Source organism: Fulmarus glacialis, unplaced genomic scaffold (genome assembly GCF_000690835.1).
Source record: "Fulmarus glacialis isolate BGI_N327 unplaced genomic scaffold, ASM69083v1 scaffold6720, whole genome shotgun sequence".
Classification (NCBI taxonomy): domain Eukaryota; kingdom Metazoa; phylum Chordata; class Aves; order Procellariiformes; family Procellariidae; genus Fulmarus; species Fulmarus glacialis.
Genome location: NW_009189481.1, coordinates 171 through 72,259, shown reverse-complemented (window position 1 = coordinate 72,259; position 72,089 = coordinate 171). Strand labels below are relative to the sequence as shown.

The 72,089-nt window shown below is 39.6% G+C and overlaps 2 protein-coding genes across 3 annotated transcripts; both read right to left on the bottom strand.

Moving 5' to 3' along the window:
- Positions 1-6,841: 6,841 nt before the first annotated feature.
- MMEL1 (membrane metallo-endopeptidase-like 1) lies at positions 6,842-35,995 on the bottom strand. Of its 2 annotated transcripts, XM_009582171.1 has the most exons (23): positions 35,946-35,995; positions 35,646-35,809; positions 27,399-27,458; positions 26,387-26,548; positions 25,890-25,970; positions 25,298-25,393; positions 24,572-24,690; positions 23,809-23,874; positions 21,415-21,549; positions 20,697-20,786; positions 20,298-20,434; positions 19,692-19,785; positions 19,326-19,454; positions 18,944-19,042; positions 18,209-18,292; positions 17,833-17,936; positions 14,863-14,921; positions 12,629-12,748; positions 11,380-11,513; positions 10,747-10,812; positions 8,391-8,486; positions 7,370-7,446; positions 6,842-6,941 (listed from the first exon to the last, which is right to left on the bottom strand). In XM_009582171.1, exons 1-23 carry the CDS (start codon positions 35,993-35,995, stop codon positions 6,842-6,844), a joined length of 2,322 nt encoding a protein of 773 aa, XP_009580466.1. The 2 variants fall into 2 exon arrangements, with proteins under 2 accessions (XP_009580466.1, XP_009580474.1); XM_009582179.1 differs by lacking the exon at positions 35,946-35,995 and having other exon boundaries at positions 27,399-27,434; positions 35,646-35,799.
- Positions 35,996-54,365: 18,370 nt separating this feature from the next.
- Positions 54,366-71,602, bottom strand: TTC34 (tetratricopeptide repeat domain 34). Its single transcript, XM_009582189.1, is given in 7 exon segments — positions 54,366-54,884; positions 60,142-60,352; positions 60,619-60,890; positions 61,767-61,933; positions 66,665-66,857; positions 68,699-68,922; positions 69,997-71,602. Coding segments are annotated over 7 exon segments (3,192 nt in total).
- Positions 71,603-72,089: the final 487 nt, after the last annotated feature.

The window sequence follows — 72,089 nt, the reverse complement described above, 5'->3', positions numbered from 1 at the left end:
CCAACACCACAAAGAACGTTTCCTGTTGACTTGAGAAACCAAGTTTGTCCTGCTAACCATTTCAGAGACCCTTTAAAAAATACTGACAGGCAGTTGGGCCTGGGTGGGAACTCTTGGTTTCTATGACTTCAGTTGCAGTTGGAAGAAGATGCTGTAGATAAGCTGGGAGCTTTGCAGTGTCAGGTAAAGAGACAGGATGCAGCATCAGACTAAGATCAGCAATCTACCAACTAAAAGAAAAAAAACCACTTTTTTGGGTGCCTGGCATAGCAGCAGTGTGTTTCATGTCTACAGCAAGTGTGTGTTTGATGGAGTCTGAAAAAACTTGCTAATGTTTAGATGTATCTTTTGGTCTGTTTTAGAAGTTGGAGCCCGATTTGTCACCAGGTGGCAGCATGGGAGAAGGAAAGACTTCATTTCCTCTCATTCTGGAAAACATCTGAATCTTTCTTCTTTTCCTAAGTATGTAATAAAGCTGCTCTGATGCTTATTGCCTACGAGTCTAAAATGGAATCAGATCTGCAGCAAAACACCTTTGGGTACAGAATTTTCCATTAGGCTAAAGTATTTTCTGTGGGATCTGCTAATTTCTGTCCAGTTACATGTATTTATCCACTACCTTAGTTATTGATTAAGGTGCTCTGTTGTGGTTGGGGGTGAGGGGTGTTAGCAGGGCTAGAATGGAGGCTGTTCCCCAGAGTCTCTGACTGAGACATATGTTACACATAACTTAGCCTGGAAGCAACTGTAAATGACAAAAGTAGTACTGTGTGTGTATCAGTCTTGCTGTCTGACAGATTGCATTGGTTTGGGTAGGGCAGTATGTGTGTGGAGAATACTTCATGTCTGAAAGCTCTGCAGATTATGAATATGCATCTTGTTCCTTCCTGGAGTGCATAAGCCCTGTTTCAGTAGTGAAAACTCTGGATTCTTGGGAATTCCTTTAAAAAATATTACAGACCTTGTTTTGGGGACAAACAGTTTCATTCTTACTTAACACTAAATACAGTATGTACTTGTGCGGGTGGAGAAAAAGATGGTCTTGTACAGGGCTCCCCAGGTGACTGTTCCTTTGAAAATAAGTGAAAAGTCATCGCAACTGCTGAAGAAAGTATGAAACCTCAGGTGGGGGCAGGTGTTGCTTGTAGCTGAAATTGCTGTCCTGATTTGAAATGGGGAAACCAGTTGTAGCTTAAACTTCACCTGATCATGGGATAAATGATAATCAGTATCTTAGGAGCACAGCAAATGGTCCCTCTACTACCAACACTGGCTCTCAAACACAGAATGCTTGTAAAGCCGTGTTCTGCCACTACCATTGATGTTCGCAAGCTGAGTATGTAGCTGCTGCCACCAGCAACATGCAACATAACGGTCAGATGCCAGACAGTCCGGCAGAATGGCTGGACAGTAGGATGATTGATTGTACCACGCGATACTAACAAGCTGTGCTGGAAAATTTTACTTGACAGACTGAAGGTTTTTCAAGCTTCATCTGATCAGGACCTGGATCTTCCTGGAAAGGTATTATCATCTCTGCGCTGAACTTTGAACTGGCAGATGTGTTAAACTTGGATGGAAAAAAAGCTTACAGATGTCAGATGGAAACCTAATGCCATGTGGTGAACTAAGTGCACAGTAACAGACCCTGCTTAACAAGCCACGTTCTTAATTTGAAAGTCCTCTGCATTTATCTCTTTGTAGATGTTCACTCACTGATAGGTTAAGGTCAGTGAACCTTTGCTGCTGCCCCCGTCCTCAACTTGAATTGTTTCTCACTTGTGGTAGCACATCTCCTCTTCTGTGACCCTTCTGCATATGATTATGGAAAAGTAACATAGTGGACAGTAGGGAGTGTCATTTCCTAGTTGTTTTGAGCCTCTTATCTCTATTCTTGTTTCATCAAGGTCATTGGTGGCCAGTGTGATGCAGGGGGCTGTAACTGGAGAGGGGAGGTGTGAATGCAGTAGGGGTAAAACAGAAGGACGTGTAGGACTGTAAAGGGAGGTTGTAGCTTATGCACTTGGGTTGTGCTGGCACAGACACAAAGCGACAGATGGAAAGAGTCTTCTGCAGGTGGGAGGCGTAATAAACTTACATGAAAAAATAAAGTAACTTCCATGTGCTGTAATAATAACTTGGAATAAAACCTCCCAGGCACATTTTAATTATCCCTTTAGCACTTGCATGTGCCAGAACTTTTAATGGCACATGTCCAGAGCTTAATGATTTTGCAGAGTAATTAAATTGTCAGCCATGTGAACCTCCTCCACCTGACCTCTGCACGGTTGTGTGCCGTGTCCCTTGCTTGGCATATATATACTGTTGTCACTTTTCTGAGTTCCCTCACGGTAGGCAGTGACTGCCTAGCAATCTAGTATCAGACAGTTTCATAGTCCTTCTGCTAAGACTTAAGTGAACAAATACAAAAGAATGCAATTCTCAAGGCCAAAACTGTCCTATGAATATGGTAACAGAAAACAATAACTTGCACTTTTAGAGAAGGATTGGGTTATATACCCTGCTCCCCAACCATAATTACTTCTGTATTTCTTACAGTGCAATGAAGAGGTCTACATCTGATAAGAAAAAACAGGAGCATGAAATACCTAAGCAAAAATGAAGCTGGCAAGGACTGTCTTTGTTCTGTTACTCCCTATTTGTGGTAAACTTGCCTTTTTGCATTAATAGTCTCGTCTGATAGCTGGACCGCTGCAAATATGAGTAAGTGTTATATGTAAAAGATACTGTGCCTGATTCTATCCTTGAATTTGTGATATTGTTCATATTGGCAATCAATAGTTTGTTACTTCTTTTTTTTCCCTTCATACATTGTCTCTTGGATTTTACATTAAAAAGTTCCTTCTCAAATTTGCTGCTTTTTTCTGATATTCTGCTGCCAAAAGATGTAGGCGACCTAATTTTTCTGTCCTTAAAGAATTCCAATTGTGGTTTATCCTGAGGTACTGTTACTGGTGACTTAATAGACAAGTTAAACTATTGAACAGTGTAGTATTTAAAATGTCACTCTCTTCTTAATAACCCTAGAATAAAAACATTTTCACGATGGCAGGCAAACTACCTGAACTTGTTATGAAATCTGTGATTGTCAGGCTAATCTAGACCTAACTGTTAGGATAAATCTCTGAGCGGAAGCTGGCAAAAGGAATTGTACGTTCACAGCATTGCAGGACTCCCCTGAGGAGTCCTAGGATAACTCCTTTTTCTCAGAACAAGCTGAGAAAATAGGTGTCTATTACTATGATATGTAGGGGGCAAATATGAAAGGCATCTCAGGCCAGGACACTTTTCTTGGGGAGTCTGTTGCGCTGTAAACACCTAGCTTTTAAAGGCACGTGAGGACAGAGGAAAGAAAGGCACTTCGGCCAGCTCAGCTTACTGGAAGTGCCACATGAAAATACCAGCTACACAAGGGAAAAAGTTTTTATTACCTGACTATGAAATTTAGCTTTACTGTATGCATGTAATCTGGCATGGAAAATCTGAGTAAGTGAAGATGGACAAAATGCAGTTAAATACAGTTTATTTTGCCTGCCACCATACACAAATAATTAAATAACAAAAGCTGATTTATCAGAGCACTTGACTGTCTTGTAACCAGTCATTTAATGTTAAAACAAATTAAAATCCTTCCAATAGGAAACAGTAGTCAAATGATCTTCTTATGAACATCAGTTTTAGATGTGATGAGAGAGGTGAACCTCACTTAATGGCCAGAACAAAGCTTGGACAGCATTTCATAGTAAGGAGAGTTGCAGATCATATCAGTTTTTATACAGATAAAAAGCAATTTAGAAAAATAAAGTCCCTAGCCTATTACATGTATAATCCAATCCAGGAGCAAATACAAACCTAGTCTGTATAACAGTCAGTTTTAACAAGGCATGGGACATGAGCATTTGGTTAATTCAAGAGCAAAAACTCTGGAGAGTGAATAAAAACCAGAATGGAACATAATTAAGCTTGTGTTCAACATCCAGTTGCAAACATCTTAAAGCACTGTTGTTATGCAGAAATTAGGCTTCATAATTCTCACCAGATCACTGGTACATTGGCCTCTTACCTCTCTAATGATGGTAGGCAGAAAATAATACAATTGGCATGAAGCCTTTTAGGACATCAGAATCTCACCAATCTGCTGCTACATTTGTAACTACATGGTTCTAGTCCTCGATGGAGCCAAAAGCTCATGGTTAGTCATAGTTTGAGTTGAACCTTGATTAATGTCTAAATTAGTTACTGTCCATCTGTGTTTTACAGAGTCTGTGTTATCTCCTAACTGGCTTTAACTTGTAACCTCTTTGTTAATCTTTAAGTTCCATGGATGATATACTATGATATTATATAAAATTGCTTCTGTTGTGTTTTAGTAGCATTATTAAGTCTGACTTCAAAAGGTTTTGGTGTTCAGTATCTGAAGGAACTGGAACTTACAAAACGGACAGGCGTTAACTGTAGTGACACTACTGTGAATTTGGGGGGTTTTGTATTCTAAACTAATCCAGCTCTGAGGTAAAGTACCAGGAACAGAGAGTACCTTATCCAACTACCTAACAGGAAATAAACACCTCATTATGTGTCTCAGTAGAACCAAAACTTTTCACATCTGAAGCACTTCAAACTGTATGGAGGTGTGAGCAGGACACACACGTGCCAGGTTCTGTACTTCCAGGTTTCCTTTAAGAGCTTTTAAGTCACTTAAAGGGAAGTTTAATCCTAGTGTAGAATATTGTAACTTTTTTTTTTTTTAAAGGGCTCTCAGAGCTTGTTAGTGGACTCTCCTATTCACCATTTTTTGTTGTTGGGTTTTTTTTTTTTTTAGTGTGGGTCAATCCTAAGGTTTTCAGGCACTTATATATGTGAATCCAACAATTCCCATCTGAAAAAAATACCCTTTCCTCCCACTTAATCTGCCTTGAATCAGGATCTTTGTTAGAATTAATGTGGTCAAGTGCAGTTCTCCTCAGGTAACAGACTTAGCTGAAATAAACACAAAACCAAAATGTAATTCAGGTTGCGTTCCCTTGAGGAGGTCTGTATATATAGTCATCTGAGGTGCAACACAGAAAATAATTAGATGTGAAACACTTTTGCTATTACTATTAATTGCATTGAAAGCCAAATTCTGTGCTTTGTGTAATATTTGTTTGCAGTAGGCAACTATACTAGTGGGTGCTGAACAGTCTGTTCTTAGTCTTTTGAAGAGAGATTAAATAAATAAACTTGCAACTAAACCCTCTTACTACTTATTCTCCCTTCTGTACTTAACTCTCAGACTTTGAAGGGCATAGAAGAGCGGGTAATCCCTGAGGTAGCACTGATTCTCTGAGAAAGTTATCTTCCAAGATTACTTTTAAGATAGAAATAAATGTAATTGAACTGTATATTCCCAGCTACAGTAAAAGCAGCAATTTATCCGTAGACTGATTTCACTTTAGCAGGTCAAATTAATGCAAAAATCAGGAAGGTTTCATTCAGTGATTTAGCCAGTTCTTACTGTCACGTGGCCAGAATAATTCAGTGGGTCATCTCTTATGGCAAAGCCGCTTCTGTTAAGCGATTTTCATTTCCTTCCCTGTTGTTTAGATAATCAAACCTTTTGCTAGTGCTGCGCTAACGAAATCTGTGAAGCAAACAAGTAGTGGGATTTGGCACTTCGTAAGCTAAGCACTAGTAGTTACTATCTTGCTTTCCAGTGATTTCTGTGCTAGAAAGAAAAGCATTTGCTGAAAGAGTATTTAAAATTCACTATTAAGTGTTGGCAGTTTAAAATATTATCATTATATTAGAATGCTTACTGAGGAAAGTCACCCAAAACTCTCTATAGTAAAATGCTTGCTGAATTGGCTACTGTGATTTTTTTTTTTTTTTAATTAAAAATTACACTTGAAAATGTAACAAGTATTAAATACTGAAAAATAGCCTATGGCAAAATGAAAAGGCACAGGATTAAAAACAGCTTAATTGTTTCCATGGATACATGTTCGCTATTTGGCAAAAAGTATTTGATACACTTTCTTCAAGAATAAGCATCATTTTAAATATATCTCTGAAGGGAGGGACCCTGTAATTTTAACCATAACAACAGAATTTGTACTCCTAAAAATGTGGTCTTTCTATCTAGTAATACCTCACTTTAAGGTCATGTTACAATTATTCTTTGGAGCAGAGGAACTCAAGTGCAGTAGGAAAGTGCAGCTTTGCATTAAGTTAGCAGCCGACTGGCATCTTAACATACAGCTCACTTCATAACATATCAAGACAAATAGCAATCTCTTACAACAAAGCAGCAATCGAAGTGCAAGTATACAGACAGCACGAGAGTTTAAACTAGCTCTAACCTGAATTTGGGAAGAATGCACCAGAAACTGAATCAGAATACTGGAAAACAGTTCAGTGAAACATCTCAAACAGGTTTGCTGAGTCTCAAGAAGGTGCAGTTGTAAGACATAGTAAAATTATTGTTCCTTTCTGAAAAATAGATGTATAGTTGTTTGTTTGTTTGTTTTTTTTATTTAAGAATTAGTCTTTGTAACCCTGATGCGGTATCTTAATAACAGTCAGGATGTCATTTGAAACAGTCATTTCTGTTCTGGAGTGCGCTGTGGCTTTCAGCACAGCCCACCAGTCACTGAGATACATGTGTACTTCCCAGTGGAACTGTAAGAGCTTGAGTGCTGTAGTTTCCTTGATTCTCACTACAGTAGGTGCACCATTAGCCTTGGCTGTGACTGCATGGGAGAACATCAGGCACGTCATTGGCAAGAACCGTTTGTTGTGTCACCGGAGTATGCGTCATTCTCGCCAGTGTTCTTTTTGGTTACCACACTCTGCATTTCTCTGCAGGATGCATGGCTGTGCCTTTTTTACAGTGGAACACCTCTGAGAATGCTTCAAAGTTCTGCAAAGATCCCATCACCCTAAACAAAGAGAAGGAACTTATTTACATGGGTATAGTGCATGGAGATTGTTGCTCTGGAACACAGAAAGTCATGTCCATAAAGTGATTTAGAGTCTCATAACTCAAGTAGTCTCAGAATATGGGATACTTTATGCAAGAAAAATACAGCTAATGTGACTGATGAAATGCTAGAACAAACAGAGCACATAGTAAGTGGGTTCTGGTCCGTTCTCTATAGATTGGCAAATTTACCAGGCCAAGTAAAGGAATGTACTCTTCAGCAGTGTCCTACAAGCTATGGGAGAAATTCTGAAAGTTAGTCTAGATTTATCTTGTCTGTTAGAATATAGCTGCTAGCAATGAGCCACTCTCTCCTTTTGCGCTGTATTGGTGCAATGGGTTGAACCCAGTGAGTTATCAATTAGTAAATCAGTTCGTAAAACCCACCTGTATTTCAGAGGGCTGTGAACATCTGTCTTTATTGACTGGCTAGCATATTCTGGTCTGTAGGAACCACACCAAACCTAGACAAGGAGGATTAATCATTAGTGGGTCAGTATTAAAGGGAATTCAGTTTGGGGACCTTCTCACTGTTTTTTGTAGTTTTTCCTAAGAGCCATCCCAATTTGTTACAATATAGTTGGAGTATGTTTTATAGAGGAGGCAGAATAGATCAATTATTTACTGATTAGTTTTTGTTTTGTCAAGTTCTTGGATCAAGATCTGATGCTTTGGGATAGATATCACCAGATATCTTGATTTCACCCATGTGTTTCCTCAAACAGATGAGCTGAAGTCCGAGAGTCTGAGGCACAACACTGTGTTGGCCTACTGTCAAATATTTGACCTACTGTTAAAAATTTGTTACTCTAAGAGTGTAAATCTATGGGAGCTCCTCATCCAGGCTGAAGGGTGAAATTCAACTCGGCAAACTTATTGTTTCTACATTGTAATGAAATGGTATAGGGGAAAATAAGTGGAATTTGTAGCAACATCTGTGATCTGAATATGTATTCCTATTTTAGGGCTGCTGGCTTGGTATGTCTCAGGCATTCAGTTTTCTCCAACACATGTTAAAAAATGGATGAAACCCTGTCTGTATCAAAAGCAAAAGGAGTTTTCTCATAGATGGTAGTGGAACCAATATTTACATGAAACAGCAAGCTCTTGAAAGTTGTTGTCCCCTGTAAGTTGTTGTCCGACATGCCTTTTTCTTGGTAGATGCCCTGTTTCTCTGTATCCTCACTCTAGCAGGTTTCAGTAGTGCCCTCAGAAGTTATTGAAAACTCTTTTCCTCTAATCACTAAACCATCTTTTTCACATCTGTCTTGAGAACCTTTTGATGAGCGCAGTCCGTGGTGAATCGCTGTCCCAAGTAGAGCTTGGGACTGATTTTCTCTCTAACCTTTAGGATCACTTAATTTATACTTTCATGCAGCATGTAGTGGCTGCATCCAAGTGTTCTTACCTGGGCAAAGTTGAGGAAGAAAAGCTGTTTGTGGGACAGATTCAGTCCAGGCAACTTTGGCTCCTTCCCTTCCCGTTCCAGCCATTTTAAGTAGGCCTAGAAACGATCAATTCAGAGAAGCAGCAGGATGGCCTATTCAGGCATGATGGGTATTTTGAATGTTATTTTGGGGTGAGAGATTTTAGTCACAATGTATATGAACCCAACATGTCTTCCCTTCTGTATTTTTGTAGTTTTTATCTAATACAAATAGAAATTTTATGAAAAAGCTGTCATTGTAAGTACTCTGTTGACTTTTCTCGTGAAAAAATGAAACACAAAGTTAATTTGCATTCAGCTTCTTAACTACAGTAATCTCTGAACTGAAAACTGTTACAAAACAGGTAAAAATACCAAACTCTTACAAGGAAGTGGAGTTTTAGAGTAGTAATTATTGTTGGCCAGTTGACCTTCACTGCAAGAACCTATGCGTGTTCTTCACGGAGTCACTTGGAGATCTATTCTGTATTTCTTCAGCAGGGTGGCACACACCGTTATAGTGAAAGATATGCCACTATCCCGATGGACCATTAGTCTGCTGTTGTGTCTCAGCAAGCAAGCGTGACAAAATGTGACTGTTAATATCACGTTTAAGTATAGCTGGTGATATATATTAAATCAATAACGCTATGGAGACTGAATGCCCACGACTGCAGTTTGAAGTAAAATCATCGGCTTTCACATGACTTTTTCTATAGGAGTTTGTATCTGGCAATAAAGTGTTAAGTCTTCTCCACAGTTCTATGGTGATGATTTTTATCTCTTCAGGTAACTGCTCATAAAATAGCAGATAATAACCTTGCTCAATGTTAAATCCATTACCTGTTACTGTTACACATTAATTGGCCAATTTTCTTTTTTTAGGTATATTGACATAATGGAGACAAGTTAATGTGTCCTCATGCTGGTTAATTTCAAACGTTCTATTACCTTATCCTCTTAGTTGCTGAGATAGTCCCAAAGCACACAAAACATAAAAGGTAGAGCTGAGGGTAAAAATACATTCAGCACCACAGAACATCAGAGGATTCTATATGCAGGCAGTTTATGTCATACCACACTACTCTTCCACATTTGTAATACCTTTTAGAACAAAGTACGTACTCGCTTTAATGAAGTAATTAATTTTAATGGTATCCCTCAGAGTCAAAATTGTCAGTTTAGATTTCTGAAAATTCAGGATGTTCTGCTATAAACACTCTTAACTGTTGCCATATTCAGAACACCAGAGGTAAAAAGTTTTACCATGACATCTGTTAGGATTATTCGTAGAAAAGAACATTCCATGCTCACACCTGAGCTCCATACGGAAAGCGCCTTTGTGCTGATAAATACTGTGTTCCTATTTATAGCGATGGTTAGTAAACACGGAGTGTTAAAGATACTGGACTTCCTGAGTCTGGAAGCTGACTTCCCCTGGTAGAGCAGGAGAACTAAGGCGATATGCAATAGTGTTTGTAACAGATGAAACCATGCTGAACAACACAGTTTTTCAACCACAGCATGGAGGTAGTGCTCTGAAATATCAGTTGCATTTTTCTTGTTTTGAAAATAACTAACTGGTTGAAGCAACCTTTTACCTTGGAAAGAGGCAGGCAGTTCTGAGATTATCAATCCTTGCGTTTTTATTTTGCTTTCTAGCCGCATGAAAACTAAATAGCAGCAAGGTAGAAGGGACTTCTTTGTGTTATTTTCCTAAAGCTTATAAAACGTGTAAGAAAGCAACAAAAGGAGCTAGGCTTTTAGAGGCAGGTATTTTGGTAAATATGATCTGTATCCCTCTTGGGGTATTTCCATCTATTCTTTTCATGTCCTACCTGATGTGTCACTTTTGAGATCAAAGATGAAAAGCATGAGAGAACTAAACTTGGAAAAAACAGTTGCTCTGCTTCATAATATCACCAAACTGTGTTGCCAAGAAATTAGTGCTCTGTTGCCATGTGACAAGCTGTTTGAAATTGTAGCTGCCATTTTCAGAATGAAGAGCTTGAGAAAATGGAGGGTATTTTATCTTTTTCCTAGCTAATACTGTACCTATTTATGAACATTGCCCTTGTTTACCTGAGACAGAAGTATGCAGCATCAAGCATTGTAGCACATCGAAGTATAGCTAGGAGAAGTAGGTGGTCTTCTCCTGGGTGCAAGAATGCCAGCAATCCTACACTGATTGGATCTAAGCTTCTAGAGATATAATTGAGGCTTTAAGTTTCTGAATATGGTAATAAGATGTTAATTGTCATTTTTTTTATGACAGAATAGGTAACCCCATTGCTGAATCCCAGGGGTAAAGTTAACTCACAGTATATTTGAAATTTACCTTATAAGCCTGTCGGACTCCTCCATTATCTGCAATATTTTCTCCTAATGTGCTTATTCCACTGACCTGTTAAAGAATAATCATTCATTTACTCTATAGTCAGTAATATTAGCAACCCTAAGAACCACAAGCTGAAGCACAGTCATGCATCACAGATAGACAGTCATGTCTGGAACAGAAGCAGTGACTTTGTGCTGGGGCAAAGAAAGGAGAGAATGAAAATAAAAAATTAATAGGGTAAATAAAAAGCTGTAGATTAGAATAGAGACAATATATACGAATGTAACATGAAAAGAATATGGGCTGCTGGGCTATGCTAGCAGGACTGGCAAAATACAGTAGCAAACACCAGATTTCCTTCCCCCTTGCAAAAAACACCTCATAGGGCCTGGCAGCAAAAGAACACGTGGGCACAGCTTACCATTAACGCAACTGCACACAGATATTCCTGGTTTTCTAGGCTACACTAGTATGCCTAATCTACAAGAAACAACCCTTGTATCTTATTTCCAGAACAATTATCCTGTAGTATGTGGGGTTTTATGCTTATCATCTGTAGAGTTTCTCCATTTACATTCATTACTTTTTTCTGTACAAAAAGCCAGTGGTGTGGAAATGGTTGTGTTTACTTACATTTTGTCCTCCAGCCAGCTCCCATGTGTAGTTCCCGTACTGATAAACCATGCAACGAGACTGCTCCTTGAAATGCATAGCTGAGAAATTGCTCCACCAGTCAAACATATTTCCATCTTTATCAAAATTTCTACCTGTATGTAAATCCAAGAAAAAGGAAAAGTTTTGAGTGAGAGTATGTTAGAGCAACCATTCTTCCAGTGTAGCACCTGTTTCTTTTTAATGTTAGAGCTGCCCTTCCTCCCCTCTTTCCTCCTTTGATTTAGATGGTCTGTGCTACAGAGATTTATCAGAAATGTTTTTCGCACAGTTGATTCTGCTTTGGCACAAGGGAATGAACAAGATCAATTGCGGTCCTTTCATCTCTATTCTCTATTATTCCGTGATTTCCTGTTCGGTCAGCAGCCCTGACTTCAGTTATAGCACTAAGGCCTAGTTTTATTTCAAATTGGATTATGCAGAGATCATGTAACAAAACTTGCCACCACCTTTGAGACGTCTAAGGTGCTTATTCTGTGTGTCCATGTGCCAGAACTGAGGTTCATAGAGAATTCATTACTTTGCCACAGCAGGAGAAAGCTGGAATTGCAGTTCTGGTGTTTGTGTTCTCAGCTCTCTGGCTATAGCCTGCTTTTTATTTGCTAAGGATCTAGATTTCTGAGGCTATATTGTGTGCTTATGTGTAATCTGCACAAGCTTAATTAACATAAAAAAACCACATTGAAGAAAACCCATGTATAAGAAATTACTGGCTTACGGTATCAGAAGTGAGTTTTTGCACAAAACTATTTTACATAGCATTGTAGAAAGATAATAAAGTCAATTTATTTCAAACGTTCATGTTGGAAAAAAAAGTCTCCTGTGATTTCAAGACACTACTGACAGCTCTTCTACCCCAAGAATATAGTTCACAGATTTCATTTTACTTTAGGAGGCAGCATATCTGCTTGCATTTTATTTCCAATCTGACGATGCTGTAAAAGTAACAGCTTTTCCTGAGAATTGTCATTGACTCAATTTATTTTTAACATCTGCTTACTTCTTGTGTGACCTGCTTAGTTCATGAAACACTCACTGCAAAATGTTCAACAGAATGTTAATAGTGTGCCTGTATTGCTCCCAGATAGTGACTTAGTGGGTATGTGATCGTGTCTGCATGGATACTTCAGTCACAGCAGTGTGTAACTTTAATTTCCTACAGTGTAATGTGTGCAACTGAAAGAATATATTTTCTCAGTTATCTTCTCACCATTGTCATCAAACCCATGAGTAATTTCATGCCCAATAACCATCCCGATCCCTCCGAAGTTCAGGGCTTGTGGTTGGTGTTTGCTGAAGAAGGGGGGCTGTAGAATCCCGGCAGGAAAAACTGCAAAGAGGGGAAAAGAGAGGGAGATACTGTAAGGTAGCTTTATTTTTGCATACTTTGCAGATAGATTGTTTGCTTGGTTTAAGGATCAGGAAGGAACATAAAATACAAAATGATTAGAAACAACATCATGCCTCCTCATGTGAAATTGTTTCTCTTGATAAATGGGAAATGACAAGTTAATAAAGGTTTAATTTAGCACATCTGCAACTACAGTATCTCCTTGTTTGAGAACCAAGCATCATTTACATTTCAACTTCAGTCTAATTTGGTCTGTAATGTATGCGGCAGTAAGTCAAGAGCAAAATGTTAGTAACTGTCTCTTGGAGATAAGTACAGTTTGTGTTTTAGAGCCATTTTATAGGGGTGCTAACGGATGTTTTACTGCTTTATTTTTGTTAATGAAAGGTTATGCTGATTACCAATAATACTCGGTGTGTAAAACATGCACAGTAGTAATTCCTACAGACCACCAAGTGCACTTGGATGCCAGTCTGGGGCGGGGGGCAGTAGGAGGTCTATCCTTCTTCAGTCTACTGGCAAAAGCCTTATATAGAATCAATGGGATTCAGTCTTCATCCCATGTACATAAGATGAAGAGTATACACACTTCTAGAGGAATTAAGACTGCAAGCAATTCATTCTAATAAGATACTTTCTAAGAAGTGAGATGTTGAAATTACATAGCAAATATTTCATTTAGAGACAAAAACCTTTTTGACTATATAGAAGGTTTTATCCGTACAATTTTGGGGAGAAATATGTAAGACAGACTGCAGTAAGACAGAAGTGGGAAACTGAAAGTAGCGTGGAAAATGATTTTCCTCAAACTAGAGACAGGAAGAAACAGGATTTAACTGACTGTTAAATCTACTACTGTGGGTAGCTATGCTTGGATTTTTGGCTTGCATGTTCATCTTCAAGTTGCTTAAACCAGTTACTTCCATATTACTTACAAGGGCAAAGTTGTAGAGGAACCAGTCATCTTTAAGACCTGAGTTCCCTGCCTGGAAAGCTGGCTCACAGCTGATTATGATCAGTGTAAAACCACCGTGGATAAATAGGGAGCCTGAGCTTGACTACAAGTATAGTTCCAAGATGGTATGCACTAGCAAGCTAAAGGAGTATCCTGCTGTGGCTGAAGGACTGGTCACAGCTTTTACTGTACCTACAATACAGAGGTAAGTGGAAGCTAGACCAATGGAAAACAGTTTTTTCTGATGAGACTAGAGGGCTACATTATGAGCACTTTGGATGTTTCTGCTTTTAGCAATTATCTACATTTTCCCTTGTGACTGTTGGTTGGTTGGGTTGTTTTCTGTTTCTGGCCTTTGCCCTGTGAGCAGGATACAATTGCTGTTTGGCCTAAAAAAGGCATGGATTTTTCCTCTTATGGTATTTGGCAGTACTTGGATAGTAGATCTTCTTGGCAGTCTGGGAATTTGAATAAGCACTACTTAGTAGAAATTATTTGGTTCTTCTCCTGTTTGGGGTGCTCAGAATTCAGCAAAGACTCTACAGCATCTGCAGGCTTAACCTGGACTGCTGGCCACCTGCACCAGCTCAGAGATCGGGAAGCATAGGTTCACTATGTCTTAAGCCTGAAGATCTTCTCTGCTAAGGACAAGAAAGGTCAGCCTAGCAACTCTGCAAAAACTTGCAGATCTGACATTCTGTAAGCAGAGGCAGGTTTCTTTAGTCTGGTATGCCTCTTATCAATGTAATTTCAGTACCATATGTACAGATAGCGAACTGGAGAGCTGCCCATATGTTTATCAGGAATGTGGAAACATGAGTACAAACAGCCTGAACACACTGTAAGCATTCTCTGGTCTCTGAAGCTGGCACTCATATAGTAGCAGTTACTGTCTCAGGCTTTCAAGCATAAGGCTGTTCCAATTACAATATATAAACTATGCCTGCCAAGTTGAGGGGTGGGGGGAGCTGAATATTCATCAACAAAGCGACTGCTTGAAAAGAACAGCCTGTCTACCTTGCCCAGAATTTCCACAAGAGCACGGGCAGGTTTGCCTCTGATAGCAGACTTGCACCCTTGTGGTGCAAAAAATGATTAATTAGTTCCATGCAGCTGTTTAAAACTGTTGTAAACCTACCTATCTGGTTCCGATTGGGGGAATAGAATGCATTGACCACTGCAGCTCCAATTATCCATCTAAAAATAAATGTTGCACACAAAGTTAGTCATGATTTTCTTTTTAGACATTCTTTTTATTGAATTATTATTGTTAAAAAACGTAGCCTGCACATAAGGAAAGGATTGAGGTAGGGAAGAAGGGTGCCATTGAACACAGCACCTTCCATCCAAAACAATGCCAAGTTAAAGTGAGAAATGCTTTTGCTCTTGAATGTTGAACAGCCACATTGGGGTGGAATGTGGTAACTGTTTACCAGCTCATCTTAACACTATCTGAGCTTGAGAAGAAATGAAGAGTTTACATTCAAAAGAAAATTAGCATTTTGAGCAGCAGAAGGCAGTTACTCAAATTAGAAGTTAAGACCAAACTTTGCTGAAAAATTAAAACTGAATAATCACAGTCAGATATGTAAATGTCTGCATTTGGAGTCTGATATTTCATAGATAATGAGTGTTAACTTTGAGAAGTAATTTTTAAGTAGGCTACTTCTGGAAATTCTCTCCAATAGCTTGATAACTTCTTATTCTTCTCTTTCTCCTCCCCTTCTCTTCTACCTCTGACTTCCAGTCACCCTGCTCTAATGAACCATGCAATAACAGTCTGAAGCCATGAACTCATGATAAGTATTCAGCAGCATCAGCCTAAGATATTCTCCTTCCCACACCTCTTGTCCTTATAGTATCTTGTGATACCCTAGTTGCTCTATCTGCTGTTATTTTGACATAATTACTTGTGGGCTGCTCTGGAATGGAATCAAATTTCCTGCTTCAGAAGTAGAGCCCATGTCTATATCTTTCAGTTTTTGAAAAGTTGGTTGTTCTGGACTAACAGAACAGAGAGGACTGTTCATCACAGCCTGGGAACAGGAATAAGTTGTAGAAATGGGTTGTGCTGGTACTGCCAGGAACCTGTGCGTAACGCATAGAGAGGGAGTAGGAATCTGTTACTGAATTTGAGGGGGTACTTGAGAATTTTTCAAAACGGTTTTGCTCTGAAGGCCAGTCTGTTGTGAAAACGTATTCTTGGTCCATAAGCTTCTCCTTGGCATGCCTGACATGAAATGTTTGTAGCTGGCCAGGTAGCTTGTAATAACTAACCCCGCCTTCCCCAGAAGGCGGTGATTATGAACAATGGCTAATTTTCTTAATTGCAATGATTAGCTAGTAATATCAGCAATATTAGTTATATACTCTCCTTCAGTTTAATTAAAGTTATCTGGAGTGCTAAGTGGTTTTATGTCTCCTTGAGGAAATTCTTCAAGCTGCTGGAGAGACATCACTAGAAAGATGTAGTTCATTACATGGAAGAAGTGCAAATTATTGGTATTTCATAATCCTCAAACTACCAGGCAAAGAAAGTCTAATTCATGAATCTATGAAAAGGTTCCCACAAATGTGCTTTAAACCACACTTAGAATGAGCAGAGGTATTGGGAATTTCAGCTAAGGGCTGTCTCTGTAGACAGACTATAAAAGGCAGCAGTGATCTATAACACAATTTGTGGATTAAGAACACCAATGCTGTGCAAAAATTTTTGCTATGAAGAGCACCATGACCGATTCCTCAAGAAATGAGGAAACAGAAAAAATGCTCTGTTATTTGGCTGACTGATGAGAAAACTCCCTTGGTGAATTATTCATCAGTAATTCACTGATTCTAAGTGTCTGCATTGTGTGCTCGCATTTTGAGTTAAAACCACTTCACGGGAAAAGGGAAAGAAAAAATGAATAGGCTTTGCAACAATTCATTTGACTAATGCTTCCCTTTGGAGAGTTTTTGTTTGCTTGCTTATTAATAACTCTGTGTTACTTTACATTTTGTGAAGAGGTGTTTGAAATTCTTATTGGAATCTACTTTCCTTTGTCTCAAGACGTTCTCTTCCAGCATCACACAGGCTGGAAGCCTATTAGCAAACAACGCATCAAGTTGGTATTAGCTTCCTTAATTCTGCCTTCCATTACAGTGTGTCTGTCACTAATTCAGCAGTATTCAGCAGTAGCTTTGCCAGACTGCTTCCTGAGCTGGACACCTCCAACACAGCTAACTGGACTATTAAAAGTTCAGATTGGCTAGCTCATAGCTCTGGAAATCAGGTCATATTCCAAGGCATTTGTTGCTGAACATGCAAGCGAGGGCTTCTGGGATGTATCCATGTCATGGACTTGGCAGGAGCTCAACTGCACTTTGAAGCACTGGAGGGTCGTCCTGGTGACGTTGTAATGCTTCTTACTGGTTAGGGATGCCAATTGCTCACCTTGGAGCTGTTAGTGACAATTTATGAACATGCTACTTTTGATTGTTTTAAGACTAGCACTGGCTGAGGGTTTGCCTAAGAGTAGAGAACTGTGAGGTAACAGCTAGGGCAATACAGGCTAAGACCTGAGACTAACTCAGGATGCATTCATGGAGTCAAAGAAGGGATCGTGAAGAAGCCAAACCTGCACCTATGAAAGGCACTTCCTGAAAAATACATTTATGCTTTACTAGGTGCAATGTGACGTAATCAGCTGGAAATGGACATAAATTAGATCTGGTGCTCAACTTCCAAGATTGGGCATATTTCCAACAGAATTCTGGCCAGAATATTTTAAGCTTTTTTCCCCTGATTATAAATTTTTAGAAGTTCCATAATACTGCTTATCTCATCTCCTCCTTGCTGGGTTGTCAGAAAGATCTGTCACTTCTTTTGTGTTAAGTAGCTTCAATGTAATACCTGAATGTGAAGCAGCTTGATGAACGATGAGGGATTCCAAGAGAACTGGATTAATTCCTACCACAAGAGGCAATGAACTACTTGTTTAATTCCAGGAAATAACTTAGAATATCTCAGACATAAGCATTCTCGGCTATCCACAGCATATGACTTAAACATGATAACCGTTATTTCAGAATTTAGATTGTGTCTGTAGCATGCAGTCTGGAAACTTACATATCTTGGTCAACTCTCTCTCGAAGTTTTTTCAAGCTCTTTTGGGCTCCAGCTTTCAGGTTTTCCAGAATGTTTTCAAAGTAATGGTGTTCACTGAAGTTTAACTAAAGAAACAGATATCCAAGTATATTAGTAAGCTGTGCAGAAAGAGGAATTCCTCATGCCACTGCATGTATCTTCTAAAAAATGTTTTGATTGCAAGGTATCACTTAATGGTTAGCTCTTTGCATGCATTTATTTATAAAATGTTCAACACCATCAAGTTTGTATGCTGTCCAGTCACTTGGAAATGACAGGTAGAAGATTCCAAGTGGCAAGAAAATAAGTGTAGGCTTTTATATTGAGGTACTTATTGAGGTATGCACAGCATACTTACATTGGCATATTCCTGATCTAGTTTTTCATTCTGATCTTCCAAAATGTAATCTGGATAGCCAATTTGTTCTCTAATTGCCATTGCCTAGGAAAAAAGAGTTTAATGTTTCCTCATAATTGTGGTGTGGTTTTTTTTTTTAAGTTTCAATACATAAATAGTTCAAATTCTTTATTGCTATTGTCCACCTGTTTGTGAGAAACTGGGTGCAAATATTTAAAGACCTTGTTCAAATGCACCCTATTGACTAGTAAGACTTTTTTTTTTTTAATATGGAACGTACAGTCTTCCCCTCATCTCCTGGTGTCCAGCCACTATGGTAGACTTGCAGACCCTACAGCACCATCTGACAGGGACTGGGCTTAACCCTCATTTAGTACCTTTTCTTTTCCTTGCTATTGGAACAGTGCTGATGGTGCTAAAGTCAATGAAAAGTTTGTGAAGTTTTCTTTGGGGGACTGCATTGTATTCAGTTTTCATTCTAGTTGATGCATTGGGTGCCATCTTCTCTCCTCATTTATACCATGGTTCACAAGACTCATTAAAGAAAATAAAAATGTGTGTGAGCTAACAAAGGATTAAAAAGAAGAGGACAGTGTAATAGGATAATGGATAACAGGATAGTGAACATCAAAGTTTCTTCCTCTCATTTGTAAAGGAACTGGGAATAGTGATGCTACAAAATTCCGAAGATCTCATATTCATGACAGAATACTGAAGTTCCTTATTATCTCTGACCTTCTCACGAGCTTTCTCTTTAGATGCCTCATCCATCCACTGTAACTCATCTAAAGTCTCAATGAACACTTCACGAATCTTATCTATTAAATCTCGGACCTAAAAGAGAGGCAGTAAGAAATTAATCATTGACATGCTATTTTACCCAGGCACACCTAAGGAGGGGTGAAAAGCTTCCTACTGAAAGATGATGTCCCCAAATTCTATGCTCTAAAACATGGTACTCAGTGTTTAAAAGAGCATCATAAATGAGTTCTTATGCCTTCTGACTCTTGGCTGATTGATATCTTTAACTGACAAAATAGACTGGGAGATCAGATGGAGGGGAATGGGCACTGTAGACATTGTGAATGTACAATAGTATGAAGGGTAAACTACATACCATCCTCTTGCTCTCACCAGCAAATGTCTCCCTGACATACATTGCTCCCACTGCGTTCTCCATGTTGTTGTTGACGTAACTCACGCACTCCCTCCAGCGGGCTTCTTCCAGTGTTGTCCCATAAAGTGCCTGCGACACAAAACACCACAGGATTAATTCTGCCTACGCATCTCTTTTCTAAATCATTGCCTAAAAAGGAGGTTAACCTAAGACAAAGGTTTCCATTGTTGGGATTGCTATTCTTGGATTTGTTTGGGGATTACATGACATAATAATGTCATCATATTGACAAGGACTTGTTTTGGTGACTGTGGGACTCCCTTCCAGTACTATGCTCTACGGTCTCTTTAGGAAGAGAGGAAATACCTTCCTGTAGTTGGCCCGAGCATCCTTGAAACGCCGACTCAAGCTGCTGACTCGATCGATTACCAATCGCCAAAGGAGGTAGTTCTGGATGGTGCTGCGTGGGAAAGCAAAGCTGAGTTTAATCCCCTGTAAAAAGCAACACTAGTGCAGACAGTCAGAGGGGGATCTTAATTTGGAATGGAGATAAGAAAGCAACTGATTGCTGCCAGTCATCAGTTTCACAGCATCTACAGGTGACTGTTCTTATTTAACAGGCTGGCTAACTGTCGAGGCATCCAGACTGAGGACTGTACTACCATTCTGTTCAGGGATTAATTTTTTCTTCCCTCCCTCTCCCTTCCCGCCCCCCAAGTGTAACAAGAGCTAAGCCTGTGACATTTTTTTTTTCTTCCTATTTAACCTTCTCTAAGCATGTGAGCAGGTGAGACACCTGGTACCACAGTACTTTAGGACCATAGGATTTTAGAAGACACTACCCATATTTTACAGTGAAGTGGTGTCACTTTTCTCAGAGAAGCTCTGGCACAACTAGCAAGCGGGCCCAATAATCTACATTTCCACAATACCTCCATAACTTTTGTCTTGGATATTCTCCAGTTTGTTTACCTTGCTGAGTATTTTGAGATAATTGCTTTCAGCTCTTGCAGATAGGGCATGCCATATACAACAACCTCTTCTTCTGGGTCAACCTGAACACTTACTGAAGACATGACACCTTGGATGAAGAAGGTCCAGTTAAATTCCTAGGCAGACAGAAAGACACATACCAATGTCAGGTGTTTAAGTGCCTTAGTAACTGTCTGGACTTTGTACAGTCTCTGGATTGAATGTAGTTGTAGTGTTGTTCAGTAGAAAAATGCCTTTTAAGAGACTCTGAACACAAGATTAAGAATGGGAATGATTTTATACCTCTCTTTGCATCACTGATAAATTCACAAAGCTATTTCCAATTGGCATGGTAATAAGGGGAGGCTGAAAGTATTAGACTGCTCATTAAACACTTACGTTCAATGCAAACTTTTCCTGTAGCTCTTTTAAGGTCATTTTGTTGTACAACAAGGTTACATCATGCCTTTCTTCTGCTGGGGTAGTTGCCTGCAGACATTCACAAGGTTATTACTAAAATCAACTGACACAAGTGTCAATGGCTGAAACCGCATGCATGCACATGCACGTATACACACTGAAATAATATGCAAATAAAACAGTTGATTTTGGAAAAGAAAGCTCATTTGATGGTGTCCAGTGCTGCTTTCTAAATTTCAGTACAGGAACTCAGGTCCCTCTCCCCCCCCGATTCAGTAATGTTTCGGTAATATGTTGAGCCAAGTGGTTCCCTCTATCCTCTTTAGAATGGACGACTAAGGTCTTAGAGATTTTTAGGGTGCTATAGACTTCTAAGGATGCAAGGGACCTAGCCCTGGTGTTATCATAACGTATGTTTAGCAGAAGATAGATTATCCTGCTTTAGGAGACTCCCAAAAATAAATATGGCTAGGACTAGAGCAGACACAGCAGCAGTGTATACAGTAGGCATAATTATACACACAGAGGCTCCGATTTCTGGGCTGCTCATGGTGCAACAAGTCGTCTTCCTTCCACTTTCTTCTAGGCCCTGAGTTTTCTGCTGTGTTGAAAACTGCTGCAGAAAAGAGCAAAAGACTCTCCCCCTCATCCCTTGTCCCCCACAACGTCCTGAGAAGTTCTTGATTTCTGTACTCACGTTTGCAATCTCTGTTTCAAGCTCCATAACCTTTGCCATTTCCTTGTGGACAAAGGAATCATCTTTAGATAAATTCTTGTCTTCCCGGATCATTTTGGCAATGGTGATCATGAACTGCAGATAAGCTTCTCTCACCTGCACACAAGAAACAGAACATGTGGGTAGCATTGTGAAGAAAAGGTTTGCTGTCTATCATTTCTCATTCAGCAAACCGTTATTTTTGTTATTTTAGCTTTACTGTGTGCTGTGAAGAAGTCTGGCCCAGGCATCACAGCCTCTGCCCTTGTCTCCAACGCAACCCTCCCCACTCCATTTTTCTCGTCTTTTTTTCTACTATAATAGATACTACTGCAATACCTAGGACCTCAGTTCACCCTGGAAGACCTTACAGTGCAGTTGCCAGTCTCAAAATACATAGTGAAAGCAACACTTTCTGCTTCCCTGTGCAATCCAACTCTCTGGCGTTCTGGATTAGAACTACTACTTGAGCAAAGAGAAAGCTCTGTGCTTTGAGTTACACTATGGGAACAGTGATCCCTACTAGCCAAAATACAGGGTAAACATGGAAGGTTTAAGTTATCTGAAAGTAACACCTTAAGTCTTGTAAACTCTCTGCTTTTACTGTCTGAAAGAAAAGTTCTGTATGGCTGTGACTTATGCCTCAGAATGGACCTTGAAAAGATATTTGGCTGCTGAGGGAGTACTGATCTCTGATGCAGGAAAGCTTAATACTACCTATTCTTCTTGCATACTTTTCTTCCTCCACAGACCTTGGAAACTAGATAAATAAGTAACTGTTGTGAAATTGAGTCTGGGCACTTACATGATGATGATTTGTGTTTTTAGACTGAATGCTGAGGCCTTAATCAGGCCAGACTCCCACAGGCCTCAGTATGAGTTTTGCCAAAAGATGCTGGACTAAGCACAGGGGGAGTTTGGGTCATCAGAGTTTGGTTCATTGTCTGTGGGAAGTGAGCTGTTAAATAGCAAATAAAAAGGGGTTGTGTCTCCTCCTTATTCATTAAGATTAAAAACACAGCCTTAGCCCTTCTTCTTTATAGCTTCAAATTAAAACTGTATTAAGCAGTACTGGTTTTCTTTTGCTAATTTAGGATTGTCTATGTAGTGTACCTGATTTTCTACCTCCTACAAGTCAATCTAAGTCTGACTTTCATGCAATGATGCATAAATATCCCTCTTTTCTACCGTAACTGCCACTATATATGTGAAACTTGCAGAATAGAATCCTAGTTCCAGCAGCTATGTGTAGTTCCCAACACAACTAGGAGGAGATTGTTTTGTATCATGAGACAGATAAACAGAAACTGGCAGTTTATAAAGATGCCCAGAAGGTGTGGAAACAATCTCATAAAAACTGCACAGGACCGTATTTTAGACTATATTATACATGAGAATATAGTCAAATACATTGAAGTAAGAAGACGACTAGTCTCACTGATGTCTTCATCTGCCTTTACAAGCACTAGACAAAAGAGTCGAAAATGCTGATTGTTGTTTCTCTGTATTCCCTTCCATTCATGTTAGGAAAATTAGTTTGATGTTAGGCTGCAAATACTCTTTGTTAGTATGACATAATTGAGGAAAATAAAATGTACTAAAACAGTACTTTCATCTTGGAAACTGATAAATTATCTGGCTATGTTTGCAACAGCTTCCTATGTATTTACAGAAATCCTCACATTTTTGCTCTGAGCATTGGCAGAGAAAAGCAGCTAGAAAATAATCTCTAACAATTTTCATGTAATTTTGGGGAAAGAGGGGAGTAAGAGGCAGCAATTCTTACTAGCTGAGTATATGTTTCATTGATATAGCTTTTGCTGCTCCATGTAAACCACTTTTTTTTATTATTTAACTTTTTTCCCTTGAATGAACACGTGAAAAATTCTGAATATTTTGGTGTTCAACAAAATGTGTTTTGGGGTATTATATGTTCAAATATGATCCAGTATGACAATTATTCTCCCATATCTATAATCCATCTTTCCAGTATCTTGTAAAAAGTATCCAGAACTTTAGAAGAAGATATAAGTGAATCCAAGATAACCTGCACTGAAAATGTGAACCTATCCTTCAAAATTAGAGACTGTTTTAAGCTATAAAACATGATGATTTTTTATTTCCCCATACCTTTCTCATCTTTATGAATTGGCCAATTCTGGGGAGGCTTGATATTTATACAGTTGTTCAGTCCTTTTGTAAACTTCACAAAATTTTGATATAATTAGGAAATAATGTAGCAATGAACATCATGGTCTACTTCTGATTGTTACATAACATGAAGATTCATATATTTGAGTTTTCCAAAACACAGGGATGATAAGTAATAAAGTTGTTTTAGTAGCACATAGTAAATAAATTACAAGGAATACTTACTCTTTGATAGTTGCCCCCATTAAAGTAGTAATCCCTGGATGGCATTCCTAAACTTGGCTGGTCAATCTAAAAGAAATCATACATTTCTTTAGTTAGTGATGAACAGGAACTGGTGTTGTCCAAAGGTATCCTTGAAAGGCAACACGAAATGCTGCATGTGCCATCCTTTCAGTGTTGGAATGACAATAGTACACTCTTACTAAACAATTAAAGAACTTTAGCTTTCTAGGAACTGGGGTGAGATGGAAGGTACAACTTTTGTCTCTGGATTTCTAGATAAGGATAGGATGGATACTTAGTGTGGGTTATCAAGCAAAATCTTTCAGTAACCATTGAGATCTAAGAATAAATTTAAGCAACTTAGAAAAGAAGTTGCTTGACTTGAGGGCTAGACTTCATGCATAAGCATATATGAACAAACTCTGAAATATTATTTACACGTTTTAAAAACATGGTTTCCTGCTATATATTAAACCTCACCACCATTTTGCAAGTCACAAGAATTTACAACCCTTAAATGCTGTAAATCAGCCAAGGTCCATTGATTTTTATTTCTTTAACTGAAACAAAAATTACGCTACCATAAAATGTTTCCCAATATGACTTTGAGACAGATCTGCCACTTGGGGTACAGAACTGTTGCATACACTTTGCCAGTATTGTGCATACCCACTGACTTACGGAAAGCTAATCTGTATGCAGTGTAAATAACTACCCATTATGATTCTGGCATATAAATAATTCCTTGCAATTTTTTTCTTACATAAATGATGTGTCTGCTGGAATCCCGGTCATCATTCCATACAAACATGTCAATGAGGACACGTTTGTTAAATCTGGAGTTCATTATGGAGAGTTTTTCTTCCATGCTCCAATTTGGCTCTGGGAGATAAAAGAGAAAATATACATCATTTATCAATATATATCAGGACTGCTTAAGTTGTATAATTTGCAAGCTTATTGCTGAAATTGCTTAAACCAGACTGGACATGATGTGAGAATATTTGTACGGGACATTCCTATAGTGGCTAAAAATTGCTAGACTGTTCTTACTGGCCTTATCTGTCTCAGTGATATAAAGTAATCATAAATGATTTCTTATATATATATGCAATTGCCTATACATAGCATAAATCACCATGACCTTGCCTAGTTAGGCAGTTATGCTCCAAACCCTAATTAATATGCAAGTATTAGAACACAGCTATATTGGTTCTATTGCTTTTGTTTTCATTATTCATGTTGGTCCTCTAGGCTTCCTAACTGTCTTAAAATGTACACTGTTCATGAATGAGATCTTATAATATGGATATTAAATTTATACTATCTTGTTTATACAGATCACTGCATGCTAAATATGTATGATACCCTGACTTTTGTTTACAAAGAAAACGTTAAAACGGAGGATCTAATTCAATGACAGTAGTCTCCTTAGTGCAGTAAATAATTCTGACTTAATGCTACTGAGCTTTTTCAGGTACAGCATTACCTTTGGTCTTATTCCAGTCTGCAGAAGCCACTGGCCAATCTCCAACCATCGTCAAGGCCTCTAGCAGAGGCAATGAATCTCGTTGCTCTATAAGACCTGAGAGAAGAAAAAACAAATACTATATTGTTTTCATAGGAGAAAAAAAAAAAAAAGAAGAAAAAACAGGTAATGGGCCTAACAGTTTAAATCTGAAACTGAATTTGTCATAGCAGAAAATAAGAGACACCATGAAATCATCTGTCTCCTACATTAGTCTTCAGAAAAGTAATGAAAATACTTCTGTCGACTTCAGTACTGATTTTGACTGAATTGGTTTGGAAAGGATGAAAAGGACACATTTTTGCATTCAGAAGGGAAGGCTTTGCATTGATACCAGAGGTTGGTAATCAACATCCATCCTTTCTACATCCCAGAATGTGTATACTAAGCCTTAATGATGTACCAAGGCATCTTCATTCATCTGAAGATTAGCTTTCCAGGCAAGTCCATGCAGATTAGATAGATATTGATTGGACTTCTGCTTAAAAATACATTGGTACTTTTGTACATTTGGTATTAAACAGGAGAATCAATGGAACAAGAAGAGACTCACTCTCATTCATGCATGACTTGTAAAGTATTTTAGCTTTCTGAAATGCTTCTCTGTCCCCTTGATCTGAAGTCTCCAGCACACCTGGGGAAGGAACCATTGCAGTGAGATTTTTGCCCTGGAAAGCTTTGATCTTTTCGTAGAAAACACTGAGAATTCAGGGCTATGATAAATACTTGCTTCTGTAGGCTTCAATTACTGAGAAACTAGAGTGCTCTTTAAAGGAGCTATTAATGGAAAAAGTGTCAGGAAGGAGGACATGCATACAGCTTGTCCTGCTCCTTTTGAAGTTAGTACCAAATCACCTATGGCTAATTTTTAGTGGGAACATCCTGTTCCCACAAAACGGGTGTAGTAAGAGTTGTAGAGATTAAAGGACCAGAGAAAAAAATCACAATCAACGCTTCTCTGGAAGTTTGTTTCTCTGTATAATGTGCAGTAAATAACATCTGAAACTAAACACAAGTGCATAACCAAGGATAGAGTAGCCTCATTCCTACCTTTTAGGATGATCTCCAGCTCGTCTCTCAGGATGTCAAAAATGCTGTATCTGGAGCTAGTTTCTGGGATAACATGTCGGTTCAGCCAGCCCCCGCAGGCATACTGGTAGAAATCCTTGCAAGGGTCAGCTGTTGGGTCCATATTCTGAATTATTCTAGCAGCTAGGTATCAAAATTGGAGAGTTGAATTCCACAGACTGCCCAGTAATCTCTGGGACTACCAAAGACTGTCAAGAAGCTGCTGGGCAAGAAGGCACCTTGCTTATGCTGCTTATAGTGCATAAGACTAATTTTCATGTATTATGACTCAAAGGATCCTATTTTCTGCTTAAAAATGCAACAAAGCATCTGACAGCAGAATTTGCACTGCAATTGTACTCCTTTAGAGGGAGGCTCTGAATGGCAGAATAATTCTCCCACAGCACAGTGCCTTACAGGCACGAGCGTGCTGCCCAGTGCTCTACCTGGGCCCCTAGCTTAGGCACCTACCTATGAAGTCAGTGTTTCCAGGGGGCAATTGGGAACATCTGTGCTGGAGTCTTACCTCTCTTGAGGTGTACAAGTAGATGCAAAAATAAGAAGGTGAATAGCCCCATGTGTAGAATGCATTCTCTTGGAGAGAAAATTCGGTGTAAGGGGATTCTTATTATACTTCATAGATACAGACTGTGTTGGTCAATCCACATCTAGTGGCTCAGGCCAGAGCTAAAGAACTGTTGACCACACTGGCAATTTTACTGTATACTTCCTTATGAATGATACTCCTGGTGACAAAGAAAGTATACAATGGAGAAGATTAGGGGTTTTTTGATCAGTGTTTACACATGGAACTGTATTTGAGGACAGCTGTACTTGCTGCCTTTGACAGTAATAGCAATGTATGTCTAGCTCAAGGGGAAATCTCATTCCTTTTCAACTTCTTCAGTCTTAAAGCCTGAACTATTGTCTATTCAGGTTCAGTAGAACCAACAACATCACCTCTGCGATAATCATTCATAGTAACAATCATTACCTGCTCTAACACATCCAGGTGTGGTACATACGTTGCCTGAATTGGTGCCATAGTGAGTGCCTGCAGGGAGAGGAATAAGAAAGCAGAGAGAATTAGTTGTTTTGGAAAGAAATTGCTACCAATGTCACTCTCCAGCAGCCCAACCTCAGTGACAGCTCTGTTTAGTTTTAGAGCAAGCGAGTGAGTATTAGTGCCAGTAAAAGATTTCTTCACAGTTGTCATTAGGTATCTTTTCACTGCAGATTTATGAGGAAAATTTATCGGAAGCAGTATTACAACAGTCTTGACAGTGAGTTTTAACTCTCCTGGAAGGAGAATAAGACCATTTTTTTTTTTTACCTGCTAGCTGTCTCTACAGTCTTTCTGACACATACTGAAAGTATAAGATCCCTTTCTAGACAATCTACTAAGATGCTTTGAGCATCCGAGCTCTTTCATGATCTTCAAAGTCACCATGACTGAGAGGTTTAAACAGGGCGCAAAAAGTCCATAGCTGGATTACTGCTTTCACACTGTTTTGAGTCAAAGAGCAAATTTGAAGAAATTATTTTTACTTCTCTAAGGGGTGGGGCGCGGGGGAAGCGAGTAACAGACCTGTGTTTGGTCAAAATTTCAGATATGCCCTTAAGGTTATTCCTTGCTGTTCAGCAGAGAGGTTGCTCCCTAATCAGTCATGTTTAGGGCTGATGAAATTGTGTATAATGGACACTGTGGACCTATGTTCAAGTTTGCATTCTGCCTTTGAGATGAGCCTGGAAAAGTCCTGTGAAGTCATCATCAGTCATGTCAATGCATCCCAGTACTCCAAGTAGCAGATCTGAGTAAGGGTAGTACAAACTGTGCTAAGAGCTAATGGTGTACTAACATCAGCTGTTTCAGTTGTGACATGAGACACCTCTCTCCAGTAAAATATGAATTTTGTTCCATTAAGACCTTGGCTCAGTCCTGTTGATCACTTTCCTCAGTAGTCTGAAAGCAATCAAACTTAGGAATTCTGGGGACCTTCATGACTCGCTGGTTTCAGCCTGCAAAGAAGGAGTGATGAGTGATTTGACAAGGAGTTTGAGAGGGAGCACAGGCAATGAAACCTTAGCAGAAGCATTTTCCTGTGACTTCTGAAATAGAAGAAAATCATGTGTGCCTCTACATGTGGAAATGGGTCTGTATGCTCATTCCGCAGAAGCTGGGAAGTGTTATTCTTGGCTATTAATATTCTATTTTTGTCCCTTTAGTCTTGGTTTGTGAAATTCTTCCAGTGAAGAAAATCCACAAAAAGCCTATGCACTTCCAATGCATCAGTGATGAGCAGAAACTGAAACTGGAACAGTCCCTAGCTCTTACTGCTTAGTGCTCTACACTAAATATACTGCTATGAGTTTGATGGCAATGATTACAGAGGAACTTGATGAGAATTCAGAGCCATAAGTTCTGCTGCAGACTTACACTGAAGCCTTTGTACATGAACACATAACTTTTTATGCTGAATGCTAAAGTGAAGGTGTTTGTGATGCTGGTCATGTCACTCTCTGGTGTGCTGTTCACTGTAGAACTGGAATGGAAGGTATCTAAGCACCCCAGCCTGATGAGTGGCCTTGGCCCTGGACACAAGAAAATTAATTCTGCTGTTTTAATTTCTCATATGTGAAACTGGACTAGCTTAGTATCTACTTATGTTAGACAACTACTTGGTTCCACACTGGAAAACAAAAACTTGAAACCCTTACTTTCTAACAGGATTAGCCATGTTTTTAAACTTTTTTTTTTTGATCCTTACACTAGGATGTTTGCAGAAAAGAGCTACTAAAAAAACTCCTTCCAATGAAAACAAGTGTTTTACATGAGAGCAAACAAGATTACAGTAATTCAGATAGAAATAAAACAGTAGGGAAGAAAAGAGGGCTTTGAAGTTCATCAGTGGAAGCAACATAAAAAGCCCCCACTGTGATTGCGAATGTAACATTCAGGGTTCAGCCGAGTGCTGTCGTGCTGCGTGGGAGTAGATCTGCATTACAATAACTGCATGCCTTATTATGGTTTACTCTCTAGCAATCTGAACATGGGATGAACAAAATACATGTAACAATGTGAAGCTTCACATAGAGAGGTTTAGCTTTTTCATTTTTTCTTTTTTTGTTTGTACAGGATGAAGCTAAGCCCCATTTTTGGAGTTTCCCAAACTCTCTAATAATTCAAAAAAAACCCCAAAACCCAAAGAAAGTCACGTACACACACACACAAAAACCAAAACAAAACCCATGCCCAAAAAACCCCAACAACCCCAAACAAACAACAACAAAAAAACAACCTAAAAGCTCAGGGTATTTCCAAGGAAAAAAAAAAAAATCCTTTTGGGGGAAAAGAAACTAGTAGTTCAAAGGCATACGGAAATTTTCCATAAAGGAGAAATAGCAATGGGCAAGGTGAGAAAGAGATAACTGTACTGCAAGTATGCTGTATTTCTCTCATTGTTTCTCAGGGACCAGGCAGGACTCAAATGAAGCCTTTTTTTTTTTTTTTTTAATCAAAGCTTCTCTCTTTAATATAACCTGACAATGTCTAACTTCAGTTTCCGGAACCCAACTGCTTTCAACAAGATTCTAACTCCCCACATTCAAAAAAGCCCTTGTGATTGTGAAAATGTAATTGAGCTGTACAAGCAGGGAAGCCAAATCTGTTTTGAAACCTTGGTTGCATGCTCAGTGCTCTGAAACTCTGCCACAAAAACAGATAATTAGAAATAGCTGGTGAGTGGCTCACAGTTTACTTCTAAAAGTGGCTCCTTTGTTTTTCTATCAATTATCTCTCTTATGCCTCAGTACCATTCCTGACAAAGAACCAAGCCAACCTGACTCTGTATGAGATATGACCAACACTGCACTGTTTTACTTCACAATATATTTGTTGGGTCTTTGCTCAGTTGACTGAGGCTCTGTCTACTGCACCTCTTGAACTTCAAATAACTAGAAACAAATGTAAAATGCACCTTCTAAAGTCTCAGCTAGACAACTCTATGCACTTCATTTTCTCAAACTACTTTGCTAAAAAACAATGGCCCAAGTTTTCAGTATAAATATAGGTATTTCTCTATTTATTTTTCTTCCCTGGTTAAATATTGCTGACAGATTGAGCTATAATGACATAGAGACTTTGACATCCATGGCAAGTACAGACATGGAAGGGACAACTCGGGTTAATGTTCTACGAAGCCTAGAAGATGAAACAAAACAAATTTCTAGCAGGATTTAGATGGATGTGATCGAAATTTCTGTAAAAAATATGTAAAATCGTAAATAAAATGTAAATAAAAAAATCGTAAATAAAATGTAAAATATGTAAAATCGTAGGTGGGACACGGGCTCATGTTTGGCAATAACGTAAGGCATGAAGACAGTGATTTGTAGCAGAGGAAAAGTGGCTCAGATTGTTCACCTCTGAATTCCATGTTCCTCCTGCTGCACAGAAAGTAAATGCATCAGTGGAAGGGTTTGTGGGGAATCAATACTTGTTTCCTCCTATCAAACCTTACCTCCCACTTGTCTTCTCCCACAGCCAAGGTCATCTAGGATCTAGCTTCTTACAACATTTTTTCTTTTTTAAAATGAATCACTCCATTTTCCCACCTCTTTCTTCTGAGATACCCTTCCTTGGGTATACCTTTTAAAACTATCGAAGAGGGATGTCAAAAGAACAGAAATGGGCCAGAAAGATTTCATCACCAGAACTACTTTGTGCAGTACTAAGTTCTTTCACGGCTCGCAAAATTCAGGACCTCTGCAGTATTACCCTTGCATTTCTTTTATTAAGAAGGTCATACTCTTGCTCTGTTGATAGTCTTATAAGTAGAAAAGAACCACTGAACTCTCTGCAGAGTGAAGGCTTTCCTCACTTTCAGTCTGAGAGCACCATTTGATAATTGATAAGGGAAGGTAAGCTTTACTGGAGCTAAATAAAATGACCTTAGCTGTGGGACTACTCCAGGTGGAAGAAATTGAGGGAAAATAAGGACTCTAGACACTACTTCAGAGGTCAACTGCTCACCTGAAAAATGGCAGAGCTGGGACATGCTTCAGACCCCACTGGATTCACTGTAGAGAATTCTATTGTCTTAATTTGAACTGTACAAGAAGCCACTGAACAGTATTACAATTACTGGCAAGCAGCAGGATATAAGAATAACTTCTGAGATATGTAGAGCACTCTTCAACAGTTCATCTTTTGAATGACAATTTTTTAAAATACAAGTTGCTTTTCACAGCCTTATTGAAGTTCCTTTTTAGACAACAAAAGCAAAGCAAATAATTCTGTATAGCAGAAGCACAGTTTGTGTTTAATGTTTTCCCACTGTGCGTTTTGAGGACCGCAGATGGCTGGGGATGGCACACATTGGAACAATTAGATCCACAGTTGTCATCAGGCAGTGAAGTGTGAGCTTTACCTTTCAGCACCTTATCTATTTCTGATACAGATCTCATCTGCAGAAGTGCTGTCAGCACTGCAGACTGCCTTTGTTGCTGTTGTAACAATGAATTGTTTGCAACAAATAACGTAATTTAGCTCTTCTTCCTCCGAGAGGGCTGTCTATAACCAAATGTCGGTGTCTTCAAATGGACTCCATAACACAAGTGTTTGGTTTTTATTACACCTTTCTTATGATTTCTTACCTATAGTTTATTGTTAAGCATGGCTGAGACAGAATTTCATGTGAGAATCAATAAACTGAGTATTTGCCCACTTTTGCAGCCCTATATGGCCTGTCACTCCACATTCACGCTTTACATTCATGTAGCTCCATCTGAGTAGAATTGAGGAGAGTCTTGCCACCCAAATATCATTTCATCATGACTTTTGTGTTAGCTGCCACTTCTTTAAATTCTCCACCTCCTTTGAATAGATGCCTTATTAATGAACATTCAGGCAGTCAAAGAATGACTAGGCATCAGTCTAGGAGACAAGCCAGATCTTAGCCACAACCTTTCCTTAGTGTGCCAGTGACCAGTTTAGATATTGCCCCCAGTCAGCAGGTTCTTGCGAATCTATTATTCAAGTGCACATTAATCGCATTCACAGCATAGGAAATGCAGGAGCATAACATGGCTTTTTGAAACCTGCTCCCAGAACAAGGTGCTTCTTAGTCCAAGTGTTGTATTTCTCTTTGTTTATTTGTTTGTGGCCTGCCTAAAAGGATAGAGCATAGGTGCATAAGCATGCCCTCCAGCTTTATAACAGCCTGTATAATAGATGTGAATAATGACAACCTGTGGGGATGCAGACACACACACACACACACACACACAGAGAAATCTTACTTGTGAGAAACGCTACAAACTTGGAAGCCAAAAAGTGAATAAAATATCGATTAAACTAATAATATGACTTTTGAGCAGTCAGGTCCAGCAATTAGGCGAGAATGGAAGTTGTTTTTAACTAAGTTGTCTGGAGAAGTCACTGGCTGTGACTTGATGTGTCAGCTACAGTAAGTGTTGAAATGTTCTTCAGACTGTAACCTTTCCAACAAGTGATGAGACTTGGAGTTTAGTAAATATTTGTAGAACATAGCTGAGAAAGAGCTGTGAAAAGGCTGCAAAGATGTACGTGTGGGTGTGATGGAAAGATTGAGAGCATGGTGTATTCAGATTCAAAAACAAATTACTTCAGTTCTGTCTGCTTCCCTTTCTATGATCACCCAAATATTACTCTGCTATTCTTACTATATTTTCTTTTACCTTATTTAGACAAGGTTTTATGGGCATGAAAACTTCTTTGGATGTCAAAAATCCCCAAACTGCTTCTAGAAGTATATAAATGCATTGCTGTGAGAGCTTCAGTGTTTTTGTTGTCTGGGTATATAGATTAAAAAAATCAGTCAGTATTAACATGTATTACAGGCATTATTGCTATAACCAGAGGCCTGTTTCATGCACCACAATGCTCTTCTGCAAGCTATATACAAGCAGGATAAAAATATACTCCCTGAACCACAAAGCCTATATATGCCTTCATATATAAAAAAAGAGAGAACGTAAGGCAGGACAGGTAATCCTTTTAATTTTCCATTAGCTAAACAGAATTACTTTTTAGAAGCCTGTCTGTGTACTGTCATTCTGATAAAGGTTGTACAAAGATGAAGTGGCGAATCTGAATCTGCTTTTAGTAAACAATCCAGCGTCTCATACGCATTTCAAAATTAACATTTGAGTGAAATTAGAAATAAAAGAATCCCAAGAATAACGTTCTTGGTTCTATCAAAAGAATGCTGCTCAGCCACATTTTCTTCCTGTTGCTGTGTAGGATTTATATTTATGTTACACAGCTTTAAGCAATATGCGCTTTTCACTTGGTAAGTCTAAGAGAGATTTCAGCCTTTTGCCTGAGCACTAGGTATGGGCCTAGATGTAACACCAAAACAGAACCAAGCGGAGTATTTGGACAAAACTTTTCAAGCCAAAAAATGTTCCAGTTCTGCAGGACTGGTTCTGGTTGCACTGAAGAGCTCTTGCTTTGTCAGTGTTAGACCCAAATAATGCATAGAGGCACCCATCTAGAAGATGGTTTAGACTGAAGTTCCTGCTGCTCAGTTGCTACCTGTGAATTACCTAAAGCTCTTGGCTACTCTAGTGTATGCCTACATCTCGGTGTCTCCTATTGCAGTAGTTCAACTATGTACACTTAAACGTGAAGTGAGAGAGGGAGAAACTGACTCTAGGTCAGTGTTGAAAACACTCCTTTAAAGCAGGAGAAAACAGCCGGGAGGAGCTGCACGCTGTACAGGACAAGCAGCTTATCAGCTCTGCAATCATTTTGTACTCACGGTTTGCTCAGGAATGTCTGAATCTGGGAAACATTTCCAATGAAAGTTTAATTGCTGATACGAGCCTGCAAAATATTTAGATTTTGGAACTGCTTTCTCACGGATAAGCCTCTCATCAAAAAAATGTAATAGTTAGCACTTGCTTTACATGCAGACTCTTCCCATGGATTTGGACGAGACACCAACATTTGGCCAAATATTATTAATGCCTGAATTCTGATTTGCCTGAACCCAAGAAGCAAGATGCAGATCAGATTTCTCAAATCCTTTATGCATGCAAGCAACAAAATTCTGCATAGCTCAGTATTTTGATACAGAAACTCCTACCCTAGGACCTAGCTCTGGGGAGTTTTTTTCCTTCTGTCTCCTGAGCTAATAGAATAACTATAAGTAACTTTCTGATGAGTATTATGAATACTGAATACTCAGAGATTTCCTCTGACACTGGAACAAATGCTGGTAATATTCAATTGCTGGTAGCAAAAGGAGTAAACAATAAAAAGGCTTTTCTCATGAATTATTACTCAGAATTGTGCAGTGTTGTACTTACAAGTGCGGAAGAAAGAAGTTCGCTGCAGGCAGGGGATGCAGAGACAACAATGTAAGGAGAAAACAATGCCTTGCTTCAGTTTTGCTATTCATACTACTTGGTTGTATTCTCTAGTGTTTTAGCAAAGCTCTGAATCCCAGAGGCATTCATGGAAATGACAAACATGAGGCTGGTGCTGCTACCAGTTGTGTTGATTGCTTCACAAAATTCTTAAATAGGACTTTGCATTTGGTGTGCTAGTGGAAAAACTTAGTTTTGAGAGTAAGCAAGCTCTGCAGTTAACATATTTAGGCAAAGCACCTCAAAGTAATATGCCTCATTGTCAGGTTCCTGGCACGGCATTTGCATGAAAGTCACCGAACAAAATCTCACCTAGAGATCAAATTCCATGATGTAATAATAAAAAAGTCTCCCTTTCCTCAGCAGCACACTGCCTTTTTTTTTTTTTTAAAAAAAAAAAAAAGCTTTCACATTGTAATAAGCAATCTCCCCTTTAGATCTGCTAAGCAGCTGTTGCTTTATAACTCCTGGCAATAATGAATCTTGACTCAGGCTTCTATAAAATAAAGAAATGTCAAGCTTTACACACAGACGCACACATTCCCCTTTAAAATAGTGCAATGTTTTTTTACCTTTGTCAAAACAATGCGGAATTCAATAAAATGCATAGAATTAATTAAAAACATAGAATATTATACCACATAATTTAAAAATGAAGTAAAATCCAACATAATCCTCTCTGTGCATGAGCTTGGAACAAGGCAGAGATAGCCAAGTCCCTCAGAGGTGACCTTACTGTCTCCCTGTATTTTTGTTTTCGTTTAACTCTGCAAAAAGACTTGTATGTTGTTTGCAGAGGGAAGAGGAGAATTATTCACAGGTTCCTTACCTCTGCTGCTGGCATACAGGATCACCAGGGCGACCACTGCACAAGTCATGAGGAGCAGCAAGACAGCCAGACCGATTGCCACAAAGCTCCAGGATTTCTTCCCAGATTTTGTTGATTTTTCCACAATATCCATTTGACTTTCTGATTTCCCCATTATTGTGACTCTAAATTGAGGAGGGGAGGGTAAAAAAGAATTAACAGCACAGGTAAATCAATATAGGGAGAAATGCATGACAAATCAGGGAAAAAAAGAAGCAGAATAAAAGCAAAGATAGAGAAAGAAAACTTCCAAATTATTACATGTATTTGTCCATTTGATTGTCCACAGATTTGCCAACCTCATTTTCCATCTCCTGTGCCTACCAGATTGTCTGACTCAGGGTGTGCTGCTGGGGGGCTGTTCTGGACCACACTACGCTAGGCTTTCAGTGGTGCAGTGTCATAACTTCAGGAGCCTGCTTTGGGGAAGTATGGAAAAGTCTCATGACCAGGTTGGGCAACTCCTTTCTCCCAAACAGGGAAGGAGGGGGAAAACTGCCTCCTTCCACTCCCCAATTCCAAAGTGTCTTGCTGTTTTGAAGAATTTTCCTCTTTTTCCTCTGTGGGTATGAGTAAGTCTGCAGAGCTCTGTTAACAAGAGTAGAATCCAAAAAGATATCCTTCCAGGTGCGAGTGCCTTTGAGCTGTGTTGGCTCTGTCCTTAGCACAGATGAAGGGTTTGGAAAGTAGAAGGCTCCTAGAACTCGTGTCGGCTCCTAGGTCTGCAGGAGTTTGTGACCTCCAGCTTCTCAGTCTCCTCAGAGCCATACTCAAACTTCGGAGCTCAGCCGTGTGCAGTTCCCAGCTCCAGGCAAATGCTCCTGAGCAGCAGCAGGAGGAGGGGTTGCATCACAGCAGCAGACAGCGCTGCGCGCTGGGAGCCTGCAAGCAGCACAAGCTCCGCTCTGCTGCAGCCTCTCGTAAGCTTCCTCTAGCTTTCCTGAAATCTGCCGCCAGGTTATTTGGCTGCTGTGCTCAGAGGAGGAGTGTGAAGTCAGAGAGGTGCAAATCTATTGAAACCCTCTGGCTCTGAGAGTGCTGGCAGCTTTTGGGTGCAATACATGGGAACAGCTTGTCTGAAAACACACCGATTTATAGATTGTTGCAGGCTGTGCACAGAATTCTTTTACGCTACTGCTTGGATATCTGTGTGGTAACAACTGCAAAAGACAGTAAAAGCAAGGGCAGGATAGGCATGTGATTTCCCTTGGTTTTTATTTTACTCTTTTTCCAGAACTGACTTTGGAATGAGGGAGAAGCAGGTTGGGTTTGGGTTCCCCCCCCCCGCAGGCTGGTTTACTGAGCTAGTGTAACTCACTGCCAAAGTTCACACTACATAAATTTTAAGGCTGGTGCCTCTCTCTCAACCTGAGTGCTTCACCAGCACTCCAAGTTTTGTGTGTATTCAGGAGGAAGTGCTGAGGGCCCAGCAGGGATTTCTTTGCGACAGTCCTGTTTACTGGGAACATACACGCAGAACGTTCCAAGAATGTGAACACAGACCTGTTTCCGTGAAACAGGTAGGAAACAATGAATGCTGGTTCCTTCTGCCAGGAGTCTAAGCCTCCTCTTCTAGTCAGTACTCTGCCTCAAAACCCCTATGCGAATTTACCTTTTTTCAGAGTCATGTTATCTTATCTTAGGCTTCTGTCAAGTGGGAAGGCAGCTATTCTCATCCCACCATCTGAAGAGGAGTATAAGAACACAAAGATCTGAAAGAAATTGATGCAGTTGCAGATCCTGGGTGTCCATATGTGAAAACTAGCTACAGAAGGGAAGGTTGCTTATAAGGACAAAGCTATACATTTAATGATGAGTTAAGCGATCTCTTATTTCTGTTTGCAGGGAGTACTACATCTAACAAAAGATTAGTTTCCTGTGAATCTTCCTTATTGCTGAACAGTTTTATTGTTACCTTACGACGTAGCTGGCTCTGAGGAAGGTCCACTTAGTTAAGGTCCATAATACTGCAACAGACAAGCGCCTCAAGGGCTTTATTCCTACTGCTTTCCTTGCATGCCTATTGTAGCCATTGTGACTGATGTTGTGCCTAACATGACCACGTTAGGCTAGGAATGCTATGAGTGATTCAGACTGCTACTCACGGTGCAGACCCTAGCCTCCCATGTAATCAAGAGACTTACAAAGTCCTAAGTAACATCTGTAAGAAATGATTTGAGCATGGCCCAAAGCAACTTAATTAAGGTCATGCATGAGCACAAAGAATGTAGATCTCTTATGTCCCCAGAAAATTAAGATTCCCTCAAAAAGCATTAAGCTAATCATAAAGAAAAAATGCTTTTACTTTTTTTCTTTTTTTTTTTTTTTAATTTTGGGTGGAAGTGGGACCTATATCAAGAATCTTTTCCTGTATCTCTAATGGCTTCGCTTCCTTGTAGAGCTGAGGAAAAGGTGTACTGATTCCAATAGGAAGTACAAGGAACTTTGGGTGTAGCAATGGCATTGGCTTGCATTTTCTAAAGGTTATGTTAGGCCAATCTGAACATTAGACTGGAAAGTCAGTAGTGACATAATTTTGCATCTCTTTTACTCTTGCAGTTTAGCTCTGAAACAAACTGCTTAGTATTTGTAATGAAAATACTTCCATTGTCACTTCTCAGGCAGGTATCAGTGACAAATGGTTTAGGTAGTGCTGAGTCTGTTTGAGTTAGAGAATGTCAGAAAAGGGAGAAAATGGATTAGTAAGTTTATCACGGTCCTGCAGGTCCTATTTTAATTTTTTTTTTTTTTACCTGTTTTTCTACACTAAGGCAGCATCTGGGTGAGCAATAGCAGTGCACAACCCAAAGCAGTCATCCAGAAGTTTGCAACTGTTGCAGAGAAGTAAAGGAAGTGCCTGACTATTAATACCATTTTCTATTGGGAAAAGTTGTTTTTATCCTCTTAAGTTTCAAATTTAGACTGATTGGCAAACACAGCATAAAATTTAAGTGTCTTAGGTATATACATATTGTCTTTTCCAGGCAAGGATAACCAAGTCAATAGGAAGCCAACAGGATGTGCCTGACAGTGAGGCAGAGCCAATACAGCTCTGAACACAATCAGAACGGCCCGTGGGCTTAGGAGCAATTGTTGCAACTAATGAACATCCCATCAGTGTGTGCTTTCAGACAATTAAATTATACAGAATATACAGAAAGCAGATCCCATGTGCTGGACCTAAAGAAGCTGAAACTAGTTGTTGTTCTTAAGGTATTGGTGAAATAAACCACTGAGCACTTTTGCTGATGAAATACACTGGGAAAATTTGATGTGGATATTCCTGAAGAGAATCCTTTTGTGCCTTTTAACTCAGAAGGAAATATTTTTTTTCTTTTACTTGATGCATTTGTTGGCAAATTCCCCCACTAAGGAGGGGCAAGCAGAGCTAATATTAAAGGGAGTCAAAGGAGCTGTAATTATGTATGTGAGAGCAGAATTATGCCCTTAGTATAGTCATGCTGAGGGTGGGAAGACTTGAATATTTTGTAAAGGACTTTTATGGGTGTGAGAGGATCTTGTGACATGATACATTTCTGGTTTGTGCTGAAGTTTGTGAGGGGAGACGTGAGCTATAAAATACACATTGATATACACAGAGATAGCAATACTAGACAGTATGATTTTGATTTAAGAATGATGTATCTTGTTTTTATTAGATGTTTCTCTTCATGATGGGAGATCTGGTAACAAGTATTTAAATTGCTGTGCTGTAAGAAAGTAAAAAAAAAGCTTCTCTTCTGTATGAGGAGAAGGACTAGCAACTGTAAAGGACATATTTGCAGAATCATTAATTTTGATTGTCTTGTGCAACTTTGTGTGGTCACTGAAATGGAGTAATCTGTCATTTTGACAGTTCTCCACTAGTGCAGTGAGGTCCCCGTTCTGTTCATTGCTTCTAAGGGGAAAGACCTATTTTGGTTTCTGGCATAGTCTCAGTATCACCTTGTAGCCTTTATGGCAAAGGAGATGTGATGATGCAAAGTGGAAGTGGGTTGTTTGTTTTTTTTTTTTTTCCTAAATCTCACATTCAACTAAATTATTCATAAAATTTTTTTCTTTCTGCAGTGCATTTCAACCAGAAATTGCTAAGAGAAGTTCAGTTCCTTTACACCCTAATGCAGAAACTAAGGCACAGGAAAAGTGTTGTGACTTGTCAAAGTTACAATGGCAGTCACTGCCTGCAGAAATTTTCATGTATTAGTCTTTCATCTGCTGGTCTAGTTCACAATCCATTAGACCCTTATTTTACAAATTAGCTTAAAAAGTGTAGTCTCTATTTGCAATAATGTGAAGGTGAACACTGATCTGGGGATTTCTTCTTCTAGAAATTGAGAAACAGTAGGGGTTTTCAGTTATTGGAGAACATGCTCTTTCCCCAAAGCAATTTAGACACACAACATATGAAGCAATGAGGCATGTGCTGTTTGTATTGGGCTACTTCGAAAGGATTTTCCCCTTTTTGCTTGCTTTGTAACTAAAGGAGGTTCTTCTGTTACTGGAATTTGGATTTGTAAAGAGCTTTCAATGGCAGGGTTGCAGTTTTAAAAAAGCCTCAAATCATAGATTTTCACACTTGAATCCTGGAGGGGTGGGGCTTGAGTAGCCAATCTGGATGACTGCCTCCTTTTAGGATGTTTTTACTGTGAACTTTAAGACCCCACGTCCGACTATTTACTAAAGAGGTGTGCTTCTTCAGGCATAAGGCATCCCAAATGGCACAGAACTATTGCAGTTCCAGTATAGAGGGAGAGAGCTGGTCTGGAGTTTTTATGCAATGCTTTTCTTCTTGGGAAAGTTTCTCAAGTCTGGGAGGAATTTATGGTCAGAGAGCTCCAGCCCTGAATAGCAAATAGTCGAGCCGGTGCCTCACTTGCCTGGGAGACTGTACTTGATTCAGGGCTGTGAATATTTTTGCTTTCATATTTCCCTTGGAGAATCTGGAATAACCATGGCTATACCTGGGACGCTGCACTGGGAGAAGATAGTATTCAAGGATACTACTACCTTTCTTTGGTTTGGTTGCTATGTCTTAGTTGCCTACAATGTCAAATTGACCTTCAACTCTTCATTTAGAAGGAATTGATTCTAAAGATAAAAATTGTGAAGGGTTGTGCATTTTTTTTGTCTCTGCATATGTTTGCTTTACCATTGGTGATGCATACCTCAAAAACCCTGTGCTAGAATTATATGGGAGTATATTACTTAATTTAGTTCCCTGCCATCTTGAGGTTTTGCACAGTCTTTCCTCAGTGCTGACCATGGCCTTCTCCCAATAACTTATTCAGGTTGCACTAAGACAATTTGTTGTGTTTAGTATTGACATAATTGAATGTTCTGGGTCATCTGAATAGGTGTTCTAATGGCTGCTGCTCTCTATATACTCCAGGAAAATCAGGGACTGCATGAACAATAGGGTAGTTATTTCCCAGCCAGTGCTCTGGGGTTCTTCTGCAGGTATTAAAAAACTACATCAAATGTATAAACAGCTCAGTGTCCTAAAGCAATCAAAACCAAACAGGACGTGGCACTGACATCATCTTTAGTATGATGTGTCTTAAGTATTGTTACCATGGAAACAAGGTATCCATCTCTATCTGTTACACTTTGTATCTCCTTATAAATTGATCCATACTAAGATGTGAGAGAAAATTGCATACCTCTGGATGCCAGGGTTTTGTACTTTGTCCTGAATATGTTGCCCATGCAAAAAGTCACATATAAATCTTGATTTTAGGCAGTCATCCAAAGCCTTTCGAGTGATGTGCGCATGCAACTTTTGTCATGACACCACTTCCGTACAAGGTGGTTAATGCAGAGGCTTTTGAAGGGCTCTAATGGGCTGGCCTTGGCAACCTCTTGCAATGTGACATTCCACAAGAATTCAGTGCAACTCCTAGTGGAGTGTGATGTGGCTATGATGTGTAACTTTTCTATAAATTTATTCCCCTGGAATGGCCAAACCTTCTGTCCTGGGTATTGATGGCACATCAAAGCATGAAGAGCTGTCTCTCTTTTGATGCAGCAGCACTATTGTCAAACCAGCATAACGCAGATGCAGCTTCCGAGGAAGGACTGAAAAGGACCCTGCACTTCATCATGCAATGATGTCTCTGAAAATTCAGCATAAATCTTGCAGAAACGGCATTGCTTTAGTACTTGTTATTCAGACAAGTTTTGACTGTGGCTTTAGAAATGAGAACTGATTAGCTGGAAAACTTCTCTTACTGTTTCATTTCCCAATTCTATAATGTATGTACATATACAAACACCATACATAAGTAGGGATTTTTGACTCACACGTGCAAAAAGAAGGACAGCGCAAAATCTAGCAAGCAAAAATTCTGTAATCTGTGTTGGATGGACAGTTTTCTTCCAATAGTAATTCAACAAGAATTGCTCTGTGGAAAGATATTTTCCTTGTCTCTGATACAAACAGCAAAAGCAGCTTGTTTTGAAAAGTCATCCATAGGTGAGAACACAAAGACAAGTAGTTTATCAATGGATTTCATACTTTTTTATCCTACATATCTGCTTTTTTCCTTTCTGATTTCTTTCTGAGCTCTTTCCTCTTTCAATAAAGGAAAACACAGCGATATGGGATATTGTGTTCTATTTAACTTATGAGAGTTTTAGGACTGGGTGACACCTTAATTCTAGTGGGGGCACAGTAAAGAATGTAAATGAATGTGTTAATAGGCAAAGCACATGCTTATGCTACCTTGCATTGCAGCTTTGCATTTCACTTTGATTCTATTGCTTTGGATTCTGCTACTGATGGTTAACAAATATTTCACACTCAGAACAGATGGGTCAGTTAAGAGTGGATTTTTTTAAACATGTGAAATCTTCATTTTTTTTCCTTTCAGTGAGGTTTATTCACCATGTACAATCCAGCAACTGCATCTATCCCCATATCCGAGTAGAAGTGCAATACCAGATCTGAAATCATTTGCATGTGAAATAATTTGCATTTCTTTTTTAGTGCAGATTACAAATTACCACCTCCTCTGTGTGTGTGTGTGTGTGTGTGAGAGGCAGGGGTATGGAGAATAGCTTCAAAACTCTTCGAACAGAACTGCTTAAAAACTCCCTTGTTTCTTACCTCTTTGTCTTTAGTACAATAACAAACCATGAGTCTGGAAAGATAATTAATCTCTGTTGTGACCCGGGTTTCAATGTTCAGGTTACACAGATACAAAGATATATTTCTTCTGTGTATATAAATTAATCTAAATAGCAAAACTCACCTGAACCAAGATTTATAATGCATGTCTAAAATTGTCAGATTTACTATCAACATCACTAGTTTTGTTTAGTAACCAAAACAGTATGCACTATTCCAGTGTTAGTAAATGTCTTCATTAATCTCAGTCTCCCCAGTCTAAGCAGTTGCTTTCTGAAGAGTGAAAGGAGTATTTAAGAAACTGTGATAGAAATGAGTCTAGTATACGCATTTACCTTAAATACAGAAGACAATCGGAAGCTATAGGGCGACATTAAAAAAACAAACAACCAAACAGCCTAGCCCCCAGTAAATCAGCACAATGAATGACTCCAGGACAATGGCTGGATGCTACCCTGTGATTTATTGTAGCAGGGATGCCGACTACAGAGGATAACTCATTGTGCTCAAAAATAATGAATGGGTTTGTCTTTGAGAGCCGGTGTAACCCTGTCATCTGTCAACTAGCATGAAATAGAATAAAAATCAGTACTCAAATATCTTCTTAGAGCTGGTTGGCTACCAGATGTGTGTAGTGTAAATAAATCCTAGTAGATGCACATCTGAAACAGATCAGAATTGGGAAAACCTTGAAGTTTAGATGACGTTTCAAAACTCTTCACTCACCCTCCCTTTAGAGATAATGATCTTTTGAACATCATCAGAATAAAAAAATATCAGACATTAGTGGTATTATGTATAAAAGGTATGCAATGATTTCTGCAGTGAATTTCTAAATGCATGCACTTTGCACAGAGAAGCAGGTAAAAATGTGAAGTTGTCTTACCTCTGTCTTATGGAGAATGTTTTTCAGCTGCAGAGGTCAGGTGGCTTGTGTAGTTTCTGGGATGTAATTGGAATGTTTTCTGGCAGTCAGAAACAAATGCATATTCGTATTATCAGCATTGATCTCTTTAACAGGCTCTCCCCAATAATGGTCTTGCAAAGTACTGTGCCTTTTCCCTTGTACATTCACTCTCACACACAGGTGGCTTAGAATGCCCACTGAATTAAATGCTCTGCTCAGAGACTTATCAGGGAGAATTAACCCTTTCCACCATATTTGAAATCACTTGATTTTATATCTAGACTGGTAAATAGATTGTGCAGCAGGGACGATCAACGCTGTCCTTAAATGGACAAGATGATTTCCTAGCTTATTAGCATTTAGAAAATTCTCTCCTATTACACTAATTAATTCTTAGGAAAGTTCTAATTTTACATGAAATGCTTTACTTCTTTCCCAAGAGATTTTTCAAGTATTTATGGCAGGAAGACTTCTTCTGGAAGGCAGTGTCTCATTTTCCATAGACATAATTTCAGTACAGTGATGAATATTGCAATTACATTTTTAATGACACAATGTTTTAAAATTTTATGTGCGTGACTTAAAAAGTATATTTTTGTATTATTTGGCTGTATGGGAAGATGGATTACAAACAAAATGAATTTAAGCTATTTTACTTGAAATTCTTTTCAGCTATGGAGCACATACAAATTTCAGCTGTAATATCCACTAAATGTACTCTTTGTATCTTACAAGTAACAGAAGATAGTTCCACCTTCCAAGGAAAGATATTCAGACCAGTTGAAAAATTTAGAGTCCATAGTCATATGCATTTAAACACCATGCACATATCATTTAATTGAACATAGAAGACCAAACCATAAGATCCTCTTCAATAAATTGTTACACTTGGTTTCAGCAAGACTGTCCATGGTGTGAAGTCCTGAATTATCAAAATGCTTATAAATATGCTTAACTTTTAGCAAACTTCCCCTTTTCACCCATACCTTACCTCTTTCTTGCATGCCCACTAATAATTAGGACACTGTTGTGGAAGCTGGAAGGTTTGCATCATTCAGCCTGAAGATGTATTAAACTTGCATTCTGAATGAACAATTGACGGTTGTGTGGAAAGTGGTTGTGGCAGTATCAGGAGCTGCAGGATAAAAGAAGGTAGAGAGGACTGGTCAGTTCTTTCATGTAGTAACTGCTGGAGGTGCCTTACATTAGGAATTGACCCTGGCTCTGGAGATGCAGAGAAGTACCTGAGTGCCCACTAGAAAAGGATTTGGATTCCACATGCACCTCTGTGGTTAGAGCTTCCCATTAGGTACTGGTCGGTTGGCATATGGTTCACTCTCAGAAGCAGCCAACTCTGCATGCTGTACAGGGTGCCTAAGTGGCATGTGGATTCCAATGTACAGCAAAGGCTGGGGCTAAAACTTAGGCAGTGTCATGCCTATAGGAAGGTATCTAAATGTTTTTATTGTTTCTTAGCCCTTGCCATTGTCAACAAAGTAAACACAAAATCTGTACCAGCGGACTGCATACTGTGGGATGCCCAGGATGCTTTCTTGTTCCCACTGAAGGCTGAGGCTCTGCCTTTACTTGTGCCAGAGACAGTTGTACAAATAAACAAGTGGGTATCAGACACAGAACAGAGGGGTCCCTTTACCAGCATCACTGATTGGGGAAAGGGCTTGATGACAATCCGCAGCTCTTTTACAATAATGTAAAATGTAGAAATGTCATCTTCAAAGCACTTTGTACCCAGAACGAAGAGATACTGACAAGCTTCTGAAATAGAGTATTATCCCCATTTTACAGATGAAAGAAAGTAACAGAAAGAATCAAAGTCAAGATTAGATTAATAGACATTGATGCCAGAGGAGCTATTATGTCTTGTCTGGCATCATAGAGCAGAGAATTTCACACAGATTACTCCATTAAATCTATAACCTCTGTTTGGGCTTAGAAAAAGACCTCCAGAGCTGACATAAAGACACTACACCATCTTTAAGTCAGTTGCTTGCAGGGCACTATTGGAAGTTTGCATCATATTCCAGCATTCCATCATATTAACTTCTAGCTGCCTCATCTAGTTTTGTTTGAATAGTATTTTATTAAGAGGCCCCCATATTGCCTAAAAATCTCCTTTGCATTTCTGCTACCTATCAAGTTGCTATGTTCTCCAGGATAAGCTGACAACACTGAGTTTCTTTATTCCTTTAGTCTACACATGTTCTTAATTCATTCTGTTAGGTAACAGGACTTAGGCTTTTCAAAATTTAAAAAAAATGCTAGATGATTTTTAGAAAGCATCCATAGTATTTACTGTTAACTTCTTTTTTCCTACCTTGTCTGTTTTATTTCTCTGCTGCGGTTTTTTTTTTTTTTTTTAAGTTTTTGGCCCCTATTGCAATACCTATAGTATGAGAATCTTTGGAAATACGAGTGGTCCAGTGTTTGTAGAGTTAGAGCCTTCATTAATAAGGTCTTACTAATGTGCATTGCTATTTGTGTGTAATATAACAAAAATAATAGCAATACAATCAACTTGAGAAACCTTAACTCTACAGTTGGTACTCAGGTGACTGATCACAGACTATTAAAAGGCAGTTTTCTGGTAAAATTATTATTTAGTTTAGCTTAGCTTCAAGTAAAACTCCTAATCTTACCTCTAGGACTCTTATCACTTAACATATTTGTTGCATAAACTTTTTAGATTTCTATGAATTGAATAAATTGATGTCCCTATGAGTTTGAAAAGTCTAGAAAATAAATAATTTCAGAAATGGCAATAAAATTTATCAAATGTTACAGAATGGAGAGGACAATTATAGGCGAAGCTCTTGGGAGGAATCTCAGTCAGTAACAGACTTATGCAGACAGACTGGAGAAGGTCCAGAGGAGGGCCACGATGATCGAAGGGCTGGAGAACCTGCCCTATGAGGAAAGACTGAAGGAATTAGGTCTTTTCTCCCTGTAGAAGGGAAAGCTCAGGGGGCACCTCATCACAGTATTGCAGTACTTAAAGGGCGGCTACAAAGAGGACGGAGGCCCTCTCTTCACAAGGAGCTGCATGGAGAAGACAAGGGCAACGGGTGCAAGTTGCACTGGGAAAGGTTTCATCTTGATAAAAGAAAAAATTTTTTTTTTTTTTTTTTTTTTTACAGTGAGAACAATCAATTACTGGAACTGCCTCCCCAGAGACATGGTAGAGTCCCCGTCACTGGAGGTTTTCAAGATGCAATTGGACAGGATGCTAGATAATCTTGTGTAGGCTCCCTTTTCCATGAGAGGTTGGCTCAGGTGGTTTTTTGAGGTCCCTTCCAACCTGGGCCGTTCTATGATTCTATGAAAAATGTTTTGTGGATAGGAATTGGCTTAAGCGTGTGCTTAAAAGGTGTGTTGAATCAGGTCTTGGACACCAAATCCACCACCAGTTACAGTCAATTAGAAGTTTCCCTGTTGAGAAGTGATTTGGTCTTTCAAAATGACACAGTCTATTCTAAACTGTCAGTTCTGTGGCATTTGCCTCTACATCTCTACTTGATGTGTGATTATATTGCAGTTCATCAGTCAGGTTTATTAGGAGGCTTAATTGGATTGCATTAGCTGGCATTTAAGCCATCCAAAATAGTTGAGAATGCAATCAATTAAAACATCCAAACACATTAATGATGTAGACACAGGGCAATTTATGTAGATGGCTAATTACCTGTTTTCTCCAGTAAGTAGATTTTATTGCCCAAGAATGGACAAATGATGCATGAGAAGAAAAGAAACAGCATCGCAAAAATACTGTTGGCAAGGTTGCAAAAAAAAGAAAATGGCAAGGTATAAATGTTTCTATTGTTAAAATTCTATACTAAAAGGACAAACCCTACACTGTTACCAGCACTCAGAGGTGTTCCTAATATTGTAAGATTTTAATGTGACTTTTAGAGAACATATCGAGTATATTACCAGTGTTTGAATGTCTTATATGACTTCTGAGGTTTCTAAGCAATCAAGATGCTCCATGAGATGGTCATTTTAAGTGGGAAAATACTAATCACTGTCAGTTTTTCATTTCATCCACTACTGATCTGCATCTAAAAATGTGGCCCCCTTGTGACTTCAGATCCCTATACATCATGCTATGTGACACCCATGAAGCATATTTGCTAGGTTGCATTAGGCATACGCAGCACTGACCTGGAGATGAAAGTACAACTGAGGGGCACAACAAAATGCAAAACAGGAATGGAATGGAATGATTAACATCCTCCTGTGTTTCCTGCTCCCTCCTACACTCACCCTCTGGCTTTACAGCTAAATTTTCTCATTTACTGTGACACAGTTCAGGAATGAGACATGCAAACTTATTATCAGATACTGTTCTTAATTTCCTTTACAGTCTGTGGGGAAATCCTTATGCTAGTTTATTCTCTGTAACTCTTGACTTTTTGGAATCGTATAGGGAACACACAAATACAAAAATGATCGTGTTGGATGGTAAGACACCTAAAGCCACAACTAATCTGGCAGGTTAAACTCAAGTCTTGCACTGTATGCAGAACAAGTACTCGGTGGCTCTGATGAACGCAGAGTAGACTTGTCAAGGTCTCCAGGTTTTGGCCATGCATCATATGCCTAAAATAAACTTCAGAAATTAAATTAATTGAAAATTAAATAGTTGCACAGGTCTTAGATGTGCAAGTTATACATCTGTATTGAGGTGTGGAACCCAGAGGGTTAGTGGCAGCACGCTATGACAAAAGGGAAGGCCAAGACTGGGCAAGGGCAGCTGACCAGAACAGAAGCTATTTTTTTTCACTTGCACACCTATTGCCAGTCCACTGGTGAGAAACTGAAAATAACATCACTATGATCATGATCGTCTTCCATTCTCTGCTGACATATCTTTGGGACTGGCTCATGTTTTCTAACCTTGCCATTTGGGATGGCAATTTGTTCCCCACCTGTCCTCATACCTTCTCAACTGCTGAATGCTACAAACAGCAATATCATCCTGTATTTGTCTTCTACCCTCCACGCACTTTTGTGACCAAATAAACCACTGGTCCTGTGCTTGGGGTGTCAGAGTTGTACACATCTGTGAGGCAGGTGCAGGTCTGCAGTTTTCTTTGGCATCCTACAGAACAAATGAATATGAAAAAGTCATTCCTGGAACCCACAGCAGGAGTAGGAGGAGAAAGAGCCTTCCGAATCCCACAGCTTTGGAGTGCTGCGCCTTCTAAGTAATGAGTCGCTTTCCTTAAGGTGTCATTGAGTAATGGCTGACTGAACCAACAGATTCCAACATAGACCAGTTTAGCTGAAATATGATTGAAATAGCCAAGACTCCAAAGGCAGACTCTAATGCCAATGATAATTTCATGTAACGCATTAAATGAATGGTGACAGCGACTCCTCAGAGCCCTGGCAAATTGGAAATTGCTTGATGCAGAGGCAGTACAGTGATAACACGATTAATCTTCCGCAGGGAGATGATAGTAAAAGAAATGGCTTTTAGATTAGCTGTCATTAAAGTGAAACATCTGCCTCTGCAAGTCAAGTGGAATGTCCTCACTTATGCACACGGAAACTCATTAAAGTTACTGGATTTGCATGGCTGTAAGCCAGAGCCAAATTTCCACCATGACCTAAATCTGGGAAGCACAATGAATTAGACTGAAAGTCAGGAAGATGACTTCCCAGGCAATATGTCAACTTCAAAAATGCATTTGATCAGTTGCTGAAGTTGGCTGATGTGTTTAGATTCTCCTAGTACCTGGGAGCACATAACTAACTGAAATAGGAAAAATAAATGGGAGTGATATGCTTTTAAAGGAAATAAAACCTTTTGACATCACAGAAGTTCAAAGTTTAACTCTGTCCAAACTCTGAGGAAAAGCTTCCAGTTGAATATTTAATTCCAAAAAATTTGCCATCATCTCTAAGCTGTTCTTTGCCTGCTGGACTGCAGAGCATAAGGTCAGGAAACTTTACTTGTGTAATTGTATTTGTGATGCAAATATTCTCACACCTGATTTTCCTTTTATATCCTTGTAAAGAATGTTGAATACTTCATGGCAGGCAATCGTTTATGTAGAAACTTTCTCAATCGTGATTTCAAAGTTTTCTTTCATTATTCATTACCTGGTGACAATGTGCAACAAGGTAGTCTTTCTGCAATTATTACAACCTGACTGCTGCATTACTAAGGTTGCAGAATACTTTAAAGAAAAAAAAATTCATAGGGAGCAAAGAAATATTTGGTAGTGTTTGTATACAGCTCAGAGCTGAATAAGCTCTGATATTTAATCAGATATTTAATAAGATATTTAATCCTTCCTTGGGATGAATGTAGCTTCAAGCTGGTTTACAAATCAAAGGGTATCTAGTTCTACTATTTACATGGGTTATCAGGCCATACTCTCTTCTTGATTATGTTAGTGTTGATTCATATAAATATACTTGAATTCTTCACAGTTATCTAACATTTACAGCAGTATGCCATAAGAATATGTCCTAACGCTCGTTGCATAAGAGACTTTCAAGGAGCAAGTGTTACAAGAGAGTTCCTTTTCTAAATAACTTGAACCATCGGCTGCATGCACAGAATGAGGGATGCATCTCAAAGCAGTTGGAAACAGCTCCACAATCTTGATGAATTGCAGCTTAACATTAAAGAAACATACAGAAATGACTGCAGTTTTTCTATCCAGAGTCTTCAATCTGGAGGAAGTGGAAACAATATCCTGTTAGAAAATGGCATGTATATAATGAAGTAGATGATTCAGCTGAGTGGTCCCAGACCCTTACATGGGTATGGCAACAGATAAGAATGAGATTTATCAGCCTGGAGGGGAAGGAGATGTTTGTTGATAAATACTGATAGATTTCTGGTGCATAACTATTGCTGGCAGGGGAGACTGGGCTGAAAGGAAAGCAGCCAAAGCTAGCTCCCTAGCAAGAACAATGCCCTCTCTGCTGATTGCTGTGATAGCTTGTTTAACATAGCAGCAGTCTGGCTAGAGCCAGACTCAAGTGCAGTGATCCTATTAAGGCATCTTAAATGGTCTTCATGGCCTCACTAGCACTAAATGAAAGATCACAATTAGCCTGAATTATAACCAAAGCCAGTGATGGTGACCGTCTATTAAAAATGCTGAGTACTCAGAAAGGACTCCTACCCTGCAAACTGCAGCATGTTTTTTTTTTTTGAAGATATCATCTTCTGGCAAAGCATAGTGTAACAGAGTGGTGGAGGTATGTGAATGTGCAGGCATATGGATGCTTTTGGCCATTAGGTGCATGGGCTGGGCAGGAGTTGAAATAGATGGGGTCACATCTAAAGTTGTCTGCTCCCCATGACTCCAGGAAATGAGTGTCAGAATGAGTTGTGGTGAGTGTGAAATTGTGCTAGGCATGCATAATGCGGTGACGCTGCTAATCAAACCTCTCTCACTGTGACTAATCAGAAAGATCTATTTGATATTCCAAGAAATTAGTTGGAAGAGCAAGCACATAACGGAGAAATAAAGAACACATCAGAAGCTTAGGCACAGGCAAAGATAAGGACTTTGATCACAGTAGTTTAGTGGGCACAGAAAGAGGACAGAGAGGATAAAAGAAACAAATAAAAATGCTGATGCGAACAGTTAGGATCTGCTGAGAGAAGCAGCCATTAATCTAGACCATGAGGAATAGATAAGAAGTTATGTGCCTTCCTGGTGCTTAAAGAAACAGCAGCTATAGCACCTGAAAACAAGTTTTTCCTCAGCATAACTCTCTAGCAATCTTGCAGAGATGTATGTGGTCCCTATTTTTAATGAAAAATTTCTTTAGGAGCAATAAATGCACTCTATTCAGAGCAGCAAAGAAGAATATATATTACTTAACAAAACAAAACATGCCAAAACCCCCAAACTTCCTAAGAGGCAGCCCAGGCCAATGGATGGAATATTAGCCTGGGAGACAGGACAACTAGATTGTCTTCCCAGTACTTTCCATGACTATCAGGTGGTCTGAGAAAAGTTGAGTATCCTGTTTTTACATAATGGAAAGACTTGGGGCTTTCAGAAAATCTCAGTTCACTAGAAATTACATAGTAAAATTCAGAAAGTTGGTACTGCTTCTCGCAGCAGAGAGGCTACTAATCCAGTAGGCTCTGTGGACTGTTTTCTTCTCTTTTTGATTTAAACCCTGATTCTTTCTTCATACAGTTTTTGTACTGATATTATTCCTATCTGTCAGCATGGATAAGTGGGAGGAAAACCAGATACATGGTCTCTCTGTAATGAAGTTATTTCACTTGAGTGCAGCTGAGCATCTGTGTGTCTGTTCTTTGTGTGCCTAGATTTCAATGCTTATATAACATCTTCAGCAATATTAATTGTGGCAAAGGAGACTGTATATTGTCTCAATTGTTTATACAATGCAAATACATTGTATAGCCATAGACATCTCAGACTAGATATAAGGAAAGTTTCTTTAGTGAGAGGGTGGTCAAACACTGGAAGAGGTTTCCTAGGTGGTTGATGCCCCACGCCTGTCAGTGTTTAAGAGGCAACTGGACAATGCCCTTAATACCATGCTTTAGCTTTTGGTCAGCCCTGAAGTGGTCAGGCAGTTGGACTACATTATCATTGTAGGTCCCTTCCAACCAGAACTATTCTATTCTAAAAGCCACAGAAGGATCAAACTGCTAAAGACAGAAACTGTTGGCTGACTGACACTGAACTAAACCTGCAACTAAAAGAGGGAATGCTAACAGAATAGCTAATGTGAAGCTGTAAAGAGATTCATTATTCCAGTCAACCAAAAACCCAAAACAAAAGTAAAAAAAAATTCCAAAGCCCTAAACAACTGCTTCTCAAAAATTTCACCATGAGACACAGAGAAATTCCTATCTTTTGATTACTGTTTGAAGAAAAATGAGAAAAGTTATTTCCTTCAGCTTGCAAATGTAGCCAACAGTTGTTTAAGGATATAATTTCATGCTTGGAAAGAAACTATCCTGTAGCATCTTGATGCCAATTAGGAGGAAAAAGTACTCATCAGTGTCACTAGGATTAAAATCAGGGTAACTTTTCTTGAATTTGAAAGGAAAGAAGTCCATTCTTACCTGTGCTCTTAGGGAAGGAAAAAAAGGAGCATGTGGAGAAGAAAAAAAGATGCAAGGGTACAGATGGTATCATTGCCTATTGGGTTGATTGCATGGCTGCTGAATGAGTTTCACTCTGGAATGTTGCCTTTCAGAAAACAATGTAACAAAAAAGAAAATGTTCCATTTCCCTTTTATCCTAATCAAAGCAGGAGAGAAGTTCTCAGTATTTAATCTTTGTTTTCAATAGTAGTTTCTATTTTTCTTCATGGTTGTATTATCACACTCCAGAAACATTGGGAGGAATTCACTTGGAGCAGTCAAAACAAATATAAAGTCTGTTGGTTTGGGCCCCACCTTATTGTTTCCTTTTTGCACAGCATAGGCATACTGCTTCCAAATTAAGCTATAGACTCCCATTGCACAGATGATACACCCAACCATGCAGAAATTGGGTATATCAGCACTATCTCTGTGCTGCCCCCTAAGTATATCTGTCCTTACAGGTGGTGAAGCTATATATGTGACAGCAGGCAAAACCCTTCAGAGCATATGAGATGTTGATTCCCATGCTGTCCAGCATGGATGATGAAGAATGAGTGCTGAATCATTGCAGAGCAATCACATTACCATCTTGGCTGTTGCCTCCAGCCCCGACCTCCTACTTGTACATTGATAGCTTCTTGATTAGTTCATGCTCCAGTGCTGTCTTTTGTGCACAAATATGCAGGAGTGTGAAAGATGATATTTAGTGGGCTCTTGTAGACACCCCTACTGAGAGATCATCTCCGTGACTCTGCACTGGCAAACTGAGACACAGGGATCTGGAAGTCCAAGGTGAAGTCTGGAGTACAGCTGCCTCTGTGTCCCAGACAACAGGGTATTAGCCACTAGATTGGATGTTTCATCTCTGTTGAGTCTCATCCTTCATATCATTTATGTTCCCTGGGACAGGAAAACAGTTTACTTGGCATTTGTACTGCTCCACTCCCCTATGTTGGTGCTGATCATTGCAAATCCACTAGATTATGACAAGGGCAGTTCCTTCCATTCAGGAGTGGGTCATCTGAGTGGTGTAACACATATGGTCCTTTACAAACACATTACAAATGTTACTTTTGACTGATGTTTTTGACTGGCCCATAAAAATAAGGCTACTTAATTGAACAGTATGTGTTAAAGCTAATCAAATAAACAGCAAGGAAATACATGGTTATTATTCATAAAATGCAAGCTATTTGAATGTTTTCTTTCACTGTGATTGGAACCCATGTGTTAGAATTAGTTCAGTTTAACCAGACAACACATTTTCTTCACAAGGAGGAGTTTACATACATCCACAATAATTTTAAAGAATACTGAATACTGCAATTTGCCTTTTTCTCATAGCTCTCTTGGTCAGTTTTGTTTCACTACCTGAAACTTTCTACTTCTAATCTTGCTGTACCATGTTCAGTGCCATATCCATTGCATATTTATCATGAGCTTCTCATCTTTCCCTTATTCTTGCAGCCTCACAAACAAACTAGAAAACAATCAGACACTGGAAAATCTAGTCTCTAAACAGATAAATTAATGTATGCTACAGCTTGATGCCTCTCGCTTAAGTCTTGTTTTCAGCTTTTTAAGTTCAGTATTTTTATCGATTTTAAGACCGTAGTCTGTAATTTTCCAGGCCTCTTCATAATGCTGCATTTCAAAATTATATTGTGCAATCTTATGAAATGTTTTGGTTAAAATTTCACTGCCAGGGCCATTCATGATGCTGCACAATGCCATGGATTCGTCTAACTGCAGTGCCTCAATATACTGCTTAACTGCTGCTTCTTCCTCAGACATTGACAATAGCAGGTGTCCTTTTGAGCAGTGGTCCTCAACACGTGTTTTAAGACTGTTACAGCCATGCTTCTGGATCACTTTCTCCATATCTTTTAAAGCTTTGTCATATTTTTTCAGGTGCGTAAGGCAAGCAGCTCTCTGCCGGAGATACCTTGGATTATCTTTGCTTGTCAAGGTAGCCAGGGTGTAATAACCAAGAGCCTTCTCATAGTGATTTTCTTTAATCAGCACATTTCCTTCTTGGGCTGCTACCTGTGGACAGAAAGTTACTTAATATTAGTTATTAAAAGTGAAAAAAAAAAGAGTAAAATATCTAGTCTGGACTGGCCACAGGTAGACACAGACACTAAGAAATCTGGGACACTTTTTCAAATGTTGAAATTGCATCTAGTTGGAGAACATATAATTGGCATATTTTTTGCATGCAGATATAAAAATCTCGGCTCAATGGGCACTTGATGTTATCTCAAGAGTTTCTGAACCACTTTTCTTTGTTTCTACATGTTTTGCCAAAACTTTCTCAGAACATTTCTTCTGAAGTTGAATACATTCGTTAGGAATGACATGTGAACTGAAAACTGAATGGACCAAACTCTAAAAGTAGACAATGTTCTCTTCATGAAACCAAATTTCTGTCATGGTCTGCTCTAACAGGTGACTAGATGGAAACTGCATCTTCTGGTCAATAGATAGTTAGGCCCATGTACTGCCCCACAAATATTTGCATGTGCTAATAATGAAGGTTGGTCTCTACTGAAGTTTACCCAACCTATAGGAAAAAACGGCCAACTGATGGCTTTGCTAATCATTAATCTCAAGCACAAGTGAACTATCTGCCCTTATCTGAAGGGGAAAACAACAACAAGAAAATAGAGAAGGCAGAAAGAGCCACATAATTTTTAGGTTCATAAAGGTCAATAAAGAAAACTCCATTAGAACGATTTGCCTCAAATGGATTTCTCATTATTTCCCTTTATTGGTAATAAACAAAGCTTTTAACATGCTGCAGCAGAGTGAATATTTAAGTTATAAACAAGACTGCCACCAGCAGCTTAGGTCTACAGAAGGCTGAGCCAAACAAGCTGGGACTTCAAGCACAGGATAAATGTTTTCGTCAGTCTCATTCCATGGGATATCACACATTGCCTTTGGATGCTTGTGGCTCCCCAAAATTCAGTTAGCCCAGCCACTGTCTCAGTAGCCACACTTGACAGTCGCCTCAGGTCTTTCAGTCTCTTTGTGTGCCTTGCCTTTTTATTTTGGTTGACTTAGACTGGAATTGATTGCTGTTTAACAGAACTAAGGAAAACAGGTTCTGGATGAAATGGATCAATATTGCAGGTCAAGTCCGAGCACCTCATCTGAGACCAGTGGCATGAAATAATTTAGCCATTCTACCCCAGTTATTTTGCTACAAAGGAATGTAAAATCTTTTATGTTGTCGTATTTATTAGAGAGTCTCTCAGCTTCCACACATAGAAATAGAGATAGGACATCTCCTCAAATAGTGTCAATTATTGGCCTTAATAGTTCTGGCCATAAATTGTAAGGCAGCCTGTCCAAAAATATTTCAGATGTGTGTTTGTGTATACATTTAAGAGTAGCAAATTTAGTTTGTCCTTTCGAGTGTTTTTAAGGCAACTAGTCCATGCAAGTGTTTTCTCCGTGGCAGGATTTTAACAAGGCATCAAGATGGAATTGCATCTACATGTGAGGAGCATCCTGACAAGAGAAGATTTTTTTTCCCCCAGAAATTCTAAAGTTCTAGATCACATTGTTCTAAAGAGCACAATGTGGTTCCTCAAAATACCTTGCGTTTGTGTAGTTAAATTGTAATTTTCAGCCTTTAAAGTGCATTTGTTATTTCAATGGCAGAAGAAAAATATAATTTTTCTTGTTCCCTTGAATGACGAATCTAATGCTGAACCTGCTAGTGTGCTAACAAGGATCATCCTGGTTTACTGCACCACGTATGGTATTGCCACTTATTAACTGAGCCATTGCTTTGGTTTCTTCACATTTCACTGACGGTCCCCAAAGTAAGCAAGCCACAAGATTCTGGATTTCTTGCCGTACTTGGAGGAAAAAGGCGCAGCTGAGAATAAATGATTCTCTCTTATCTTCACCAATAGAGTAAACATGGATATTACGCAGCTGGGTTCCCTTTTGGCTCTGCCTGACTTAAAGGAATTGAGCTGGGACCCATTTTTGGTGTATAACACAGCCGGATTAATTAGTAGCTTACTTGCACATCATCTTCTGAACAAAGATAAATATGAAAGAGGACTTACGGAAAGAAGATATAGGAAGTGCGTAAAAACCCAGAAGGATATTGCACAACTGAGTTCAGTTGCTCTCTGCATGTGGCTTTTGAGAAACACTTTTTTGCCATCAGCCTCGTTGCAGGTAACTTTGGAAGGCCAAGAGCAGGCTATGTAGTCCATTCACAGATGAACTGTAGTCCATCTTCAAACTTATCACTAAAGATTTTATGGCTTCCAGACTGAAATAATGCTGGTGCCATCTGGAAAGGGCTTGGCAGACCATAAGTGACTGGTAATTGGACTGCTTCCTGGATTAGGTCTCTGTGTCCCTTTCTATCACCTAGTTACCTCGCTGTGTGATAAAGGACTGAAAATACACATATTTTTGTTGCATTTCTGGTTCCAGTCCCTAGTGACTAATCTTATGTTGAAATTGACCAAGGTTCAATTCCTTAGAAAGAAAATAAGTGAGGAGTTTAATGGACATGGAATTATGGCCAAGGGTTAGTCTCTGAGCAGTAAATACCAGAAGATGGATTGATAAGCATTGAGCTTTGGAAGAGGGTTGGATGTTTTCAGAACAGTTTGGAAGAAGTCTTTCCTTCTTTACCTGCAGACCCTATTTGGGGGTCATATTCCACATGAAGGCATGTGGAATGGCAACTTCTACCTTGGGCTGAGGACCTAATTCTAACACTGACCATATAGCTTTTGAGACCACTTCTGTAGGAGTCAGCTCTGATATCCTATGGCATGTCAGCAGCCAACAGAAAGTGCAGCTCTGAGGGGCTGGGAGCTAGCAATCAGTCATGCATTTAACCTTTGGCATAGGAAACTGAAGGGTTGAAACTGCACTAGCGGCAAGCAAACTCCCTTCCTCTGACCTTTTGCAGTTTAATAAATCTTTCAGATTCCTATTCCCATGTGGCTCTCACAGTTGTTTACAAATTTCTTAGCATGGGACCCCTTAGACTATAAATAATGGAAGAATTTTATTGCTTTGTTTTGCATGAAAAAAATCAGTACATCAAGGAGCTCTCCTTCCTCCACCTTTTCCTATTCAGCTTACGTAGAATTATTTTTAGCTTTTCAGACCAGACTCCAGGATAATGATGACACATTTTATAATCCCTGTAATCTCCAAACCCTCTAAAACAATGTGGCAGTAATGCTCTGTGCGTGGAGTGCTGAGACTGAGGGCTGAGCATAAACCACTAAACTCTTCTTTGCTTCAGTCTGCTTACTTGTGAAATGGAGGTAGCAGAACACCCTCCCTTAGAGTGTAATTAGGCAACTACATGGTTGTAAGTAAGGCCATCATTGGGGTTTTTGGCACTAATTCTGTCTGTAAGCTTTTTCGCTTTTACTGAGATCTTCCTCTCACTCACAAACTGGAATAACCTTGCAGGCAAAAGGAAGTGCTACTGGAAAATCCTTTGAGACACCAGGCAGGTGAATTAACCAATTCCTTCCCCATCCCAGCGAAGTACATACTTATTCCCTTGTCACAAAATACATATAAAAAAAGATGTTGTGGTTCTGGGCTAATCAGTAATAAAAGTAATCACACTCAGTAAATCTTTGAAGATTAGAGAATTGAGTCCAAATGTTTACTCAGTTGAATAAAAGCACAGGATTAAAGATTAAAAAAAAAAAAAAATTACTCTATTTTACTTCCAACACTGGTATTGAGTTCCAGTCTTGAAATCAGTCCAGCCACCCCTATTCTCTCAAGTGGCAGAGAAATCTTTCATGATAAATAAGCCACCAGTAAGGGGTTTTATTCCAGACCTGTTCCACAGCTGCCAAAAAAAGACAAATAAAGTGCCTCTCCCATTTTAAAGGTTTCACTAATCTGTGGCACCAGTGAGTTCCTAATACATCAGTGCAGTTTAAGCTGCACAAAAATTAGTTTGTTTGGGTTTTTTTTCTTCTCTTTTTTTTTCTTATTGACAGCATAAGAATACCCCTCCTGTGTTTTCTCGGAAAGCAGCAGGGATGGACTTAGCTGAGAGACTTCCATACAGAACGAGTGATGTGGCAGCAAGGGAAATTCAGATGTAAAACATATCTTCATTTTTAGATACCTCCTTAGGGCCTCCATAGACACATTCCTGATTGTACCTTTATCAACTTTATATAGTGAAAGATTGCAAACTGGCTTTAAAATCTTCAAACTCCTCCCCGTAAGACTGAACTTTTTACATTATTCAGAAGAGGGGGGCTCTTTTCTCTGTAATAGGGTATATCTAGGGACCAGTAAATTAATACTTGTTTACTTATATCCTCCTGCTGTTTTGCTAAAATACATACAAAGTGCTCCTCTCAAGATGCATTAAGTATATCAGCATGTTGTTTGTTTTATAACCTGGGAGAAAGCATAACAATATAGCTTCTCACCAGGGTGCACACAATCTACAAATTGAATAAAAGGAAGCAAACTGATTCTTAGAACATGGAGCTACTGGGTAATCAGAATTGCAGATGCTTGAGTGAATGTTAAAACTCCTCACCATCAATCTGACCTTGTCCTGTCTTATTATTGGAGATGCTTTCTCAAAGCTGGATGCACTTTGGGGGAGAAACTTGAAAAAAATACTGAAAAATACATACTTGGGTGGACTAGAGAATCTGCCATTTTTGTGTCAAACAGTTTTAGCTAAGAAAACCAATACCAACCTCAAAGGCTAATAGTTTTATAAAAATGTGAATATATTTAAATTTCTAAATGTTACACAAAAAAGCAAAAAGGATTGAAGCATTTAATGTGACTGAATCAGAACTTTCAGTTTCATTTCAATAGGAAAATGAACAAAACATGAATTCCCCTCCCCAGAAGCCAGCTATGAGCACCATATAACTCATATAGAGTACAATACTAGCAATGATCTTGTTAAATCTCTAGCTGCTGCCCCTTACATCCCCTGTATTTTAGCATTGGGATTAAACAGGTCTCATGCTAGGGAGACCAACAAGAAATTCCCCCAAATGGTAAGAAGTGGTAATGATGAATTATTAGAGACTGAAGCAAGGCCACTGCAATGAAAGAAGTTTGGATTCAACTCCCTATTCTGGTTGAAGTGAAGGCTGGAGGAAGAAGCTGATTTGTTCCTTGTTCATCTGATAAATGTTCTTCCCACACACTTCTGTTCAAGACAAGGCAGGGAAAATCTCTGCAGCATAATTTTGCTTCCCATTTCTTTCTCCACTGAATCCACAGATGTGACATGGAAAAAGGATTGTACCTGAGAGAGATGCTGCTGTTGCTTAGCGTCTACGAAGTTCAGGAGAAACCCCAACTCCCTTTCATCTTTCTTAGCTAGGATGCTGAATGAGTGAGCTGCCACTGGCACGTTCCTCTTCTTCAGCTGCAGCACAGCTAGTCTTGCACTAGCTAAATCGTCAGCAAGAGAGTGGCCAAATGCTTCCTGAAGGTGATCAAGGGCTTCTTCATACCTTCCTGTTGGTTAACACCAGTACAAGCTATATAACCCATTCCATGTGGAGAAAGAGACATCAAGAAAACTTGCTAAAGCAGGATTTAGGTAGCCTGCCCACAGTCCACATCTAAGGGTATTAATTACTTCATACCCTTTCCCAAAATATTTGCAAACTTGTCTTGAAAAGTACTATACAACAATATGCTTGCCATTTAACAGTCACTTCTTTTTAATTTACTGCTCATTCACTTAGTCCGATCAGCTATGTAAAAGAATGGGAACTTACCATTTGCAATCAAAACATCTGTGTAGAAGATGTGATATTGTGCATCCTTGCAAATTTTAATTAGTGCTTTTGCAATCATGAGAAGATCCCTGAGGGTTTCTTCTTTTGAAAGGTCTTTAGTAACAATAAGCTCAGTTAACACAGTCCTGCCATGCTGAAGAAGCCATTGAGTGATCAACCCTTGGGCTTCATGCTTTAAAGACAGGATTGCTGGGATCACTACTCCTGCCTCCACCTTCAGTGCTGAGATCAAATCTTGCACTGCCTCCTATGTAAAAACAAGACCAAAAAATGAAGTGGTAGCAATAACTATGTGTTGATAATTTGTTCTTTCAGGTGCTTTCAGTTCTCAGGTCAACTTCACACCTTTGGAAGCTCTTTGCTCTCCCCTGTCCTTTTCCATTTGCAAAGCTGATATAAGAGCATAAAGACAGGTTTGAATGACTATTTGCAAAGTGTTTTGAACTCCTCAGATTATCATTGAAAAAAACTCTTACAGCAACAAGAAAGAGATGCTGTGAATAAGTGCAAGCCGGATTTGACTCAGCCAGGATAAACCAACACAAATTCACACACCCAATTGGAGATGCACCATTTCCAATTCACTGTAGGATTGGTGTGATATGCAGGTAAAGTGTAAGGCTATTGACCATATTAGAAGCAGATAAACCATGCAAACATCTGACATGATTTCCAGATAATGATATAGTGCAGTCTCCAAAGTAACACTAATTGCACACATGAGCTTTTCACAGTTGATGGAGAGGGACTCACTAAATGTTGAAACTGTTCTTTCTTTTTCTTCTTGTTGTTGCTACATTTCATCTAACACATCATGATGTCATGAAAATGTGAGATCAAATATAGTGGAGAGTTTGCAGCACTGCAAATCAATGCATAGCAGTGACAGTGAATATGATCTATTATTAAGGTTTAGTCTTCCTCTCTCTAGACTTGGGAAAGCAAATCAGTAATGTCAAGTGGACTACTTATACACCCAGCCAAAACAAGAGCCTTCACTGACCAAATTCTGTGAGAAACTCTTTTGATTTCAGTGAGTCCATGACAAAGCCTGGGGTACCTTACACTAATATTGCTTAATACTGTCAGAAAAGTCACCAGCAAATCAATATAATGATAATACCTTCTGCTGCTTCAGAGCAAGGTAAATGAATCCTCGTCCACTCAGAGCTTGCACATTCCTAGGGTCCTCTTTTAGGATGGCATTATAATCAAAAATAGCAGTTTTCTTCTGACCAAGGTGCCCATAACATCGAGCCCTGATGAGAAGGCAATCTACAGCATAACCACCTGGAGGAGAGAAATGCAGCCATGCTTACTTGAAAAGTCTCAAGCCTACTGCTCTAAAACAGGGTGCATTAAATCCCAGTGTGTGCAGACCACTAAGCCCCACCAAAGGGCCTCAAAGTGGCTAAGTGAAAATGATGTGGTAGACCTACATGTTGTGTTACGGTGACTGCAGGAATGAAAAGTAAGTATCACTTTATTCAGAGCTGCGGCAAGGGTGGAATAAGAGGGGTGTGCTGGATGGAGGCAAATGTGCTAGGGTAAGGAACTGTAATCCACAGATGTGACTGGAAGAAGAATAAGGAGGGTGCTGGAGAAGATATCCAAGGATATCCATATGAAGCTATAGAAAAATTCTACTTTGCCTGAGGATACCTGATCAAGTACAATGAGAGTACTTAAGTAGTAGTTTCCTTTATTTTTCTTGCCAGTGAAATTCCTGTCGCATACGATCAGTTCTGAGTTGAAAGGAAAAAAAGAATCTATGTCAGGTTGGTTTCCAAAACACAGTACTGAATCAGTTAAGTGTCCTGCTGAGGCTAGCAGAATTCTGTCAAAGAATGACTTTTCACTGGTGAAGTCTTGAAAGTGTTTTCTGCTGTCTATTACAAAGACAAAGCTACTCTGCTGTTCTAGGTCTTGTGGTGTACGTGTCAATGTCATTCTGCAGGGAAATGGCGAGTTGTGGTTCAGTGTTGCTGCTCAGGACTGGAGTTCAATGTGTAGCTTTGCTTCAAAACTCCTATCTAACCTCAGAAAAACCACTCAATTTCTTTGTATGTCATCATTGAACTTGCGAAACACATCTTTCATGGCTGGTTGGGATAATTTCAATGTGTTTGACACAAGCCACAGAAACATTAATGGGACATAGAGACAAAGCAGTTTGGGTGTTATGCTAACCTAATATCAATGTCAGCCTAAAAGCTTTCTCACACAACCAGCAGGCCAATGTGAATATGAATATGAACCTGGTCTTTTTCTCTGTGACATAAAGCTAGCCATGTTTCTCACTTATGGATGGCTGACAGCAGAAACCAGTGTGTACTTGCTCTGTAAGCCACCAAGGAACAGGCAAGCCTGGACCTATAAAAAGGTCTGGGCTGCAGTATGTGCAAAAAACTTTTCAGGGCATGTATTTTGCTACTAAGATAAATTTTTTCAAAAAAGAAAGATTCTGCATGTTATAAACAGAAGAACCAGTTCTGGAAGTAGCTAAAAAGATGTATATATATTTATATTTACAAAAAGAAAATAATTAATTCTAACAGTGATTTACAGAAAGAAAGGGCGCTTTGCTGAGAGAAGTTGTATGGCTGCAATTTGATTTATAACTGTAACTGTCCTACTGTGACTTAACTCTAACTTTCCAGACAGGAACAGGAACCACACTGTGCCAGGCACACCAAAAACACAGGCCCCACTTCAAAGAGTCTTTGGTCTAGTTAAACATGCCAAAAGAACATTGTAATAAAAAACTGAATGAGTGGAAAAGGTGACAGAATGATAATCATAAAATCACATTGCCCAACTAGCTCAAAAGCTTCCTGGTTTCTAATAAAAACAAATACACATGTCGATCAACACTGTCTCTCCTCAAATATCCATGACTGCTTTTCTGATTGCCTCAAGGTCTCGGCAAGAGTGGGTCTCTTCAGGAACAGCCAAAGGAAGCAAAAGGAGTGGCCTGCAATTATTAAGCACTTAACTTTCCCACGCAGGCAACTTTTTTTCTACCTTCTCTGGGATACCTAGACTCAGCCAGCTGACAGTATAGAGAAATTCCATGTTTGCCAGTTGTCATGAAACTACTTCTACCAATTTTTGAGGAGGTCTGGAAAGCTTTGCCCTTTGTTATTCTGCCCTAAGGTCTTCCATGCGTTTTCATGGGGACCTTTAAAAGACAGCATTGTGATGCTGCTCTGGAAAGCAGCAAAAGGAAGTTGAGGCTATTGTAAAAGGGAATGTCTTCATATCTCCACATCTATCCCTCCATTACACCTTTCTCCAAAGACACCATTAATGTGCAACAAATTGAGGCAACCTACCAATGACATGACCATCATCTCAGGATGTGAGCTGGACTAGGATCCAATGAATCCTTGGAGATTTTAGTATGATGGAATACGAGGAGCACAAATGAGAGAAGAAAGCTCTAAGAGGAAGATATGTGAGGATGGAGGCATAAGGCCATTTGGCTGTTTTAATAAAGTGGAGTCAGAAGGTACACATTGCTTTGGATAAAACAGTAATCCAGATGAGACTGACTAATTTACTGCCACACTTAATATGCACTGGGATTTGTGATACTAAGATTCTTTTTTCTCTGCTTTCAAATAAGTGCTGCCCAAATAAACACATATAGTTGACAATGAAAATCATGGTCCAACCATGGTTGCAGAGCATATATCTTTCTGCCATCCACATGCTCCTTCCTTTCAAGGCAATTTCGATAAGGATCTTAATTTGCCCAGGATTGCAATCAATAACTGTGGCATCCCAATACTGGATGATAAATTATCAGTGCCACTGTAAATATTTTTTCATAGGGAGGTCAGCAAATGCAGCGTCTTGCACAGCTGCCTGCAGAGATGAGCCAGCAGACAGGCTCCTAGCAATTCTTTTACAGTAATGAGGCTTTTTTTCCCTACTGATACGCTCCAAAACTTCTGTAAGGTTATTATCGCTCTGGAGCTTTATCAGTTGGCTCCCATAAAGACAATATCTATTTCTTAACAAGCATCTGTTCTAGCAGGTGGGGAGTTGATAAGCTGGAATGCATGGGCTGTGAAATGGAACCATCTCAAAGCAATTAACAGGTTTTTTTTCCATTTTCATAAACCAATCTCTCTTCTTCTCAATGCTACTGTCATAACATTTGCTCAGAGTGAAAGGCAGATTTCCATACAAACATGGTTTTACTTGGAACGTGTCAGAAGCATTTCCATGTTAGCCTGATCTCTCTCCTTAGGAAAAGCTAGGATAATGATGCATGTAAGTGGGTGCTTTCACTCTTTTGTACTGGAACTACACATTCATTGGTCTATTGGAACAAGAAGGCAGGTTGATTGTTACAATGACTGTGTTTACAGCATGTTCATTCTGATGAAAGAGAAGGTACCAAATAAATTTCACTGGTAGGAAGGTTTTCAGGGTACTAACTAATGTAACAAAGTAAGGCTGAAACGGGAGCCTTCTACTTCTACACTGCTTGTCTAAAATGGGCTGAAGCTGGCTTTGTTTCGGTAGCTTTTCCAAATTACTTACCAGCTAGCATCTCCTCTAAAAGTTACACAGAACAAATAGGATAAAGGCTTCTTCTTTCTTCTGAAGGGGGGATTTCCTTCATCTAGATGATTTTGTGAAAGTCCCCTCATTCACACTCTTTAGAAGACTAACTGCTCATAGGGACCAAATTCCCCTCTCATTTATCACAAGTTTGGCTTTGATCTCTTTAAGAAACAATTCTATTGTATTTTCAAAGAAGCTCTCATCTCTTTCTAGATCAAGTTTAATTTTCTGGGGAAACATTTCCAAAAATATAGTCGTCCAACCTAGCAGTTGGACAACAGGATCAAAAAGCCCTGGCTTCTCTTGACATTACCAGGCTTCAGGCTTACCTCAGTCACCTGTGTGCAGAGTTACTTACTGAAAAATCAAGTTTTATAGAAGGAAAAGTAATTCTGTAGGATGTCCTTCAGACTTTTCCCTGTATTTTGAGCATGTATCTATTGCTGTTATAAAACAGCCTCCCTACATTAAGTACAGAAGAATCCCCCTGCCATTCCGCTTTTCCTTTACCAATGGAAGAACAGCATTACACCGCTTATCCTAAAAGGGTCTTTTTTTAAACAACAGTAAAAAAGGAAAGCGTGGCACATAAAAAGGAAAATGATATAATGGCTCTGAGAAGATAGCACTGCTAACATTAAAATATGTAGTTTGTTCAACAGCACAGCTGTACTTGTGAGAAAATCTGTGACCATACGTATGAAAAAAATCATGGTTACAGATCAATTTGTCCAGACCAATTACTCAGAAGCAACCTACAGCAACAGTAATCGCAGTCTGATGTTTGGTAGCAGGTCTACCACAACAAAAGACTGTAAAGTGTAAAGAAGACAAACATTGTGTTTCCTGTACACTCTACACATTACATTTCTGGAGCAGGAAAAACAGGGAAATGATTAGATTGGAAATTTCAAACCAGCAGCTGGAAATAGATGGGTTCAGGATGTTAAAGATCTTTTCCAAGTTATGAAGGATTTGTGGGTTCTTTGTGTTGATATGACCCAGTAAGAGTGGTTTATGCCTGAACTTAACTTTTAGCATGTGAACAATTGAATTTGAAATAATCCTCAGCTGTGCTCCAGGAGGATTTCATGTGCTAAACAACAGGACGAAATCACATGCTGGGTCTTCTGGACAGGTGAAGAAAAGGGGCCGATGTCCCTGTAGAACTGAACTGAACCCTTGCAACCCATTTTAAGGAGTTCACGAGCTATTTACAGGATAGTAAGAACTGCAGTCACTGTTTAATTGCACTATTTCATGATCCAGATGAGTTGCTACTTTAAATAAATTTTATCCTGCTCTTCACCTGGCTTCGTGAGTCTACCGTTTCAATCTTCTCATTGGGGAAATGACAGATGAGACTCAGTTGGACATGCTTGCCTACCCACTGATCTGATTTCCCATAGAAGTAAATCTCTATCAGTATCTTGATAACCTTACCTGAAGCAATGATGGCAAAGGAAAGGTAGGCAATGGCCTCTTTGATGTCAGCATCCTCCTGTTTGTTCTTCAAAATGGTCAGCGCTCTGAAATGGCAGTGAGTTTGCATCAACTTCCGATCTTCATCTTTGAAAATATCCATGATTGGCAGGAGGCAGGAGGTATCTCCAATTCTGATCACTTTCTTTAGCAGCTTAACAATGTGAGAAAAAGGCAGAAAAGAAATATTGGCGTGAAAAAATAAATGAAGTCATGTTAAAGCTGGAAATGTTACTGTCTGGTGAGACAAGTATGCTCTTACCCAGTGCTTCCCCATGTTTCACTGGGGCTTCAGCCAGCCACGGTCCAGCCAAGGACCATGAATCTCTTTTATTTAACTCTTCAGCTGACCCTAGTGTAAATGTTGGAGAAAACACTACTTCTTATCTTTTCTCACCACCACTGCAGCTGTGGAAATCATTCTGGGGAAATATATAATGCTGCTTTGCTTACTTTGGGCAGCATCTGTTCCAGACTGGCAGTTAACTGTTTTTATAAATACAGCTGAACCACAGAATGATTGGCCCAAAGAGAGAGTTTCTGTGGAACAGGATTCCAGTGACCCCTTTTGACTGTAAAATTGAAACCAGTGAATTAATGGAAAATCAGTGAAGTGGTGTGCCTTTCTTTTAGTATTGCTATTGGGAATCTGGGAAAAGTATGGATTCAAATCCACAAACTACTGTCCTCCTGGAAAAGAATCTTGGTATCTTTGCCTCCATTCACTAGAGTGAAAATCACCACGCACTTTTTTACTACATTTCCTAAGGAAAAGAATCAAAAGGTGTTTCCTCCAGTAAAGCAAATGTGCTTAGCAGGTAGTCAACATTCAAATCTGAGCCAGAGAAGCCAGGACAAGAACAAAGTTGTCTTAATGCACCAGACACATCCATTGAACTTACTACTTTCTCTATTTTTATTAATGGATACAAGTGTCTGGGTGCTGACAGGCAGGTGGGACAAAAACATTTTGAAGAGAAATTTTCGGTGACACGTATGTTCCATCTAGAATTTGTAGCGGAAGCTGCAGATAGGAATCCAACTTCCAAGGGCAACATATGAACTCTAATAAAGTCATGTCATTCATTAATAGCCTTCCCAAAGGCAACAAATTATACAAAACTTTTATTTTTCATAGGGAGTAGTGACAATAAAACCTTTCTCTTTATGGCTTGTAGAATTTATGTGGGATTTTAAAAAATGCAATAGTTCCCTCTGATGGCAGAACCTGGTAATTCAGCTTTGTAATCCTTGGTAGGAGAATCAACGTTTTGGAATCTTTTTCATGGTTTCAAGCACAAGTCATTAGCCACTAAAGAAAGAAAACTGCAGACCGATATTTGAGCTTCTGGTTTTGTTTCTTTCCCTGCCCCGCCCCCCTACAATGCTTCATTAGGATAATCAGTTAGGTAGTAGTTCTGCCTTCTTTTCTCTAGGGGAAAATTACCAACCCCATCAATATTGTCACCAGGGGCAGGATGCTCAGTCATGTTCTGCCTAGTTAAAGTCTCTGATGAAAAGTGCCATTAAATAGCATATGATGAATGGGCTGTATGTAGCTAGGAGTCCTTGTGTGGCTTGTGCTACAGACAGAAAGTCCTACTTATGAGGCCTGAATTTACCAGTTTACCACCATTCCTGAGAAATTACTTGAAACACAGGTTGAGGTAGGTGCAGCCTCACTGGAAAACCCATCACAGGTTGTGTGATGGGATGGGTTCCAACTTTGCACCATGTGATGAGGTGGCCTCACAGTGCAGCTTGTACCCAGAGCCTTACAGTTGTCATGTACACTGAGGAGCAGGAGACATGGAGAGCACTGTGCTGAGAAACTGAAAGCCCCTGGAACACCCTTTGGCAAGCCTATGTCTCTAAAGTGGTCCCTCTTAAGTTCTACCATGCATCTTCTGTATCAACCAAAAGGGTTGTTAACCCTCTTCACCATACTACCACTGATCACTCTCTCGTTCTCTCTGCTAGCCAGGTGCTCCTTACCTGGTTGCCATCATACAAGAAACCTTTCTTCAACTGCAGAAGTGCGAGTCTAGCCAGGATGGGAGACCTCTGTGGATTTCTGGAGAGTGCCAGTAAGAGGAGCTTGTGAGCTTCTTCTACACAGCCCATCTGGTACAGGGCATCAGCACAAAGGATCCGTGATGCTCCATCAGAAGCATCCAGCTCCTCCAAGAGAGAAGCCAGACGGTAAACCCCAGGGGCATCTCTGGAGGAAAAAAAAATAAAGAAAAAGGGAAAGACCACCTTCAAGGAAAAAATGCTAATGAGCGTAACAGAGCCTCTTTGTCTCACCTAGAAGCTAAGAAGCAGGTTATCAGTCCAATACCAAAATGGATGATACATTTTACCATACCCAGCACCATAGATATCTCTGCCACTTAATGCCATAATTATAATCCCTCTTTATAAAAACATGTTCTTAAGCAGTTGTGGCTCTAAAGAAAGGTTAACAAATAATGATTCATATCTGCGGTTGCAGCTGATACCACAATGGGAAGAGGAAAAAGTAACAGAGAGAGTGGGGAAAAAAAAAAAAGAAAAAGAAAAAGAAAAAAAAAGCTCTAATGAAGAGCTGTGTGTTAGAATTTGCATGGACTTGGAAGAACTGTGTTAATAGGTAGCTGCTTCTTCCAGAAGCAGTGAAGATAAGCAATCTTTTCTGACCTTTAGAAAGATGATTTTAAGTATTAAAACCTCAGAGTCCCTCCGTTACACCTTGTCCTACCTTCCAACTCAGGTTTTAATAGATTTAGCTGGAATAGTTTGGTGTTCCTGTCTCAAATCTCCCAGCCTTAAATATGACATTAATACAGTTAGCACTGAAAAAAGAATTTGGATTGCCAGCACCAAGTATGTCCACAGTAGCCCCTCAGCTCTTTCTTGGAAGGACACTTTCTAGGCGCTTGGTACTTCATGGCCCACCAAATCCTTCAGTTCAGAGCTGAGAGTGAAAGGAGCCAGCTAGCACCAACGAATCTGTTTTATTATGAGTGTATCTACTCCTGTAGAGGAGAAATCTCTGTCATATTCCCTCTAGCATTTTGTGCGCTCCTAGCTTTGCCCAATTGGTATGTCATGGTTTAACTTCCATAGAAAGATTGAGCTGATCTGGCTACATGGATCCTATCACATTCTGACATACCAGCAAAACAGTATTTTGCTGGAATAACCACAACTATTCAGTTTTATTTCAACCTGTTATGTTAATTAGGAACTTCAAAAGGGTCTATATCCTATTCTCAGTTATCTGAAGCAAGCACCCTCTCTGCTATTCAAGCCACTCTCTTTCTGTTAGGAATCTGCACAGCCCTGTTTCTTTTTCTGCCCACAGACTGAACTGCCTCCTGGGTACCTCTTCTTCTGGAGCATCTTCTGTCCTTCTTCTTGGAGAACTTTTAGCAGCAGTCCTCTTTGGTTCCACGGCACATAGGACTTGATTGTGAAGATGGTTTCTTCCAGCTTTAACTGGCAAGCTGTGATATAATCCAGGGCTGTCAAGTAATGGCTGCCACCAGAAATCCGGATAAGTCCACGCCCACATAAGGCTTTAATACAGCTGCTAGGATGTGGGGAATCATGCTCAATGACCTTTTGAAAGTCCTGCAGGGCTTGCTGATGGTCATGAGCATGGAGGGAGCAGAATCCTCGCAATGCTAAGAGAGTATTGTAGTAAGTTTTCTGCTCTGCTGCCAAGAGGTGGTGACAGATATCCTGGGCAGTTCTGATGTGTCCATGCAGGAGATGGCAGTCTGCTAGCCGAACACTGAGCTCACGTTTGGACCCCGGGGAGATCTGAAGGAGGAACTGGACTGTCTGGATGACAGAAGGGAGCAGTTCAGTACCATCATTGCCTCTGAGTTCAGTCCGAGTACGCACAGCCTCCCTGTATGCTGCAAACTTCACCTCCAGGACAGTTCTAGCCTGTTCTTCTATCCTCTCAATGTCACGTGGTGAGAAAAGCTCTTCAAAGTGTTCCATTGCCTGGGCAGGGGTTGCTGCAAAGGCTTCTGCTAAATCCTGCATCATTTCCTGCATCCGTCCACCTAAGAAGAAATATGCAGCAGCCCGTTCCAAGAGCAGACCCAAAGCTTTCTCATCTCTGAGATTATTATCAGCGGAGAAGCCCTTGAGGGCCTTGCTACAAACTGCCGCACACTCCTCAAATTTACTTTTCTTAAAGAGGTAAGCTGCCTGCACGCTGCAAACCGAGATATCATCCGGTGCCACTGCAGACAGGAAGTCAAAGCAGTTGCCCAGCCATTGATCCAAGGAACGGCAGTCTGGGCTTGCTTTCTGATATGTTGAGAGATAATTACAGAAGGCCTGGACGACCTGTGGCAGGTGTTCCCTTTGCCTAGTACACACATAGGCCACTGCCTCAGCCCGATGCATCACAAAGGCTTGGATATAGTCTGCAACTCCCTTCCTAACTTGTGTCCCTGACAGTACCCATGCCAATGCCCTCAGCAGCAGCAGTTCCATGGAATACTTTGGGTTAGCCTTGAGCAGGGTATTGCATTTACTCACCACCTCCTCTGAGCATCCTTGCCTGAGCAGGGTCTCCAGTTTATATACTGAGGATACCACATTGTTGGGACTTAGGGTGGAGAGAAAGATGGCAGCTATTCCCACACTGAGGGAGACAACGGCCAAGTTCTTGCTCTGGATCTTGGGAATCTGATTCTTGCCTTTGCACCACATCTCCAGGGTGGCTGTCACTTTCTCTCTGAGCCCTTTGTCTAAGGCGTTCACTTTCTGTACTGCTGTGGGGGCACTGCAGCTGAAGGCAGCCATGTAGAAAGCAGTGGCTATTGGTAACTCCTGCTGGGCGAGATGGTGGTCCCCTTCTTTGCAGAGCAGCGCAGCAAGCTCCTGAGGTGACATTTTCTGCACTTGTATCTTCACCAAGCAGCATCACACACGTAATGTGGCTAGTGCCTGTAAAACAGAAAATGAGCAACGTGAGGGGCTGTGGAGCACGGTTTTCTTTGCTTGGGGGGCAGCTTTCCAACTGACAGACACAAGCAAGCCCAGGTCCTGTGAAAAGCCAGCGTTTTGTCACTGACAGGCTTCCCGGGGAGCAAAGCCACGAGAAGAAACACTACAGAGGTTCTTAGTCCACAGCCCCATAACATTGGCCAGAAAGCAGCCACACAACCTTGTCAGTGTTCTCCATCCCACTGACCGTGCAGGACGTGGGGCTGAGGTGCCTACCAGGCTTTATCCTCCCTGGCTGAGATGGCAGTTTGATAAATTTTTCATCACCAGACGGTACATTAGTGCTGGTGGTGGACAAGGAGGAGACAGAATAGCACCTTGATACTTTGCCCACCACTTGCCTCTCGTTCTTTGCCTTGGAGACACAGGAAAG

Excerpts from the sequence above, each read along its gene's own strand:
- MMEL1 (XM_009582171.1), bottom strand. The coding sequence starts at position 35,995 with ATGGAAAATGAGGTTGGCAAATCTGTGGACAATCAAATGGACAAATAC. Across the intron at positions 20,435-20,696 it reads AGGAAAAGTTTGCATTGAAC|GAATTTAACTGGACCTTCTT; the intron begins GTAAGTGTTTAA and ends CTGTCTGCCTAG. Across the intron at positions 19,043-19,325 it reads CTGGTGAGAGCAAGAGGATG|GTCCGAGATTTAATAGATAA; the intron begins GTATGTAGTTTA and ends CCTCTCTTTTAG.